Source organism: Psammomys obesus, unplaced genomic scaffold (assembly GCF_907164565.1).
Source record: "Psammomys obesus unplaced genomic scaffold, mPsaObe1.curated_primary_1811, whole genome shotgun sequence".
Taxonomy (NCBI): domain Eukaryota; kingdom Metazoa; phylum Chordata; class Mammalia; order Rodentia; family Muridae; genus Psammomys; species Psammomys obesus.
In genome coordinates, this window is record NW_026587216.1 from 31,952,668 (window position 1) to 32,022,025 (window position 69,358).

At 41.8% G+C, this 69,358-nt stretch overlaps 1 protein-coding gene and 1 pseudogene across 1 annotated transcript; both read right to left on the reverse strand.

Annotated features, from left to right (window-relative positions):
* Window positions 1-28,830: 28,830 nt before the first annotated feature.
* Window positions 28,831-30,653, reverse strand: LOC129673708 (vomeronasal type-2 receptor 116-like; annotated as a pseudogene).
* A 1,912-nt stretch (window positions 30,654-32,565) lies between these two features.
* Alkal1 (ALK and LTK ligand 1) lies at window positions 32,566-51,221 on the reverse strand. The gene is made up of 4 exons (XM_055603160.1): window positions 51,038-51,221; window positions 37,574-37,627; window positions 34,148-34,228; window positions 32,566-32,630 (listed from the first exon to the last, which is right to left on the reverse strand). Exons 1-4 carry the CDS (start codon window positions 51,219-51,221, stop codon window positions 32,566-32,568), a joined length of 384 nt encoding a protein of 127 aa, XP_055459135.1.
* Between the last annotated feature and the right edge of the window lie 18,137 nt (window positions 51,222-69,358).

Consider the following 69,358-nt stretch of genomic DNA (forward strand, 5'->3'; position numbering starts at 1 on the left):
AGAAGGGGAGGAGGGGAGGCAGGAGGAGGGCAGAGGAAGAAAGCAGGGTTTTCTTGTTTCTCCTGAAGCAGCTGAACACTTACCCATTTGCCTAAGAAGTCACCACACTGCAGAACAAAGGAAAACTTTAAGGTAGACAGATGGCTTCATTTGCTTAGGTAAAACTCAGCTCTGAAGAGCCTGCAGGAAAGTGAAGCCACATTGTCAAAGGAGACTGTGAGGTAGGGCTGGAGCATTGATCTCCAAGCTGCCTGAAGGGGCGCCAGGGCCACTTATGTACCCCAAGGCGGGGCACCTCCTCCAGGCACTCACCTCCAGCTCCCTTGCTGTCTAAACCAGCTAACTCCTGCAACAGGAGGGACTGACCGCTGGCCAGTGTGCCCAGAGAGAGGTCATGTAACTAGAGTATGTAACCTTCTCTATTGATGAAAACCTGAAAATTCTGCCTTGCAAAGACAGTTTCTATTGTATCTTCCTCTCCTGGGTCTCTTTGCTAACAACCTTGTCACTGTTTGTCAAGGAGGGGCTTTTGCTGCCCTGGAGGTTTTTAATTACTCAGACTAAGGGCACCTGGTCACAATTTTCACAGTAAGTGAGAAAAGGCTTTGCAAAGAGCTGACTCCTGAACTGCATTCAGGACTGAAACAAAAGATGAATTATTCACACCTGCAGTGGGTGTGCACCAAACCAAGCTTCATGGCTGTTTGCTGGGAGACACACGCTTCCCTTCATTCTCTCAGCCCTCCCTTCCTTGCAGGGAGGGTCAGCCAGGGCAGGAACCTGACATAGAACGAACTTTTTCTTTCCCCATTCCCATGTCTTTGGTTGTATTTTTTAATTGAGGCGAATTATTTAATCGTGGGTAATTATTTTCATAGCAGCTGCTTCCTTTTCTAGATACCTCTCCATCTAGAGAGAACAATACCCAATCTAGTTTCACAGATCTTTACTTACAATCTTAGCATGTTGTAACAGTCAGAACCAAAAATGGGTCAGAAGGTCCCACCCCACAACATGAATGGGTTAATAGTTACAGTGAGAGAAAAGGTAGCAACAGCAAGTAATGAGATCAGGTCAGCCCTGAAGGTTAGGATGCAAGTCTGACTTGAACCTGGTCTCTAAGGGCCCTTTGTCTGCCCGAGACTTGGTTGGTCACCATGACAGTAAGTACTCTTTACACATTGAATAAGGTTGCATTTCACTGGCAATGAGCAAAGAGTAGGCCATGCTTTAAAACATGTGTGGGGGCGGGTGCAAATTCAATTTAACCTCTTTTAACATATATATTATTTTTATTATTATGCAATTTATATTTAGACTTTGTTTTTCGGAGCGGTTTCAGGCCAAGAGATTTCTCATATAGGCTCAGCCTCCCTTATTGTCAGTATTTGCCACCTAGGTGTGGCCTTTGTTTTGACTAACATGTATTGACTTAACCAGCTGTGTGAACTGAGCAGGGCACATATGACTGACTGACCACCAGGTGTCTAATTCACATGGGGGTTTCTTTCTTCCTTATGTCCTACGTAAGCTGAGGTAGGACAAGTGTGAAATAGTATGAATTCACCATCATCTTACATACAGTCTAGTTTCACTGCCCTCAAAGCTCTCTATGTGCTTCTATCCATACTTTCTTTCTGTTGAACCAAAGGAGCTAATAATCTTTCACTGTCAGCATACTTTCCCTTTTCTAGACGATCATATATTTGGGGACATATAGTACTTTTGCAGACTCTCTTCATTGGCTTCATAATCAATTTTTCTTTCATTCCTTAATTTTTACTCTTTCCAGTTTCTAGACGCAAAACAGCCTATTTTTCTATTCACAGCTAAAGAGCATCTTGGTCACTTCCAGGAATTAGCAATTATGACAAAAGCTGCCGCAGACACCCACTATGTGGAGTTCTCCGTGTTGACACGTTTTCAACTTGTGAATACCCAAGAATGTTTTTATCTTGGTTTGCAATACCAGACATGAATCTCTTCATATGGAGCAGGCCTTAAACATGATCAGAAAGCTGTTGATTGTACTCAAAATAATCTTGCAACTATTGTACCTGCCGTCACATCTTACTTGTCCTTTTGACAGTGTAGAATCCGCAGTCCACCTCCTGAGTAGGATATCAGCAACAGCAGTTTTCACTTTGCCTTCCAGCATTACCAAAGGTGGCCAGCAGTGAGGGCCTTCCAGGTCAGTCCACCTTATTTCTCTGGGTTTTATAAACAACACATGCTTTGTCTTCGGCGATAGGTCTCACCATTTAATTCTGGCGTGCAACCAAGACTGGTGGCATGCTGGATTGGGGTGAGCAGGGAAGTCTGGTGCTTAGGACAAAATCTAGCAACCATCAAACATGCTGGAAAGCTTTCATATGCTCTATCTCCTTTTTTTCTAATTTTTCTATTCTTTACTTCCTCATTTTTTCTCTCACAAAGAACATTTCTCTAAGTTTGAAGAATTTCTGTATTTCAGCCTCCTGAAAACCAGAAAAGACAAGCATCATCCAACTGTATTTCTTTATTTCACTCTTGTCAGTCAAATTTCATCCCAAACTGCTCCACCTCCTCATTCTTTGTCCCTTTCATTGACTGTTCTACATACATTTCTCTCCTTGCCTTTTTCCTCTGTCAACCCAATACTAATCATTTGTCTTAATGTGAGATTTTTGTTCGTCTGGTATGGCTCTATATTGTAAATACATGAAACTGGGAAGAAATTTTACTGAGTGAGGTCCACATACATGGTCTCCTTCACATATAGAGCACAGCTTCTAATATTTTTAGTTGAAAGTAATTTTTCCGTGCGATATATTCTGATCACAGTTTTCCCTCCCTTATTTCCTCCCATATTCTCCCTTCCTCCCTGACCATCCAACTCTGAATCTTCTTTCTCTTTACAAGACAAATAGGCAAGTAAAACAAAAAAAAAGAAAAGAAACACACACCAAAAAAAACATATAAAAACACAAAATCAAAAATCATAATATATAAACAAAAGGCCACTAAGGTAAAAGATGCTCGAACAAAGCATTATGAGAAAGAAAGTCCCCATAACTACTACTGTTCCTTTTGCACTGGCCATCTACTACTGGGCATGGGGCCTACCCTTGAGTGTAGTTTGTATACCTAGTGAAACTCCATTGGAGAAAACTAATTTTTCCTTCGCATGTGCCTATCAATTGGAGATAGCTTCTGGATTAGGGATGGGGCTTATGTCTACTTCATCTCTCAGAGCTGGGACTCATCTGGCTTGGACATGCACAGGCCCTGTGCATACTGCCACAGTGTCTGTTGGTTCATATGTGCATGGGTCCTGCTATGTTTCAAAGGCCTCATTTCCTTGGTGTCCTCCATCTGGCTCTTTCCATATTTCCATTATTCTCTTTCACAGAGTTCCCAGAGTCCTGAGGGGAGGGGGTTGATGCAGTCATCCCATCTAGAATTGAGTGTTCTGTCTGTCTCGGTCTCTGTCTTTGTCTCTCTGTCTTTCTGTCTCTCCACATTGTCCAGTTGTGGTTCATTGTATTTGTTAAGGCACTGAGCTATAACTATAGTAGAATGTCTTTAGGAGTCATTGTACTGCTCTGTTCCTTTAGCAGAACAATAGTATTTGGTTTTCCTGTAAGTCTGTGGCCTATCTGATCTCAGGTTCTTGGCTACCTAATCAGTCTTGGGCATGAGTTCCATCCCATTGAGTGGACCTTAAATCAGTCAGTGGTTGATTACTCTCACAAGTTTTATGCTACTATTGTAGCAGCTTTTATCCAAGAAGGTCACCATTGCAGATTCAAGAATGTGTAGATGAGCTGGTTCTCTGGGGTTTGTCTGGTTTTCCTGGAGAGACCAGGTCTGATTCCCAGGCCAAATTTCCTAGAAGAAAAGACCTGTCTATCTGCTATCATCGCTGAATGCAGGCAACCGACCACCATTTCCTGTGACTGTGGCTACAGGTAGGAGGAGACGCATGCAGACAGTGTGCTGTTTGCCTTGGAACTAATGGGATCTGGGAGCTCAGAAGTCCTCGCCGTGATCCACTGTGATGACCCACCAGCATGAGCAACTCTTAGGCACTGTTAGAAATGCAGGTGGCTGAGGTCCACCTGCCCTCTGGCCCAGCAGCTGCATTTTGACAATGCTTCAATACTCATGTTTGAACCTCGGATGAATATGAAGATGCTGGGGCTAGGAAAAATGGTCTTGAGCCAGACTGCAAGTGATACCTACGAAGGACACTGGACACGATATTAGAAGTAAAATGTCATACAAAGAAAAAGACTGGTGACTCTTTGGAGTCACCATGGCTACTACTACTACCTCAAAGTAGTAGCCATGGTGTGCCCATTCCCTTGTCCTGGTCTCTGCATAGACATTGCTCTTGTGCTCACACCATGCTAGGAGAAAAACAAGAGTGCTGGAATAGTTGCTCAGAACAGTGTCCTAAGTATGAAATAGTCATCTGAATGAATCACGGTGAGTACATAAAGACCACCCTAAGATGCTGTTATATTTTACAGTGTTTGTTTAGTTACATTTAGCATCCCATCTGTACCAATTAAGTCATAAATTTGTTTAGATACTGGTGGGGAGGGAAGAGCATGTTCTTTGAAAGTGGTAATAAGCCAACAGGTTTCAAAGCAGTAGTGCTTAGTAAACTATATACACATCCAATATGTTATGAGCACAGCATGACATATCATAATTAAAGAGGAGATGTAGGCGGTAATAGAATATATGGAAATATGTTCATTGAATTGCAGGATGCAGGTGAATTAATCACTAATGGATTTTTTTTTCAGAGAGACAATCAAAATATGTGAACTACTATCAAATAATTAGAAGCTGGGCACAGTGGCTCATGCCTTCAATGCCAGCACTTGGGAGGCAGAAGCAAGCCAGTCTCTGAGTTTGAGGCTAGCCTGGTCTACTGAGCAAGTTCCAGATGGCCAGTGCAACATACACATAGATACGCTATCTCGAAAACCAAAGAAGAAAGGGGAGGAGGAAGGAGGGGGAGAAGGGAGAGAGGAAAGAGAGAGAGGGAAGGGGAAAAAAAGAAAAAATAACTGGAGGCAAGAAAGTGGTTACAAGTAGACATATGGGGTAATGTCATGGACTATAATTAATGTTTGTAAGGACAGAACCAAGAAAGCATCATAGAGGGCTGGAGGGTATCAGTAGTTTTTGTGCTTTTAACATTCCCTTTCATTAATTACATCACAGAGCAAACTCCCAAATAAAGTCTGTGGGCACTCACCTTGCCAAATTGTTTCATTGCTCAAGGACAAATACTGAAAGGGGAAGGAAGTCAGGGCTGTAAAGCTGTGCCAAATACAGTTTAAAAAAAAAAAAAAAACAGCATTGCAGCCACAGCTCAACAAGCCAGTATGGAACTTTAAACTGCATCTTAGATTAAATAATGAGACTTTGACATTATGATCCAGAATGATCCAGGGACATCCCAGGAGGAGTTAGCCGGGGTCCTGAGGAGAGCGGGGAGAGAACAGGCAGTGTCCGTCTGATAACGGCAACTGCACAACTTCTTCACCAAATGCGTTGCTCTGGAAACAGATGCACTACAACTCATCACACACAGTAGTGCCCTTAGCCATAAACATTAGCATGGTGCTTTCCTGTGAAATTTTAATTTGATGTAATTTTTTAAAGCAGCCCTTTACTATCTGCAGCCTACCAGTAAGGATGTGTTCAGGGCTCAGGTTTATTGGGGAGAGATGTGGCCCAGAGGTACAGCACTTGTCTAGCATATGTGAGGGCTTGGGTCTAGCCCTAAAACTGTAAATATACATATATACATATATGTATGCATGCATGCATACATATATACATACATACATACATACATACATACATACATACATACATACATACAATTATAAGAGAATTAATGGCCGGCATGTGTACATTGTTTTTCCAATCTACAATTTTGCAATCATCCTTCACTAAAATGATTTTTCTAAATATGTTGGAGCAATTTCAGAAACATGGGGACCACACCCGGAGTGTTCCCTTATTCATTTGTTCATCTGAAAAGTTCTAGGCTTAGATCATTTCTTCCCGAGTAAAACAAGGTTCAAGATAGCGAGCAGCCATATGGCCACTCCAGGTTGCGGTGGTTATCAACACCTGCTTTGTGAATTGAGCCTTTCGGTTTAATTCAGATTGGCACAAAGAATCTTTTCTTTGTACAGCCGCAGTGAAAGGCCTCAGCTGGCATCCATCAGGCAAATGTGATAATTCCAAGCAATGCCACTAGGCAGAGCTCTTGTCACAGTTGTTAACAACCAGGGCTAAATAAAAGTCACTACATAAAATGTATAAAGATGGCAAAACATATATATTAGCAGATATTTGCAACAAGTCCTGACATTCTTAAAAAGAAAAAAAAAAGAATATTTTTATATGAAAATACGAAGTTGATATTTTAAAACATCAATTAAATATTTTTTTTATTTAATTAGTTCTTAAACTGTAATGGTAAGTGTGTTCCTGTCAAGTCTCTGCAGACTTCAAAGCTTTACCCCCAAACTCACCATCTTCACCCGTATATCCTCAGTGCTCCAAGTTGCAAATGGGCTCTGCATCTCTTGAATGAGAATGGCTTTCATTACAAATTCCTTATTGACATTTACTCAGAAAATATACTTTGCATAGCATTTTAGGAAGATACACCTGTGGGGGGATTATTTTGAACCATCTTATGTATCTGTGTTCAGAAGTGCACATGCGTGGATGTGTGTGGCTTGTTTCTTTGTGCTCGGGTGCTATCAACATCATGCTGGCTTACTAACATCAAAGGGAAGTTGGTTTGTATGAATTTTTTTTTTCATCCAGGATTGACATTTGCCTTGAGTACCCTGTAGCAGTGTAGATAAAAGACAGTCACTGGCGTGTGGTTCTGACAGAACACCGGCGAAGGGAAGGAAGGGGTCTGTTTGACTTACAGGTTGCAGTCCATCATTGAGGGAAACCAAGGCAGGAATTTGAGGAGAATCTGGTGTCAAACACTGACTCTGAGGCCGTGGAGGAGAGCAGTCTCCTGGCTTGCTTGCCCAGCTACCTTGCTTATACAACCTAGTCCTGTTTGCCCAGTACTGCCCACATCAGCCTGGACCATCCCACATCAGTGAGCAATGGAGAAAATGCCCCCGACACACATGCCCACGGGCCAACCTGATGCAGGTAATTCCTCCGTTTAGATTCTCTCTTCACAGACAAGTCTAGGTCTGTGTTGAGTTGACGAAAAGAGCCAAGCCACATTTTTAACCTTTCCTGGCACTGCGAGCCTTACTTCCGGGCCTTGCAAAGCAGCCAGGTCACCGCGAGTGAGGAGCAGATGGAACAGGGAGTAGTAAAATATTATAAACATTTTGAAAATGGTTCTACAAAGCCAAGCGGCCTGCGGAGTGAGAGCAGGGGAGAGGGGGAGAGAGCAGCAACCTGAAGCTAAGACTCTCCAGCGGGTGGCAAGCACTATCAAATGACGCTGGTGTTAAACAGGGAGCTAGAGAGTCCTTGGAGCGCTGTGAGGAGCAGCTGTTCGCCTGCTGGAGAGTCTGGCAGCCATTTTCTACCTAGCACCTATTAGGTTAAAGGAAATCTGGGCTAAGAGCTACAGTAAGCCCAACTTTGCCAAAAGCAGGATGTTTCATGGACACACCCGAGACGATATTCATACAAGACCCGTAGGATGGAATCCAACTCCTTTTACTGATATGGCTACACAATAAAATCTTACACTGCTGTCTCAGAATGGCTTCTCACCATTGCCTTTCTAAGAGCCACGCCCTACTGGATCCTTTTCCTACCTCCTGACCGTCTTCAGCCTGGGGTGCGCTTCTACCCTCCTGTCAAAAATCCTCCAAGGAGGAACCAAGCTGGTACTGACCCAGAGGCTTCCTTCCTCCCTGGTGGTTAGTACTCATGGTGTCAGCACGTACCATGAGGGCTGCCAGTCATTGGCAGTGCTACCCAGCTGTAAATCCTGTGAACTACAACAATGACTGACCTGGCAAGCTAAAGATAGAAGAGTAACACCGATATCCCTGGGGTAACCAATGGCTGTCTCTTTGGACTTAAGGCCTACTCCATCAGGAGGAGCTGTAAGCTAAGAATCCATGGTTGTGGAGGTCATAGATCCTGGAGGAGAACCTACTGCTACCATTTTGATAAACTGAAATGGTACCCGACTGCCTTCTAAATGCTTACCCTTACGCCCAATAGATAAATGTTGCTTCTCTTTGCTGTAGGTGGGGGCTATTACAGAGAACCATAACTAGCCAAAGTACAAAGACTAAACGGCTGTGTTGTGCCCACCCCCAAATAGGACCTATATAATCTATAGCACAGCCCCTATCTTCAAGGCTTAGGAAATGCCACAAAACAGGAGGCAGGGACATTGCAAGCACCAAAGGACCAGGAGGAGTGCTGTGAAGCAGTGTCTTCTGGAAAGGACAGAGATATTGTGGCCACGAACTCCCAAAGTTCTGGTTGCCTGCAGACTACCACACCAGTCAACATTCCAGAATGGATGGAGACAAAGATCCACAGAGTCCCACGCTCACTTGAAGAGCTGCAGGTAACCGGTTCCTGCTGCACGATGAAGATCAGCTTTCTATAGAGAAAAGCCTAAGTGGTCAGCCCATGTGCAAATGGACAATACTAATATGCATGCACACACATGTATGTACATATATATGTATATATACCTATATATGTGCAGGAGGCAGAATCAGAGAGAGTTAGCTAGAAATGACATGAGTCTTTACACTCTTAAAACCTTCAGTGTCATAGTTGGTCCAACAAGGCCACACCTCTTTTTTTAATGGTTTTTTTCTTTTTTTTATTTATTTTTTCTCATACAATATATCCTGGACCTCTGAAAAGCTCTGCCCTGCAGACTATCAATGTAGATACTGAGACTTATGGGCAACCTTTGGGCATAGTGCAGGGAATCTTAGGAAAGAAGGGGGAAACAGTAAGATCTGGAGAGGACAGGAACTCCATAAGGAGAGCAACAGAACCAAAAAATCTGAGCACAGGGGTCTTTCCTGAGACTGCTATTCCAACCAAGGACTATGCATGGAGATAACCTAAGACCCCTGCACAGATGTAGCCCATGGCAGTTCAGTATCCAAGTGGGTTCCATTGTGATAAGAACATGGACTGTCTCTGACATGAACTGATTGGCCTGCTCTTTAATTACCTCCCCCCTGAGGGGGAAGCAGCATTACCAGGCCACAGAAGAGGACAAGGCAGCCACTCCTGATGAGACCTAATTGACTAGGATCAGAAGGAAGGAAAAGAAGTCCTCCCCTATCAGTGGACTTGGGGAGGGGCATACATGCAGAGAGTGGAGGAAGGGAGGGATTGGGACAGGAGAAGGGAGGGAACCACGGGGGGGATACAAAGTGAGTAAAGTGTAATTAATAAAGAAAAGAAAGAAAGAAAGAAAGAAAGAAAGAAAGAAAGAAAGAAAGAAAGAAAGAAAGAAAGAAAGAAAAGTGATAAAATATATATATATCCTGACGACATTCTATCCCCCCTTTACCTCCATGTTCTCCCTCACACCTCCCATCTCCTCCCAGATCCACTGTCCCTCCGTTTTCCTTCAGAAATGAGCCAACCTCCCAGAGATATCAACTAAACACAGCACACCAAGGTGCAATAAGACCAGGCTCAAATCATCATATCAACCCTGGATGAGGGGCTACAGAGATAGCTCAGTGCTTAAGAGCACTGACTGTACTTCCGAAGGCCCCAAGTGCAATTCTCAGCACTGACAATGGCAGCTCACAATTTTCTGTGCCTCCTGTTCCTGTGGATCCAACACCCTAGCACAGTCATACGTGCAGGAAAAACACCAATGCACATAAAAATAAAAAGTTTAAAAAAAAAAGTTAAAAAGCAAAGCTCGATGAGGTGACTCAGTAGGAAGAAAAGGGCCCCAAGAGCAAGCAAAAGTGTCAGAGACACTCCCACTGTTAGGAATCCCACAAACCACACACACACACACACACACACACACACACACACACACACACACACAAGCTAAACAATCACATATTTTCAGAGGACCTAGTGCAAATCCATGCATGCTCCGTGATTGCGACTTCAGTCTCTGAGAAGCCCCTCTGATCCCTGCTTAGTTGATTTTGTGGACCTTGTTCTCCTGGTGTCCTCCACCCCTTTGGCTCTTATAATCCTTCCTTTACCTCTTCCGCAGGGCTCCCTAAGCTTGGCCTAATGTTTGGCTGTGGGTCTCTGCGTCTGCTCCCACCAGCTGTCACAGGTAGCCTCCCTGATGACTATCAGGGTAAGCAAAGATCTATAAACTTGTGGGGTTTTTTGGTTGTTTGTTTTGTTTTTTTCCAGTCATGTTTGGCTCTGGAACATCCACTTTCAGGTTCCTGGCCATCCAGGCAGGGTTGGGCATGAACTTCCTCTCATGGCTTAAAATTAGACCAGCTATTGGTTGGCCACTCCCACAAGTTCAGAACCATCATTGCTCCAGCATATCCTGCAGGCAGGACAAGTAGGTCAAAGGTTTTGTGACTGGATTGCAATACCCAGTTCTACCACTGGAAGCCTTGCCTGGATACAGAAGATGGAATGTTCAGGCTCCAAATTCTCCATTACTAGACATCCTCACTAGTATCACCCTCAGAGGTTTCAGGAAGTTTCCACTCTACTAGGTTTCCATTTTTGCCCCCAAAATTCCCCCTAATTCCAGTCATCTCTCCCCACACACTCTCTCTCTCCATCTCTTCCACCCTACCTGCTCCCTCCTGTTTCCATCACCACCTGCCTGTCTACCCACAAAATCTATTTTATTCCCACTTCTCAGAGAGATCTGCCCCTCACTTAGAGCCCTACTTGTGACTTAAAGGTCACACTTGTTAAGCATCTTCCAAAAATGCCACCAACTGGAAACATTTGTCATTCAAATCACTACATACATACATATATGCTACATGCATACATATGTATATGCATGTGTGTAATAACAATAATTATAGAAGACAATTTGAGGGAGGGTGTGGGGGACATGGGAGGAAGGAGGGTGAACTGATGAAAATACATTATACTCCTGTATAAAATATGAAAGAAAACAAAGCCAAAACAATTCTCTAAGGCTTGGCTGAAAGGCCGTCCTGAGAAGGTTCCTGGCACCCCAGAAGCTCCCTTGGGAACCTGAACAACACTCTACTTCTTTATATCTCATTTAGACTGAGATGCCTGTCTTTTCTGAGTATCACCAAGCTTTGCTCACTTGAACCAAGCTCAGGGCCTGCTGTTCCCCATGCTGCTGCTTCCATGTCATGAGCGCTTGCTGGGTACATCATATCATTTTAATCTGCCTGTCAACTCAGCAGCTGTGCAACTCTGGATATATTCCTCAATAACCCCACCTGTGGAACAGAGTGATCATAGTCTTGCCCTGTTGGTTTGCAGTGAAGCTTGAGGTGCATCTCAAACCTCACACCAAGCCACACAGTTGGCAAAGGATGGTTGAAAGTCAGACTAGTCTCAATGCCCCTGCTTGACCATCAATCACATTTAAAAGTTACTTAGACAAAAGAGGGATGTTTTGAGTGGGTTTGCTGAACATGTAACAAGTGGGTTGAACTCAATACCATGCCTGCCGTTAATAAGATAGAAATTGTTAAGACCTTTGTGATCAAAGTTTCATCCTTCACAAATGAAGACCAGGCACAGAGAAAAAAAAAGAGTTGCTGGTCATACTCAGTATGACCACTAGCATGGGCAACCCATGGAGTAAAAAGAGGCAAAATATATGATACCTGTACTCAAAGAGTTTATTGGACCAACCGAAAGTCTCCAAGTCACCCAATTCCTAGAGAGCACTAGCTGTGCTGAACTTGTCAGTCTGTGTTTCCCATGGCTTGGATTCTTGATCAGGCCATGCATTTTATTATTGCATTAGAGTGTTGTGCTAAAAAACACTAGTTAGCATACAGTGAAAATGTAGAAAAGCATTTCACACACACACACACACACACACACACACACACACACACACAAAACCTCATATAACAGAAAACCTCTCCCACAGCAAACTTGATGGCCCAAGCATCCCTGGAGGGAATATTTTTTCAGTATTAATGTGCAATTTGCCACCTTCCTCTGTGGAACTTAGATAAAAGCTGCCCAGCCCATGTATGCCACAGTCTGAAAAGACCAACTGCTTCTCCTGTCCACCTTTCTACTAGGTTCCTTCCTATTTATGGGTCCTTCCTGGGGGAATTTTTATACACAGTCTGAAGCAATGAAATCATGTGTCAACTATGCAAACCAAACAGATAGCAAAGAATGCCAGCAAATCAATAATAAGCATTCATTTGCCTAGGAATAGAGAACAGAGATCACGTAGAGCAGCAGGTAGCAACGCCCCCAACTGAACTGACAACGATACATGCTTGTAGGGCTTCTTTGCAGAGCCTCATCAGTAGTGGCACAGAGCAGAGATTTGCTTTTGTTTAGTTGAGGACATGCTAAAACTGAGTGTAGGTTACAAGGTGGATGAAGTGTCACTGGACAGACATCCAGGAGCCATTCTTTCCCAGAACATCAAAATCCTTGCCAAGTACTGTTAGAGCCCATCATTTCCACACTCTGGAAACTAGTCAGAGATTTACATCAATTAGGTACAGCTGAGATGGCTGAACAGGCAGATCATAGCAACCTTATCCAGCCATCCTTGGGCTGTGACCTCTAAAAGACCACAATCTATATCCCAGTGAGGTTGTCCAGTTTTAGAGAGATCACAACATGCCTCGGTCCCCATAAATTGTCTTCTACTGCTTTAATCTGAGATTTACCCCAAAGGAATACAGCAAAGGCTTCCTGTGTTCTGTCCAACTCACAATACAGGGATGATTTGTTCTTAGAAAGGAATGAGACCAAATGAATGAGCTCTGCCACTCGGGGCAAAACAACTAGGCATATCCAGCTGAGAAAGCCAGGCAGGGAGATTGTAGAGCGATTGCACACAAGAATAGCTTTACAAAAAGATTATCATAATCAAATTTGTTATTTAGCATATTATTTCAGTATGGTTTTACTTACTGTGTGCCATCAGAAAACATTTCCTAAGGGGCTAGAGAGACAGCTTATCAGGTAAGAGCACTGGCTACCTTTTAAGAGGACCAGGGTTAAAACCCAGGACCTACAAGGAAGCTCACAGGCATCTACAAGTCCAGTTCCAGAAGATCTGATGCCCTCTAATGGCCTCTGATGGCACCAGACATGCACACGCACACAGGCTGACATGTGGGCAAAAATACCCATATACAGTAAATAAATAACTATAAAAGAGAATTTGTTTTTGAAAAGAAAAAAAGCACTTTCTGAAGACAGAATGCATGCTGAGGGAAGACCTGACAAGACTATTATCCTTCACCTCTGGTTGGTCTTTAAACTCAGAGAAAGCATAAATGAAGTGAGGCAACCCAGAATCAGAAAGACACTCATGGTATATACTCACTTATAATCAGATATTAACCATATAATATAGCTTAACTATACTACAATCCACAGACTTAAAGAAGCTAAACAACAAGGTAGGCCCTAGAAAGGATGCTTAATTCTCATTCAGAAGGGCAAATAAAACAGACAGCAGAATTGGTTGAAGAGAGGGAACAGGATGGGAGCCTACCTCTGAAAGACTCTGAGACTCACAGCCAAACTTTGGGCAGAGCACAGGGAGTCTTATGGAAGAATGGGGGGATAGAAAGACCCAGAGGAATAGGAGCTCCACAAAAGACCAACAAAGCCAACAAATATGGGCCCAGGAGGGCCTGCAGAGAAAGATGCACCAACCAAGGACCATGCATGGAGAGGACCTAAATGCCTGCTTAGATGTAGCCCATAGGCACCTCAGTATCCATGTGAGTTCCTGAGTAAGAGGAGCAGGAGCTAGTAAGAGGAGCAGGGGCTGTCTCTGACTTGGACTCTGTTGCCTGCTCTTTAATCACCTCCCCCTGGCCAGGCGGTCTTGCCAGGCCACAGAGGAAGAGAATGCAGGCAGTCCTGATGAGATCTGATAGTCTGGGGTCAGATAGTAGGAGAGGAGGACTCCCCATTCTGAGGCCTAAGGGAGAAGAATAGAGAGGAAGAGGGAGGGAGGGAACTACAATTGGAATGTAAAAAATAGTTGCATAAAATAGTTTTGTGTTAAAAGAAGAGAGAGAGTCAGTATAGAAGAGCACTGACTGCTTAATGTGATGCTTCCGGCTTGAAATATTTATTTACAGTTTTAAAAGGAATTTCTTACCCAAAAGAATGTTCTTATATTTTGTAATTCAGTTATTGACTTTAAATGAAAGTGACTTCTTCAATAAAACTGACACACACACAAACCCCCCAAATAAAAACAAAAACAAGTCAAAGCAAATAGATGCTGAGCCTGATGGCCAACTGATGGGCAGAGTGAATGGAATTCTATGTAAGAAGTGGGAAATAGTAAGAGCTGGAGGGGACGGGAACTCCACAAGCAGAGCAACAGAACAAGATAATTTGAACACAGGGAACTTCCCAGAGACTCATACTCCAACCAAGGACTATTCGTGGAGATGACCTGGAACCCCTGCACAGGTGTAGCCCATGGCAGTTCATTTTGAAGTATTGAGGAACAATATTTTGAATTTTAAGAGTTTTGAAAAGGTCTTAAAATTTGCATGCAAACTGATTTAAATAGAAAGGTCAAGAACGATGAGGCTAAGAAGAGACCCCAAAAGAGGCTCCATTTTGAGCCCGAGAACTTGTATGTATGCTGCTACATTCCTAAAGAAGACGGAAGGCAGCAGATGGAATTAAGTTTACTTATCAGCTGACGTGGAAATGGGGAGATGATCTGGGATTACGAAGGCAAATCCAGTGTAATCATGAGGGTCCTTGTGGGCAGGGAAGGCAGAAGGCTCAGAGACAGTGGAAGACTGGGAGATGCTATGCTATAGGAAATGGACACCAGACATGAACTTAAAGCTTAGGCTGTCTCAGGAAGCACATCCTCTACCAACCGGTTAGACGATCGGTAGTTTTGAGTATCTGATGCAGTCCCTGCACAGAAAATCTTGAAATGCTATAACTTAACATACAAGAGAGTAGATATTTTCCCAAGACATTAATAATTCAAAAGCTTTATGCAACATTACCAGCTGTAAAGATGAAAGAAATCCTATAAAATGTTAACACAAAGAAAGTAGTTCCTGACCTGCCATTTTTAGTTGTGAAATTTCCTACCTTTGTCATAGAAAAATGAGAAATTACAGAGCAATTGTCATATGGAGAAGCAGTTAAAGGGAATGAAGGTGACATGAAGAGAAATTGGTGGATGTATCAGGCAATTATTTACTGAGATATGATGTTATATTGCTCCATTTTCTGACGTGCCATCAATACACTTTTTAGCTTTTTGAATTTGCTTTAATTTTTACATTTTAAATAAATATACAGCTTGTATCTTAATTTGCATTCGAATAGTGCATTCTTTATTAACATTACATAAACTTCCGTGTCCACTGTACCTGGAGACCAGGCTCTTTGTTAAATGGCCACATGGCCTTGTTCCGGCTCTCTTTAACCTCCCAGCTGAAGGTGGTTAACCCCCAGTTAAACACCAAGGTCCCCACCCCAGCTCATTTAGTCATCTCAGAAGCTGAGCTTGGGTTTGAACTAGAGTGTAAACTCCAAGGCCTGGGCGGTTTGTCACAAACCAGTCTCCCAGAATGTGGTCCCAAAAGCAGCAGGTTCTGAGCTCAGAAATGAGCTGCTGTCTCTATTTTGATCAGCTTGCAGGGGATTCTGACGCTAAAGTTTCCGAACCACTGCCCAGGGTGTTGCGGCTTTCCTAAGCCCAGTCATAATCTATTTATATCTTCTTTTGCTTTCTGGGGGTGAAGAGGTGTTCAGAGTAGCGGTCTATGGCACGCTAGTTAAGTACTGACATTCTGTTTCAAACTGCAGCTAGCACAGGGAAGCCTATCTGGAGCCTTTTGGGTCTAGAATTTCTCCAGTGTTTTAAGTCTGACAGCGAGGCGCCACCATGTGGGAGAAAGGCGGCCCTTCATAAAAATAATCAGCAGTGCCCAGTCGACTTCGAGATTTTGTTAGTTAGAGGAGGTGATGTTGTCTAAATAAGTAAGTAAATAAATATTGAATTAATAAATGAAAGAATGAATGAATGAATGAATAAAACAAATCAAAGAAGGCATAAAAATACACAAAACATACAATGTATTCTTAGAGTCTAATCGCCGTTTTCCTGTTTGCTCACATCTGTCTTCACTCTGGGGCCAGCAACAGCAAGCAGACTGGCAAGAATATGAGGCAGCAACGTGCTGTGCAGCTGAGCAGAAGTGAAATCCGTGCTCCCGGAGACCATCCCCTCAACAGACAGGTTTCTCTCCGCAAATGGCTTCCTTTGTTGGACTGTTGAAAAACAGGTGTGTCTGTTCAGGTGCAGCCTGGATTCTGAAAATGATTCCAGCCCACCACCCGGCACGCTAAGGTATCTGGTGTTTATTTAAACTTTTATTTGTTCATGTGCTTTCTTCTTTGTTACATTTCCTTCTTCCATAAAGAACTCAAATTCCTAAAGCAATCTGTGGCCATGAATCATGTGGAGATTTTAACTGTCTACACCTGGTTTTGGCCCCTTGGCTATTTACTCTTATTTGACATGTGGGTGCAACTTACACAGAGCCATGATTAACTGTGGAACAGCCAAAAGCTCAAAACGATGACTAGAACAAAAAGCCCTTGGAGTTGTTATCTGTTTTAATTTGTTTTGGTTTAAATCTGATTGAGACTAAGCAACCAAACAGCAGAAATCACCCAGGTCACTCCAGTCAGCATTCCAGAAGCAGATAGAGACACAAATGTTATCACTAAATGTTAAAATGATGACCAGAAGGATGAGAAATTGAAATTTCAAATAAGGGTCAGCTATTAACAAGTCGTCCAAAAAACGTATTTAAAAAATTAACAGAAGCCAGGTGCAGTGCGCATGACTGTAATCCCAGCACTCAGGGAGGCAGAGGCAGGCAGATCTCTGTGAGTTTGAGGCCAGCCTGCTCTAGAAAGGGAGTCCAGAACAGCCAAGGCTACACAGAGAAACCCTGTCTCTAAAAACCAAAACCCAAACCACCAACGAACTAAACAATCAAGAAAAGTCCCCAAAATTAGCAGAAGCAGATGGCAAGTGGAGAGTTTCCTGTGGCTCTGGGATTATTTTTAGTGTAAACACGAAGGCTCCGCCATACTCTCTCTGAAGCATGCGCATTCACTGCTCCTAAACTTTATGTTTTTGGGTGAGTGGAAGCTTTCAGTGCTTATCAAGGCTTTATCTCTGTTTGAAATGGTTGTCTCTGTGAGTTTCATGCATTTTTGTTAATGTTCTACTTCTTCTAGTGCTCAGATGTTTATACATTTGAGAGGATATTTAATGTATATTATTTATAAGTTCTGAAAAACAGGTACTTCTTGTTGTTGTAAGCCATTGTTAACAGGGATTGTTAAAGTATTAGCGACACTGGTGAGAGACACCGCTCTCACCTCAGAGGAAAGACATAGTTTATTCTGGAATTAAATACGAGTGACCATGGCTCAGGAACATAGATTTAGATTTCCCCAAATACCATGTTCCAACGAGGTAGCAATTTGATGAACTTTTTGTAGTAACAGAATAAAGAAAGCCATAAATCATGACACCTTTCAAATGCTGGTGAAAAACATCAGGTAGGTGGGTTATAGTAAGATGGAAGACGCTGGATGTTACCAGACAACACTCCGCCTCTTGATTAGTGAAAGAAAGAAAAAAAAACTAGAGTTTTGTTAAATTCATACATTCCAAGATATGTTGTTGTTGTTTTTCATCCATGCTGGGATTAGTTACAGAATGTTGGGTCTGAGACAGAGGCGGGGAGCAAGGAGGGGCAAGGAATAGCTGTTTAGTAAGATAAACATCACCCAGATAAATTGTAATTAGGCTCTGACCTGCGATATCCCAACCTCTTTGCATCTCTGGAGTGTTAATCAGTCAATCAGCCTTTGCAGACACAGATTCTTTCCAGGAAATCCTGTTTATGTTTAGGAAAGCTTTATTCAGGACCTGCTCACTAAGCACATATCATGACGGGGTTGGAGGGGTAGGGAAATTGCAGGGAGGGGGGCTCTGCTGAACAAATGCAAATACATAGCTTTGGAGCAGTTAGAGTCTGTAGACAAATATTTCTAAGAGGAAGATGTGAGAGGTGAAGTGAATGTGGCTAAAACTGACCTAATGGGAATCTTGCTGAAGACTGGACAGTGACCAGATACCACCTAAGTGATTAGCGGGGGATGAGGGGCCTGATCAGACGAAGAATTTGATGAAGTACCAAAGGGCAGGTTTCTAGATAAACTCACTTAGCAGAATTGTCTTCTAGAAGTTGATTTTATAAACAAGTACACAAGAGGACCTAGAACAGGGGTCAAAAATGGACCCAAAGTCAAGGTTTGTGTTTTCTCTTGGAAAGAAGGGGTGAGAAAAGGAGGACAAGAGGGTGAGCCACGTAGCTTGTTAATCTGGCCATCGGGACCAGTTGGTCCATCTGTGGTATAGGGTAGAAGAGCAACTCCGCTGGGTGGTTACAGCAGCCCGACCTTAAGGAGAGGAGGTTCTATGAAAACAAACGAAACAAGAAAGCCGAGTCTCCTAAGCCCTGAGTCTAAGCCCTGGAAGCCAGTGAAACTTGAAGTACCAAAGCCGGCTGGTGGGTAAGATGGCTTCTGATGCACTTCATGGTCTGTGGCCAGTGTCGGAGATCCATACTCTCTGAGTGACCCACACACCAACAGCACCATTGTCCTCTATACCTGATCTGCTACGATGGTTTCTCTAAAATTTATATCTACACTAGTTTACCTGTTTTGCCAGGCCAAATGGAATTCAGGAGGCAGAGGCAGGAGGATTGCCCTGTGTTTAAGGTCAAACAAGGTTACAGAGCAAGACCCTTTAAAAAAATTTTTTTCAAAGTCAGACAAACGAACAAATGTGCCATCTGCTCCAAGTTGGCAGGACTTCGGGGAAAAATCAGCTAGCTCAGGGAAGTGGGAAGCATTTGGAAACATTAACTTAGAGAGACAGGTATTATTTAATATTCACAGTAGACAGCCAAACTTCTAACAGTAAACCCACAGAGAACCTACAAATACACACAATGTGCTTCGGTTTTCCATAGAAACACTTTTTTTATTTCTCTACAGCCATCCCAATTATCCCTATTTCTACCAACAGTTGCTTTTAGGACTTGTCATATTTCAGAAAATAGCCCCTTTGTTTTTTGTTGTTGTGACATTTATTTATAGGGGTAGAATCTGTGCTTCAATGGACCTACGTACGTCAGAAGACAGCTTGAAGAAGTCTGTTCTCTCCATGCACCATGGAAGTCCTGTGAATCAGCTCAGGCCATCAGGGGTGGCAGTAAGCACCTTTACTCTTAGTCACCTTATTGTCCCAGTCCCTTTGTGCTTAAAGTAAGACTGAACACTGATATCTACCAAAAAAAAAAAAGACCTTGTACAAAATCAAAAAGCATGTGTTATGTGTGGTGGCTTGTGCCAGGACACTAGATGCTGAGGCAGGAGGGTTGCAAATTTGAGGCAAATAGCTACATAGTGAGACCCTTGTATGAAAATGAAAATTAGAACAATATAAAATAACAAAAGAAACTACTCAATTTGGCACATGATGTAACAGTCAAAAATAACGTGGTTGGTGTCGGTATTTTAATGCTAATAAATGCCATAAATAGTTTCCATTAGCATCCACGTCAGAAATGTATTTGTTTACTGATATTTTCATATTTCAAGGCATTCCACGAATGCTTGACAGGCACTGGACGAAAGTTCTGATTTTGGAAGTTGCCATTTTAATAACAATAACGTGATTCTACGTGTTGATAGAGAGAGATGGAAGTGACATCACCAACCAAACCTGCTTGGTGACTCCCTGAAGTCCCCTCTTAACAGAAGTGATGAATCAGTTGTGCAGAGAACCGGTGAACAGAAGCCAATGCCTCCTGCTTCTAGCATACTTCTCCTAGCATACAGCTCAATCAACTGAATAAAATAGACCTTCAGTATGTTTCAGAAGAAGCAGAAAGGCACTGTGGTAGCTGCCTGTAATTCCAGATATTGAGTAGTGAGAAGCAGGAGGGTCACTTGAGCCTAGGAGTTTGGGGACAACCTGGACAATGTACCAAGATATCCATTTCAATACTTTTTCCCCCCTTTTTCTTTTTCTTTTTTCCTCATAAGCAAACTTCAAAAGATTGCCAGAATACTACACCCCCAGCAACAAAGTCCCCAGTGGACAGCAGTGAGCAGCTCATTCTTTGAAGGCAAAGGTAGGTACATGATTTGGTCTGGAATCACAGCCCAGAGGTCCAGCACTTCCCTAGAGTGAATCATCAGTTTCCCAGGCCACGGTTTGAACTGGGAGTTAGCCCAGTAATGCAAACTTTTTTTTTTTTTTGCATTGAGTATTTTTTTTGTCTGTTTTTGCCTAGTATAAACTAGATCATTTGTGTTGTTTGGCTATGTACACACATACCTTTGATAAAATTCAAAAATGAAACATTCATAAATATAAGAGACTTTGCTGTACACACTGGGATTGTTTTGTTTTGATGTAAGAGTCCATTAGAGGGCAGAAGTGTTCAGCTAGCTTTTTCTTAAATTATTTTTAATTAATTTATTCATTTTACATCCCAATCTTAGCCTCCTCCCTCATCTCCTCCCGGTCCCACACTCCCACCCTCTTCCCCCCACTTCTCTGTCCCCTAATCCACAGATAATGAAAGCCCTCCTCCCTTACCAACTAAACCCAGACTATCAAATCTCTTCGGGACTGCCTGCATCCTCTTCCTCTGTGGCCTGTCACGGTCGGTATGTCTGGGGGAATTGATCTAAGAGCTGGCAACAGAGTTCATGTCAGAGATAGCTAGACAGACCTGTCTATTGGTGACATCTGAGCAGGGGGCCTGGGTCCTCTGCATGCATGGTTCTTGGTTGGTGTAGCAGTCTCTGCAGGGCCCCTGAGCCCAGATTTGTTGGCTCTGTTGGTCTTCTTGTGGAGCTCCTGCCTTCTCCGGGTCCTTCTATTCCCCCACTCTTCCATAAGACTCTCTGTGCTCTGCCCAAAGTTTGGCTATGAGCCTCAGCATCTGCTTCGACCCTCTGCTTAATGTTTTTAACACATTTTTATTTATGTGAATGTATCTGTGTGGGTGTATGTGCCAGTGTCTGTACAGGCTAGATGATCTCCTAGGGCTGGAGCTACAGGCTCTTTGAACTATCTGACGTAGGTTCTGGGAACTGAACTGAACAGCCGTCTGGAAGAGTGGCAAATGCTCTTCACATCAGAGCCATCTCCCCAGCTCATCAGGCTTCATTTTAAGTGATTAGCTAGTTCTAGTGCAATCAAACAGAGTTTTCACTGATGTAGTTCAGAAGTACACGCTGTTTGTTGAAAAGAGTTTTTGTCTGATTCCCTGATTTGAACATGTTTTCAAATCTTTGTTTTAATAAGCTGAGCAAATCCGTCCATGGCTTTATTCCGAAAGCCCCTTCCTGGGAATGCTCAAATGTGACTGCAGCTGGGCTAAGCCCTTGGCATGTTACAAGTTAAGAAGCTGTTCTGTTTGTGCTAAGAAACTGAATTCTAGAAAGGGCGTGTAGGCTGCCCAGGATTACATACATAGCTGGAAAGTGGAAGACGCTGAACTGGCTTTGGAAGTGTTTCCAGCCACAGCTCTCTACTGCTTCCTTGCAGTCTATCTTCTTGCAGGCCACAAACCAATCATTTCCACATAATGCGACCATAACTCTGCATTTTGGTTGTTTGTGGTTTTCTGTAGTGCTCCCATCTATTTTACAGAGAAGTTATCTTGATGAGGGTTGAGGACGACACTTATCACTCAGTGTAAGCACTGATATTTAGAGTGTAGCTATTAATTATGCTGATTTAATTAAATAGTGGAAAAAACTATCTAGGGCTAGTGAAGTCGTGGATCTTGGAGGAGAACTTCTCCTTATCACAAAGCCACTCGTCTTATCACACTGCACTACATTGGGTCTGCAGCCACAGGCTCCACCCTCAGTGGCCCATGGATATTCACCTGGGCCTATGGTGGGGTGGGGCAGGGAGAAGGCCTCCAAAGCTCCAGGCCCAGCTTGGCAGCAACACACCAGGTATTCTAACTGAAGAGTAGAGGATAGCTGTCTTTCTGGACTTCACTTGACAATGGCCATTCACTAAGCAGTGAGAGGACACAAAACTAAACTTTAAAAAAAAGACTCTAGAATCAGGCATGGAGGTGCCCAGTGCTCAAGTGGCTAAGAGCCAAGCTCCAGGCTTGCTTGAGGTACTTAGCAAGTTCTGGGTCACCCAGAGCTGCCGAACAACCAAAACAGAAATGGAGTCTACCCGGAAATTCATGAGTCATAAGACAGGTCAAAATAAAACACTGGTAGCTCTACAATATAGAAGATGCTTTTTTAAAACTTTTATTTACTGATGTTGTATATGTATGATGTGTGGCATGGGATGTATGTGAAGATCATAGGACACTTCGTAATAATTTGTTCTCTCCTTCCATCTTTGCACCGGTTCTGAAATGGAATTCAGGTCACTATGTTGCTTTGCAAGCAACTTTACCTGCTAAACCTTCTCACCAGCCCTAGAATGTTGTTGTTGTTGTTTATTTGGGTTGTTTTGTTTTTTGAAACAGAGTTTCCCTATGTTGTCCTGGCTGTCCTGGGGCTCACTGTGTAGTCCAGGCTGGCCTTGAACTCACAGAGCTCCACCTTCCTCTGCCTCCTGAATGCTAGGATTAAAGAAGTATACTATTATATAAGTCTTGACTCTTGGAATATATTCCTAATGAGAGTCATAAGCAAATATTCACTAATGCCGTCTAACTGATTTCTGAAGTTTTAGTCTTCTTGATATTACCTTAGTCACAATTATTTTGTTACAGAATAGACTGGTGTTTGCAAGATGAACAGATGGGAACAGATGGAAGGAAATCTGCCACAAGAGGACAAGCCCTAACCAGGCTTAAAGTAAGACTTGAAACCCACAAAGAATCATCTGTGTTCACGAAAGTTTAAAAATTTAAACATAATCCAGTAACGGATTCTGAAAAGTGCCTGTTTTCATTTTTTGGAGTGGAACATTTAATCATTAATGAAAACACACGGTTTAAGTGTTATCTTCTGAAGGAAGGCTTACCACTGCCACTTTAGCTTGACATTGACTTAGAAAATGCCCTTTTGTACACAAATGGTTTATAGACAACTGCCCTTGAGGAATGACTGCTGAAGCTGTGATTACCTGTAGGAGATTACCTGCTCTAGACCATGCCCATCAACCTTCTTTCCAGGAGGGGTATGGAGCTTATAAGGCCCTACTCCCCAAAGATTTATAGAAAGGTAATGGTTACTAAAAGAGATTATTTTCTTCTGTTTGTCTATACACATGTTTCTGTCACTCCAACTAAATTTGTTGGTTCACTGGGTTACACTTGAGATGAATCTTTATTTCTCTCTGGGGTGAGTATCCATTCATTCACCTTTCCTCAGAAAGAGGTCACATAACAAATGTTTTGGACTTTCTGTGCTGTACTGAGCTTGACTCATTGGGGAGGACAGTGCTAGGCTGGTCTTTATCTGGTCCATGGAGTCCTGTTAGGATTGCCAACTGATGTTTTCTTTCCCAGACAGGCATTTGGAAGATTATCCTGGACCAAAGTGTTTGAAGAAGAGGCACACTACTCGTATCTTTTCCAAGTCTGGAGTGCTTGCATACGCATAATGGAAGACCATGAGAATGGGATGCTTCACGTAGCTAATACAGATACGTCTAGGACTGCATTTTGACTGTGACCCACCCACAGGCCAGGTATAAAATCATTCACTTGTGATCATGTCCATGTTGGAAATGCAACAGCCTTGGGAGTGTTTAAGCTTTTGGATTTTCAGACCAACAGAGCAAGGCTGAGCTACCCTACTTCCAGCACACAGGGACGGGAGACAGGGCCAAAGCTGTTCCTTGAGTGTTGAGCAGATAAAAAGGAACAATGAGTTTTTCAACAATGGTGTAGCACAAACATTTACATAAAGAGCTAGTTCTTCATCTTCCATTGCCATGCCTAAATGAGCTATCGGAAATGGGAACATTCAGATTATAAGAGCAAGTCCCTTAGGAACATGCCTTTCGCTGCTCAGCAATCTCAACATGATTCATGTTAGTTATCAGATCTGGTTAACAATGCATGGCCTCCATTTGTGCTGAGTCACAAATGTCAGCCCTTTTAATGGTAACTGATCATCTCCATGTGGGAGGAATTGTTTTTGCTCCCATGTGAATGAGAAAATGAAGGCACAGTTGGTGCCTAGGCCCTGTTTGGGCCACTTTTGCACCTTTTCCTCCACTTGTGTTCCCAGGTTCCACTCTGTCAAGTCAGTCCCAACACCTGTTGGGAGTCATGAATGTTTCTCCACCAATCCATGCAGGGCTGGGAATCAAATCCGGTCTTCTGCAAGAGCAGGAAGTGCTGTTAAATGCTGAGTCATCTCTTCAGCCCCCTTCTTACCTTTCTTATACAGCTCAGGCCCACCTGTCTAGGAATGGTAGAGTGTATAGTGAGCTGGGCCCTCCTACATCGTTTAGCAATCAAGAAAATGCCTACATGCTGGTCTGATGGGGGCAATTACTCAACTGAGTATAGTGAGAATTTTAGTTTCTTTAAAAACCCATTTATGTCATATGAATGTTTTTGTTTTAACTCTCTCCGCCCCCATATGGGATAAGAGGCTGCTTCATGGCAGATGATTATGGTTTACCCTGTGATCTAATGGGGGGGAGAACAGAGAGAGACAGAGAGACAGAGACACACAGAGAGACAGACATACACACATACACAGAAAGTTAGCTGGATGTGAGCTTAGGAGCAAGACATTAGCTTTCAGTTTCTGCTTCAAGCCCTTGCTTTGAGTTCCTCAGTTGGCACCCCTCAGTGATGACCTGTAAGAAGAAATAATCTCTTTCCTTTCCAGATTGCTTTAAGTCACTGTTTTAACACAACAAAAGAGAAATAAACTAGGATAATAGGCCTTGCTATATATTCCATTCTGGTGTTGAACTTAAGATCCTCTTGCCTTGGCTTCCAAGAGATAGTATTTAATGTATAAGGCCCATGCCTGGCTTTTTTTTTTTTTTTTTTTAGTTCCCTGTAATTTTTTTTTATTAATTCACTTTGTATCCCCCCTGTAGCTCCCTCCCTCCTCCCCTCCCAATTCCACTCTCCCTCCCCTTGCTCCACCCATGTCCCTCCCCAAGTCCACTGATGGTCCCTGTTCCCATTACTATGGAACCCACTTGGACACTGAGCTGCCATGGGCTACATCTGTGCAGGGGTTCTAGGTTATATCCATGAATAGTCCTTGGTTGGAGTATCAGTCTCAGAAAAGACCCCTGTGCCCAGATTTTTTGGTTCTGTTGCTCCCCTTGTAGAGCTACTGTCCTCTCCAGGTCTTTCTGTCTCCCCTTCTTTCATAAGATACCCTGAACTCCACCCAAAGTTTGGCTATAAGTCTCAGCAACTGCTCTGACATCCTGCAGGGTAAAAATATGATTATTTGCAAAACTTTTAAAAATATGATTATTTGTAAATCTTTACCTGTAGGTCAAAGAAAATAAAGGCTAAAATTTATAATTTATTTCCATAATATTTCTGAAGCCAAAGACAGTCTTGAGTATATCTTTCTTTCTTTGATGGACAAAAGAGTATGCACATAAACACATAAATACATACTACATACTCAGTGACTGACAAAGTCAAAGGTACTGAAAAGTGGGAGTGGTGTCTTCCATGTGACACAGGCCTACAGATCTTTGAGACACCAACATAAACAACAAGCACCAATATTTGTGCTGAGCATGGCACGGTGGGTCACGATTGTAGTATCGGCACTCTGGAGGCAGAAGAGGAAGAATCTGGAGTTAGAGGTGATCGTTGGCTTCAAAGCAAGTTCAAGACTGGCTTGGGTTACCTGAGACCCCTTTTGAAAACAACAAACAGCCAGCATTTGTACTGTTAATGCATCACTAAGAAACGTATGTTTTAATCAGAAAGGAAGAGGTCAAAGTGTCACTATTCGCAGATGATATGATAGTATATATGAGCGACCCCAAAAATTCAACCAGAGAACTCCTCCAGCTGATAAACACCTTCAGCAAAGTGGCAGGATACAAAATCAACTCAAAAAACTCAGAAGCCCTCCTGTATACCAAAGACAAAAGGGCCGAGAAAGAAATTAGGGAAACAACACCCTTCACAATAGCCACTAATAACATAAAATACCTTGGGGTGACACTAACCAAGCAAGTGAAAGACCTGTTTGAGAAAAACTTCAAGTCTCTGAAGAAAGCAATTGAAGAAGATCTCAGAAGATGGAAAGATCTCCCGTGCTCATGGATTGGTAGGATTAACATTGTGAAAATGGCCATCTTACCAAAAGCAATCTACAGATTCAGTGCAATTTCCATCAAAATACCAACTCAATTCTTTACAGACCTTGAATAAAAGATTCTCAGCTTCATATGGAGAAACAAAAAACCCAGAATCTCCAAAACAATCCTGTACAACAACAGATCATCTGGAGGAATCTCCATCCCCGATATCAAGGTGTACTACAGAGCAATAGTAATAAAAAACTGCATGGTATTGGCATAAAAACAGAAAGGAGGATCAATGGAATCGCATAGAAGATCCAGAAATAAACCCACACACCTATGAATACTCGGTTTTTGACAAAGAAGCCAAAACCATTCAATGGAAAAAAGACAGCATCTTCAACAAATGGTACTGGTCCAACTGGATGTCCACCTGCAGAAAAATGAAAATAGAACTATATTTATTACCCTGCACAAAACTAAAGTCCAAGTGGATCAAAGACCTCAACATAAAACCAGATACTCTAAATCTGTTAGAAGAAAAAGTGGGGAACAGCCTAGAACTCATTGGCACAGGAGACAACTGCCTGAACAGAACACCAACAGCACAGGCTCTAAGAGCAACAATCAATAAATGGGACCTCATGAAACTGAAAAGCTTCTGTAAAGCAAAGGACACTGTCATCAAAACAAAACGACTGCCTACATATTGGGAAAGAATCTTCACTAACCCTTTATCTGACAGAGGACTAATATCCAGTATATATAAAGAACTAAAGAAGCTGAAAAGCAGCAAACCAAGTAATCCAATTAAAAAATAGGGAACAGAGCTAAACAGAGAATTCTCGACAGAGGAATATCGAATGGCAGAGAAACACTTAAAGAAATGCTCATCCTCATTAGCCATCAGGGAAATGCAAATCAAAACGACCCTGAGGTATCACCTTACGACCATCAGAATGGCCAAGATGAAAAACTCAAGTGACAACACATGCTGGAGAGGTTGTGGAGAAAGGGGAACCCTCCTCCACTGCTGGTGGGAATGTAAACTGGTACAACCACTCTGGAAATCTATCTGGCGCTTTCTAAGACAATTAGGAATAGTGCTTCCTCAAGACCCAGCTATACCACTGCTAGGTATATACCCAAAGTTTGCTCAAGTACACAAAAGGGATATTTGCTCAACCATGTTTATAGCAGCTTTATTTGTAATAGCCAGAACCTGGAAACAACCCAGATGTCCATCAACGGAGGAATGGGTACAGAAATTGTGGTATTTTTACACAATGGAATACTACTCAGCAATCAAAAAGGAGGAAATCATGAAATTTGCAGGCAAATGGTCGGATCTAGAAAAGATCATCCTGCGTGAAATATCCCAGACAGAGAAAGACAAACACGGCATATACTCACTTATATACACCTATAAGATGTGATAAACATGATGAAATCTGTACACCTAAAAAAGATAATCAAGAGAGCGGACATGGGGTAAGATGATCAATCCTCGTTTAGAAAGACAGATGAGACATGCATTGAATGTATAACAGGAGTCTAACTGAGCGCATTGGAAAGACTCTAACTAGCAGTGTTTTCAAAGCAAAGACTCATGACCAAACCTTTGGCAGAGTACAGGGAATCATAAGAAAGAAGGGGAGTTAGTCTGATGGGGAAAGGATAGGAGCTCCACAAGGACCAAATATATCTTGGCACAGGGTCTTTTCTGAGACTGACATTCAACCAAGGACCATGTATGAATGTAACCTAGAACCTCTGCTCAGAGGTAGCGTGTGGTAGCTCAGTAACCAATTGGTTTCCCATAGTGAGGGGAACAAGGACTATTTCTAACAGGAACTCAATGACTGGCTCTTTGGCCTCCCCACCCCCCAAGGGAGGAGCAGTCCTGTTAGGCCACGGAGGAGAGCTTTGTAGCCAGTCCTGAAGATACCTGATAAAACAGGATCGGATGAATGGGGAGGAGGTTCCCCCTATCAGTGGACTTGGCAAGGGGCACGGTGGAGATGAGGGAGGGAGGGAGGGACTGGGAGGGAATGAGGGATCGGGACACAGCTGGGACACAGAGTTAATAAAATGTAACTGATAAGAAAAAAATAAAATTAAAAAAAAAAAAAGAAACTTATGTTTTGCCTGTGCTTTGAAAGGATAGGGCTTTTCACATGCTTTGTCATGGGTTTTTCTGGTAATTAACTGAAGGTAATTGAATGCATCCAAGTATGATTTTTTGTTTTTGTTGTTGTTCAAAGAAAGAGTCCAAAAAACACATAATCATCTCAGTCCCTGACACACATATCCGCTGTCCACAAGCACCAGGATTTTATTCTATTTAAGACAGCAAAACCATGAGATCTGATCTTCTGAGAAATGTCTACTGTATATTTGGAAGTGTTCATTGTTTGCATAAAATTCCTAAATTTAGAAATAGCAACATGGTGATGTACAAAAGTGATAGCTCCATGGAAGGGGTCAGGGCTGAAACCTTTCTTACTTGTGATGACATCCCATTGTGAGGTGGTGACTCAGATTCTCTGTACACCTAAATATACTCATCTTCTGAAGCTGGCTTCCAGGGTAGAGTACATTTCACCATAAATGATAACATTTGCAGTTGATGTCACGATTTGTTCACCATATATGACAGCACTTGTCATGTGTAACTACATGCTATCTGGGATCACATTCACAAAAGCTAAACAAACTCCATTACTTTGCATCTCTTCTCTCAAGTCTGAAAGAAACTGAATTCCCTGGTCGTCATCTGAGATGACAAGCCCTGTCCAGGTCCGTGTAAAATGAAGCATCAAAAAGACCATGGCATGGGGCAAGTATGTATCCTTGTGTGCTATCTGGTAGACATGGGGAAAACGGACATTGTCACTCAGGATAGGATGAAATGGTCCATAGAAAATCTGAAGAACAGAAGAAGCAGTGTGAGGAATATGATCAGTTGGAATTTCATTCTTTGATATGAGTTTGCTATTCACCTTCCAGAACTCTTACAAAGGACAATAAGATTACTTTGTAAATGTTTTGTATTACTCCAATAGGATTCTTTAATATTTCTGACAAGTCTGAATGTTCAACAACAACAAAATTTCACAGTTCAAATTATTGCAAATAAAGGAAACAAATTACTAATAAAGGCTTTTAAATATTAAATAAGAATTACAAAAACAGAACACAGTACACAAATATCTGGCCAACATATCCCTAAACTTATATACAATAAAGTTATGTTTTCACTGGTACTGAGACATAATTTGTATAATTAAATATTTACTGTGCAATGTTAACCATATAAAAATAATATCCCTAGAAAAAAATAAGGCACAGTTTTAAATATTCTATTTACAATATGTGATTTAAAGTTTGTTTTTAAAAAATACGATAGCTTTTTGAGTACGTAAAGGTAAGCCAAGAAAGCCTCCATCCTTCTGCAGGACACTGCTCATAGGTTTCTCCTGGGAAGTTACTTCACGCAGGTTCGTAAGAAACTAAATATTTCCATTTTTTTTACATTAAATATGATTCCAGGAAGTTTTTCTTCAAATTATATTTGCATCTTATGAAATGCCTGAAGTGGAAGAGAGAATAAAATTAGTAACAACCTGGTTTTCAAAGCACATAAGATATTTTAATACTTTAAAAAAATAATTTATTTATTTTTACTTTATGTACATTGGTATCTTGACTGCATGTATGTCTGTGTGAGGGTGACGGATCCCCTGGAGCAGGAGTTACATTGTGAGCTGCCATGTGAGTAATGTCACCCAGGTCCTCTTCAATATCAGCCAGAGCCAGTTAACTGCCGAGCCGTGTCTCCAGCCCCCCTATTTTAATACTTTTAGTAGTTACATTTTATATTATGTTTCTTGAAATGCAACCCCAGGAAAGCATGCTGGTGTGCTGACAGAGAGGAGAGGATTTTACACAGAAGGAAAATGGTCATCTTCCATTTGACAGTCAACAAGTAACTCAGAAAATGTTCCTGAAACATATTAAACGGAAATGTAGTGATTATCATCTCTTGATAAAGAATCTAAAACAGGGCTGGTTCATAAGCTAAAAGTACTGGCTCTTCATGCTCAACCCACATGGTGGCTCACATCTCCAGCCCCAGGCATACACATGGGCAAAAAACCCTTACACATGAAATAAAAGTAAATGAAATCTCAAATATATAATAGTCTGAGACTATATTTACACAGACTATTACAAAAGAAATCACTGGACCTCAAAATTGTTTTAGTCTTGATTTTTTGAGACAAGGTGTCATATTTAAACTCTACAATTTTAAAAAGTTCCAGGCAAATGTAGTTTATGTACAATATTATATAACCTTTATTTTTGAGTGATACATAGTATTGGATTCAGGACCTGACACAGGCACCCACACAAATACATGCTCTATCATTAAACTACATCCCAAGCCCCATGTTTTAAATGACAATACAATAAATGTTGGGAGAAGAACAAACCCAATTATTTTAATGCAATTAATTTAAGAATTTCATATACATTTTCATGGACATAAAATATATTTTAGAAACAATCATGCAGGAAAAATACTAGCATTTTTCAGTGTTTCAAGTATGTCTTTATTTGTAAACCAGTATCATAACTTATGCAGGCTGGAGAGATGACTAAGAGTATTGGTTGTTTTTCCAGAGGACCCAGGTTCAATTCCCAGCACCTGCATGACAACTCATAACTGTCTATAACTTCAGTTTCAGAGAGCCTGGCACCCTCACACAGACCTATATCTAGGCAAATGATCAGTGCACATAAAAATAAATAAATATTTTAAAATAATTATAATTCATATTGGGCTGTTATGATTGTACAAATGGAATTTTCTTCCCTTGGTTTCCTAAAATAATTGATCCAGAATACAACTTTGAGTTTAGCATTTCTCTTTGCCAGGTAATGGGCTAGAGTACATGGTTATTTTATCATTTCATCTTCCTTGTGTTTTTAATTGTGATTTTTTTTTTGTTTTGTTTTGTTTTGTTTTTTGAGACCAGCTTTCACTATATTGTCCAGGCTGGCCTTGAACTCAATCTTGCCTCTGCTTCTCAAGTGCTGGGATTATAGCATGCACTGCCATGCCCACCTAATTGTTCTCCCACTTTGCCAACATCCTCCCTTTTTTTTTTTATGTGTATTATATAAATTGAAGTTTTATAGCTTGCTTTTTTCTCCATTATATATTTGACCATGTAAGGTAGACTTGATAACAGTTGTTCACCTGTGTATCTGTGCAATGCTTCTGCGCAATAATAAATCAAGAGTGAAAACTGTTGGAGTCTTTTAGTCACTAAGGGCTGGTAAGGCTTTGAGAAAAATGGCCTTGCTTAATGTAACTGCCTGGAAGACATTGTAAGTTAACTCAGCAGCCGAGTTAGGACCAGAGTAAAAAATCCATTAGTTCAGCAAATGTTGTGCTAAAATTAGCTTCCCAGTTCTTGGACTCTTCTAATTCTTTCTCTCCTTAATTGTTTTATTTGTTAAAGTTATTAGTTTTTGAGACAGGGTCTCACTTGGGATGCAGGTCACCCTCAGACTCTCTTGACTTAATTTCTTGAGTGCCAGAATTTGGAATTTGGGCTTACAGACAAATTTTTCTTAAGATAAACTCAGGGCTGGTGGTATAAGTCAGTGATAGAACAGTCGCCTCCTGCGTGCAAACCCTGCACTTGATCCTCACTACCGTGGAGAGGGGGGAGGTGAGTGGAATAAAAGGAAATGGGAAACAGAAATAAATTCTTAGGATAAGATTAATAAACAAGCCTGGCACGGTAGTGCATGCCTGTAATCCCAGCACTCAGGGAGGCAGAGGCAGGCAAATCTCTTTGGGTTTGAGGCCAGCCTGGTCTACAAAGTGAGTACAGGACAGCCAAGGCTACACAGAGAAACCCTGTCTCAAAACTGAAAAAAAAAAAAAGCAGATAGATAGATAGATAGATAGATAGATAGATAGATAGATAGATACTCACAGCACTAATTTCCTAGGTCTGGGAGCACAGTGGACTCACAGCTAACCTCGTCAGCAATCTAGCACATCTTTTATAATCTAGGAAAAACATTTAAAGGTAACGATACATGTAGTTAATTGCTATGACTGTGAAAGAAATAGTGTTCTTGTTATTGATTCATGTAACAATCATAGTTTTAAAAGCACCCAGCATATTAGGTGCTTACCACGGATTTTGTTCTCTGTTGCTCTGACAACATAAAAATTTAACTCCTTCACTTTAGAGATGACTCAAAAGCTTCAAATGTGACCTATCTCATAGCAACTAAGTAGTTTAGTTCCCAAAACTGCCTTTTCTCCACCAAACTATGCTGTTGTCTACCGTCTTTGCCTTGAATCTTTGGCTGGCTAGTTGTGTCTTGTTTGTTTGTTCGTTTTTGTCAAAGTGATACAGACTAGAGTCATCTGAGAAGAGAAAACCTTAGTTGAGGGTCTGCATCCATTAGATTGGCCTGTAGGTGAATCTGTGGGAGATTTTTTTTTTTAAATTAATGATTGATGTGGGAGGGACCAGACCACTGGGGGTGATGTCACCCCTGGGAAGGTGGTTCTGGGGTATATAAGAAAGCAGGAAGCCATGAGGAACAAGCTAGTAAGCAGCGTTCCTCCATGGCCTTTGCTTCATTCATTTCTGGCCTTGAGGTTTCTAGCTTGGCTCCATTGATGATGAACTGTGATGTGGAAGTGTAAGCTAAAATAAAGCTTTCTTTCCCAACTCACTCTTGGTCGGTGTTCTATCATGGCAACTGAGAAGCAAACTAAAAAAGCTCTAGTATACTTAATTTTCAGTAGTCATTAAATGTGAGTTTTATTTATTTTTTATTTTTTAAATATAAAAATCTAACTCAACATCCTAAGTAAAGTTAAATACTCCTCAAGGTAATCTAGCTGACAAGAAACAAAATGCTTAAATGTCACTCACTTTAATGGGAATTTTTAGATTTAGAAACGAATTAGAAATAGGTGACTCAGCTACCATACATTCTCATAACTGAGATTTTAAATGATAGCCCTTTAGTGCTATGTTTGGAATTATTACTAACTCCAGGAACTTAAGCATTCAAAAGAGCTCATTGCACAATAGGCTCTCATCGCTCACAAAAACCCAGCACACACTGTACAAATGACATGATATAAAAAAAAAAAAACAACAAACATTTCTTTCAAAGTAACTTAGGAAGAGACGTTGAGTTGCACTTCATAGTCAGCTCCCTTTTTCTTTTTTTCATTTGTATGAGGAAGTACTTTATTTATACCAAGGAATTTGAATAATGATAAACGGTTTCAGTCCTGACAAACATTCTGGCCTTTCAGAAAATCTGGCTATTTTCAGATTTGGAAATATTCCCAACTAGAAATATGATCTCTCATCCCTTATAGTTTCAACAGTGCACACAGCTTTGCGTACCGAAAGGCCATAAACAGCATCTCGTGCACCGTTTAGTCTGTTCTGTCCCACCCAAAGACAGTTGAAACTTGAAGCTACAGGCATCTATTGTTGGATAAGTTGTTCGTTTGTTAGTTTGTTTCTTCTAAAATTTGCCCAAGCAACTTACAGGCTGGCATGGAGCAATCCCTGGTATTGTGATAAAGTCGATGGAAGTGTTTGCTGCATTCAGCTGAAAATGTGACAGGCCCTGGAGAAAGGGAAAGAATGCTTATTATAAACACCGGCGTGTTTGCCAAACAAATTGCTAGCACTCTATGGATGGAGATGGTGTAACAGTAGTTTCCATCCTGCCTGCCCTGTTGGCCTGAGAATTCCTGCCTTCACCCAGACTCTGCAGGAGGCACTGAACTTTGATCTAGGTTCACACCACTTTCTCAGTATGCCCCATCATGGGACCTTCTGACTAGGAGAACTCTGGAGCAACTGAAAAGGGGCACTCCAGACTGAAGGAAAATCTGCAGAGAGCCAACCAAGACAGGGTGACTTTCTGGTTTCTTGATTTTTGTTGTTGTTGTTGTTTTTACTTAATGGGAAGAAATGTTTCTAGTGATGATATTTGTTTTTAATTGAAGCAATGTGGGCTCATTAGTGCAAGGATTACTGCAAAGAGGACAGAGCCTTGAAACTGCCCCAAAACATTTCTACTTCCACCTGGACAACAGTCAGTTTCCCAGAACTCAGTGCTGCCTTCCTCATCTGCAGGTGTCTCCGAATGATAGTCAGAAATATCATTTGAAAGTTAACAGCTGGGTGTAGTTACAGTGGGATGTAATTCTAGGGCCTGGGCTGGGAAGACAGGAGGATGAGGATTTCAAAGCCAGCCTTAGTTACAGGACATCTTGTCTCAGAAAAAAACAAAACCAACAAAAAAACGTGAGTTAAATATATTAATTAACAAATACAACTTTCAGAATTGATTAACATATATAAGGAAAACCATGTCTTTCTCCTATTACAAGACTGGGATGTATAATAGTAAAAGACAACTGAGATTTTTTATTTGCAGAGAAGGGATAGCAGTATGTATGCATACTGTATGGTGTATGTATTATAAACATAATAATCTTATGTTATTCTAGAACTTGGACAATAAATTGCTTGAAAATGATTCACAAGTTAATATGAAGAACAAAATTGTGTCATAAAACACTCTATCTGGTCTCATCAGGACTGTCTGCATTGTCTTCCTCTGTGGCCTGGAAGGGGAGGAGGACCTCCTGTATCAGTGGACTAGGGGAGGGGCAGGGGAGGAGAAGAGGGAGAAAGAAAGGGAGGGTGGAATTGGGAGGGTAGAAGGGAGGGGACTATAGTTGGGAAACAAAGTGAAAAAAAATTGCAATAAATTAAAAATATGAAAAAGAGCAAAAAAAAAAAGAAAGAAAGAAAGAACAGAAAAGCCCTGTGGAAGTTTAAAAAAAAAAAAAAAAGACACTATCTGTTCTTATGAGTGACATATACTACATCTACAAATCATTCCCATACCGAAAGCTTAGGAAACATTGCAGAAAAGGGGGTGGGGAGATTGTAAGAGTCAGAGGATCAGGGACTTTGCTATGAGACTTTGCTCAGTGACATCCAAAGCTATACCCATAAGGTCTGACCCACATGGCCATGCAAATGTGAGCTGAACGAGGAGGACACCAACAAATATGCCAAACTGCCTGGGGAAGTGGCCACAAGGTTTCAAGCCTACACAAAGAACTACAGGCAACTGAGGAAAGCTGGGAGCAGAGACGTGGCCCTCCCCTGAGAGAAGCACACCAGTCGGTTGTTCAGTGCCAAATGATAAGCCCCAACACATGCATTCACCTATCTTTATATAGATACAAGTTACATTTAGGAATATATATGTATACACAGCCAGGCGTGCAATAACAGTTGATGAAAAAAGAGGCCATTTATTTGGAGGAGAGTAGGTAAGGGTGTATGAGAGAGTTTGGAGGGAGCAAGGGAAAGGGGGAAATGTTATAATTAAACTACAACCTCATAAACAAACAAAGCATCGAGATGGGGAGTGACGTGTGCTCCTCTGTCTCCAGTTTATAGAAGCTCAAGGCTGCCTTGGCTGAAGCAGTCTAAACCCTTCAGTGTGCCCTGGAAGACTGTTGGCCATCTGATTTGTCCACACACCTTTCCAGTTCCCCCGCCAAATGCAGCCCTTTCTACGTTCATCCTTCATCCCCGGTCCATCCACGCCATCTGCCTGTCTTCTCCCAGGCTATATACTACAGGCTGGCTCGGTAGGTTCCTCGTGACCGTACTGTCTTCCTTTAAAGCACATCTTAGTGCAAGCCTTCTCAGATGATGTGGTGGTTTGAATAGTCTCATAGACCGAGGTAGGGCATGTGTCAGGGGTGTCAGAGCTCCTTGCATGGAGCTTCAGAGAGGCCATTGTGTGAGGCTGTGGAAGTAAAGCTGGACTGCCTTGGAGACCCCAAGAGGTTAGAGATGCCAGAGCCTTGGGACACCTGCTGAGGAAAGCTGCTAACAGGGAGTGGAACCAGCTCAAGAGAAAGAAGTGTGTTTCAGCCAACAAAGCTGAAAGGAGTTGGAGACCTGAAGAGAATTTTGACCTCAGACATGGAGATGCAGAGTTTGGGGTTTGCTCAGTTGGTTTTTGGTCTTGGTTCGGTCCAGCATTTCCTCACTCTGCGCCCTTCCTTATGTTTTAGAACAGTAATGTATATCCTGGGCCATGATATGTTGAAAGTATGTGATCTGGTTTTTGATTTTGATTTTGTAGGGGATTAGTGTTAAGAGATTGCAGGAATCTCAGAAGAGACCTTGAACTTTGGACTTTTAAATATTGTGGAGACTGTGATAGAGTGTGGGAACTTTTGAAACTGGACTAAATGCATTTTGCATTATGTTATGGCTACAAGCTTGTTGGGGCCAGGGAGTGGAATGTGATGTTTTGAATAGGAATGGCGCACGTGGGCTCATTTGAGTGCTTGGCCCATAGGGAGTGGTACTTGGTTGGCCTTGTTGGAGGAAGTGTCATTGTGGAAGCAGGCTTTGAGGTCTTCCACGTTCAAGCTATGCTCAGTGTGGCTCATAGTCTTTTTCTGCTGCCTGCATACCATGTCTGCCTTTACACATTCATGATTCCCACCATTTACACATTTTTCTGCTGCCAGCACCATGTCTGCCTTTACACATTCATGATTCCCACCATGATGATAATGGACTAAACTTCTGAAACTGTAAGCGGGCTCCAATTAAAATGTTTTTCTTTAGAAGAGTTGCCTTGGTCATGGTGTCTCTTCACAGCAATGAAATCCTAAGACAGACAGTTTCTTGGTAAATCATTCTCCCTATTTTTTTCTCTAAAATATCAGTTATATTTTATTGCATATTAAGTTCTAGTGCACATTAAAGTTCAAACAAGTTAATAGCAGTTGACTGAAAACCCAGTTGAACTACAAGGCTCTTCTAGACATTAATCTTCACAGCTTTGTTGTTTAAGACTGCATTCTGTATAAAACCCTTGAAACCCTTTGGTAACTTAATCCCTGAAATAGCATATGCTTACCTGTGAAATGCTTTATAAATTTGTCTTTCAAGGTCAAGTCTCTTGGGAATATTTCTAAAAACCAAAAAGAAAGAAAGAAAAAAAGACTCTGTAATTTCCACTACTAAAACATAATTATAGCACTAAACACATAGTTCCATGCAATGTGCATAGCTGACCTCAAATCCCTTGCTCCGACCCTAACCATTTCATAGAGTTCTAGAGCTCTAACAGAACTTGCTGCTTGCTCTACAGCTCCCCCAGGGAACCCTACGGACCCCTCACCAATGCTGAGCTACAGCTGAATGTCTGACTTTCTGGCTGCCCAAGTGCTCCCCACTCCATCTAACTATTAGTTAGTTTGCATATTCCACTTCCAAACAATCATCTTGGGTCTTGCATTTCTAATGTCTACTAACTCTGGCTGGCCCAGACACCATAGTTCTGCGCTTAGACTATAGCCTCCTAATCTGTCTTGTGCTCCCTAAATTCTTTCTCCAGAACAGCAGCCAGAGTGAGCGAGAAGAGCTGCTCTTGAAGTCATCTGTGAGACTGTCCCACTCACAAAGCTTTAGCTTAGAATGAAGCACAACTTAAAGATCAGGCTTCTCTTCATACTGCACTGGTACTCACTAAAACAGGCCGTCAAGAAAACACAGTTTACAAAAACCACTAGAAGCACACATAATGCTTGCAGAAGAGGAGAAAACAAACGTAATGCTTGAGCCTCAGGGTTTGTTGCCAGTTGTATATTTACTTTTTTCTTAAAAAAAAAAAAAACAAACCCTACCTCAATATTAGCTCTTACTTGTTTATTTTGTGTATGCTGGCTGGTATGTGTGATACATCATGTATGTAAAGGTTAGAGGACAAATTTTAGGCTATTGTTCTCTCCTTCCAGCACGTGGATCCCAGGTGTCAAACACAGGTCACCAGGCTTGACAGTAAATGCCCTTACTCACTGAGCCATCTTGCCGGCCCCACCAACATTTAGACTTACAACATCGTCCTTACATATTGACTTCTTTATAGACCACACATAATGTGAATGTAGCACAGAAGGCACCTTTGTCACCCACAGATGAGTCAGAATTCGTGGAGACTGAGCAGTGTTGATAGGGTCTCAGGGGAACTATGACAGCCCTTTTTGCCCCAGGAGAGGAGGGGTATGTGAGAGCCCTTCTTGTGAAATAGCTATCGTTGCCTGCAGCATGTGAGCTCAGAGTATGAGTGAGAGAGAAGGCTGGAGTTCAGGGATCCAAGCTTTGCTTCTATGTCACACTGGACACCTGCACTTTAGAAATAAGCTGAATGGGTAAGAGCATACACTGTGCAAGCATTAAAACCTGAGTTCAAATCTCCAGTTTTCGTGTAAGATGCTGATCATTGACGTTCAAGCCCATAACCTCATCACTGAGGGTAAGAGATAGATACCAAAAATCTACACTTCTGATTCAAAGGTGCTGTTTCAAGGAAATAAAGCAGAGAATGATAGAGAGATATAGTCAATATCATCCTCTGGATTATACATGTATGTAAATTACATATATAATAATAAAGTGGTATCAAATGGATCCCTTCTTATTACCCAAAGTTTTGCTTTTTACTATATGTTCCACTGACCAGTCGGAGCATCTGAGAATTTCCTATAAGTACAACATAAGTCTTTGTTTTCCAATAGGACATGGTATGTTTCAAACAGCTCCCATACTGTATATAGGGTCCGGGTCTGCTCAGGAGCCACAGAAGGATAGTACAATAGTTGTCCCCACTTTCTTAGACTCTAAGTATAGAGAAAAATAGATGTAGTTCCCTTAATAAATGACACAATCCAGTCAGACTTACACATCTGTAGTCCTTACATTTTGAGACTAAACTGCTGTATCCTGAATATTTGGTAGTAGAGGGTGTGTATGGACTAAGAGTGTGTAGACCTTTCCCTTGTCGTTCTTCCCAAAACATTGTTTCTAAATACTTATTTACATAGCATTTAGATGGGTTTTCAATAGTATATGGAATCTGGAGATACGTTCAAGCATTCAGGGGGCATGTGTGTGTTATCTGTCAATACTACCAGGTTATATAAAAGGCTTGAGCATCTGTGGCTCATGGCAACCGCAGAGGATTTTTTGGATCCAGTTCCCTATAGATACCAAAGAGGAACTGTATTGTTTTAGTTTCCCAGGGCTACCATAACAAAATTCCGCAAATTGGATGCCACACACTACCAGAAACTTATTGTGTCATAATTCTGGAAGGCAAAAGTCTGAGATCAGGATGTGAACTGGGAAATCCTTTGTAAAAGCTCAAGAGAAATCTCTCTCCAGTCTGTTTTCAGTTTCTGTGGTTCCCAGGGCTCCTGGCATTCTGTGGTGTCACTCGAGTCTCACTTTTGTCTCCACGGGGTTCTCCCCTTTATCTCTGGAGCTTCATATGGCCATCATATTGTATGGACCCCTGTGAAGCTGAACTAAGGGTCCTCTCTACCACACTCTGACCTCATTTTAACTAACTGTGTATACCATTACCCTACTTTCCAACAGAGTCACATTCCAAAGCCCTGGGGCATAGGGCTAGGCTGTATTTGGGAGGGAGGGGATGTGTAATTCAACACGAATGAAAATCTGAGCTCACTAAACACACTGAATTTTATGATGTGACGTTCTATTACAATTCTTTGGGAAAGAGACCAGCGTTGGTCAAGTTGTTCACTCCATGCTGTGAAGACAGAACATGTTTTATGATCATCATTATTGCTTTACCATTTGACAGTTCCATAATAATATAGTACACGTTACATGTCACAGTACTTCAGAGTCTTTTGGTCACAATGTATAGATTTTTACTAGCTTTATAAAAGCCTTTGAAATAAAAAAAAATAATTATTTGAGAAATTCTTTTCTCGTCACAACTATTCTTAAGGAGAGAGAATTACTAAAAATTACACAAAAATAGAATGTTTAAGATCACAATCACTTTTAAAAGAGATGTTTTTTTTTCGTTTTTGTTACTTTTTGGCAAATTCATACATAAAGTCATTGTATTTAGATTATATCCACTCTATTTCTCTTTCTTCATACAGAACCCCTCTCATCCTTCTTTCAACTTCAAGAGCTGAATTTTTATTTTAGTTATTTTTATATGTATGGTGTTTCTCATGATGAGATTGGAGTTATGGGTTTAAGAAATATCCCACAGGTAAGATATCATTTTAGTCTGATTAAGGCTACATCTACTCCTGGAGGAAGGGTTAGAGGTAGTTTCTTGGAGGCCAAGTGAGATCTAGAAATCAACTGCCCACTGCCCAACAGGAGTGAGGGTGTCCAGGCTGCTTCCCAGGCAGGCACAGGTTAGGAAGGACACAGATACACAAGTGAAAATGAAAAAGAAGGCCAGATTTTGTACCACCACATCTGGTAGGGTTTTGTTTGTTTGATTTTTTCTTCTTCTTCTTCTTTTTCCTTTCTAGATTTCCTTTCTTAAAAAAAAAATTAATTAAAATTTAAATGAGTGCAGAGTTAATTCACATTTTCCTACAACATACTAAGTACATTTCATGGCATAAAGATACATCCTTTGAAATCAAAACATACACAGACACCCCTATTGTTTATATAAGTGGCTTAGATAATCAAACATAATGGTTACACTATCTAAAATAAAATAAACTACTTATGAAATTCATATTTAAATCATCTTCATTTCTCAGTTGCCATCCTAACAATTGTAACTCCCTTAGCTTGACCATCAGCAAGAATATAAAACCATCTGTGACTGAATTTACTCAATGAAAATGGGAGAGGAGTCCAATTGCTTCTGAAGAGAGGTCAGATGCTGTCAAGTTCCGTTTTAGTTTCATTTGAAGGTGAGATTTATACTAAAGGAAAGTCACTTCTACTTTCTTCTGTGGGAGAGGAAGAGCTGGTCCTGAGGAAGAGCCTGAGGAAATGTCACAGTGAGGATAGATTCCATTCCACACTGGTGTGAATAGGAAAATCCCTTGCTGGGAAGCCATCTTAGAAGCTAGAGGAAGGGGAGGAAAAAGAGGAGCCCTTCTCATCAAAAGTGTCCTTGGATCTACTGGGAACAATAGACCAGAGATGGAATGAAGAACTGAGTTGGAGAAACAAGGCCAGGACCAGATGCTCCAATTCAGCAGAGGGGGCAAATGGCATGTGTGATTACCACAGTAATCTTTGTTATCACTTTGGCTGGATTCCAGTTCTGAAGACATGGGCCCGTGACTTCATCAAAAGGAAGCCTAATAAAGCTTCTTTGAGAATTAGCATAAAATGCGGTTTGTTTTCATAGAGTAGAGCTGGGTTGGGATGTGCTTGGTCTGAGGGAGGGCTCACCCTCTCCTGTCCTTGTTCTCATGGAGGTAATGGGGACGCAGTGTCAACAGGTGTGGTCTGAGCCAACCCATCACAGGTGGGATCTCCTTGGCTGTTAATCAGGTGGTGCTGCTGTTCCCCCACCTCGTCCTCCTTCCCTGTAGCAAAGCTGGAGAGAGAAAAGCTGTCACTGCAGAAGAAATCCTGCCCGCCCCCCAGTGCCTGGCTGCACACAGGCTGAGGGCCAAGTGCAGAGATCACTCTGATACAGGCTGTATTCAGAATATCAAGTCCCTAAAAAAATTCAAATTTAAAGACCATTTCAGTCAACTTTTAGAAAAATTTTTATTTTTATTTTTTCTTCCCAATTTATTCATTACATATTCTAATTGAAGCCCCCTCCCTCAAGTCCCCCAGTCCCACCCTCTCTCCCTCTTCCCCTTATCCCCTTCCCCTAGTCCACTGAAAGGGGGAGTTCTCCACTATTGCCATCTGCCCATAGCTTGTTAAGGCTCATCAGGACTACTTGTATCCTCTTCCTCTGTAGCCTGGCAAGGCTGCATCTCCAGGGGCAAGTGATCAAAGAGCAGTCAACTGAGTTCATGATAGAGGCAGTCCCTGATCCCCTCACTCAGAGATTCACATGGAGACGGGGCTGCTGGTCAACTTTTATCTGTTGTGAGCATTTTCCCTTCTTAGAACAATGAGGTTTTTAACACCCAAGCTGCTAACTAAGAACGATGTGTCTTTTTTCCTCCTTGAAAGGAACAAATGGTTCTTTCCAATTCCTTGAGATGGTGGCTTCACCTTTTGAGTCTCTCCAGAACTTCAGCTGCTTGGTGCTGTGTTCTTCCACTTTGTAAAGTTGCTCTTCTTATCTGGTGATTTCCTCTCTTAATTTGCTGTGGGATTTTGTTTTGTGTCTGGAAACACTTCAGCCTTTACTTTACATTTCTGGTAAAGCCTCTGTCCCTCACGATCTGTGCATTTCTGCTGTGAAAATACCTCTTCCCTCTGCAAGGCTGTATTGTGCTGTGTGCGGTTATCACTCCACCCTAGCTACTTCAGATATCTGCAAGAAACTAGCCATCTTTTTTCTGGGGCTCTTGAAGAAGCACCTGACTCAGTTGCAAGACTCTGTTCCTTCTGAGTTCCTTTTGGCATTGAGCACAGTACCATTTTGTGATTACTCTGCATTCAATTCTCCTTTGCCGCCACCAGCCACACCTTTTTTAAGCAGCACTGACCAGAACACAGAGAAGGACTGGAGGTTACTTTCTTTATTGTGACAGCACATTGTTTGGACTCTTAGTGTGTGTTCTATCTTTTCAGCTCATCCAGTCTTCCCATGTTTCAGCTTCTTGTGGAAGCCTTCTCTGGCTTTGTTGAGGTTGGTAATTCTCATTCACAGTATTATTCATTGATTCTTTAAGTTGTTCTTCATTGATTTGAACTGCCCTGGACATCATTTTGGCTTCAGATGCTTGTAATAGGAGAGCTTCAGCCTACTAGTGACAGTATCTTTTCAAAATATATATATTTATTTATTCACTTTACATCCTGATTGTAGCTCCTCTCCTATCCACTCAGGCCTCCCACCCTGCACACTCCTCCACCCATTCTTTCCCCTCCCTCTCCTCAAGGAGGAGGGAGACCTTCCATGGGTAGATGGTATCTTTTTTAAGTAGCAGACATCAATCCATTTTGTGTATAATGCTCCAACATTTTTTAGTTCTTTCTCTAGAAATAGCATTTCCCCATGTTTCAATGTGGATCCCTCTCTCTGGCTTCTCTCCATTTGCCTCTAACTTCCTGTTTTTGTTGACTCCTTCCCAGATGCCTCTAGGCCTTCATGGTTTGGGGGTAACCAGATGGGTGCTGGGAATTAATCCTGTGTCCTAAGAGCAGCCAGTGCTTTGACTGCTGAGACACAACTTCAGCTCCCATGTAATACGTTCAAACCTTGTGTGGCCAGGGGTATCCAAACACTTTAACCGTAACATTAAACATAAGGCCAGGGCTACTGTCTTTCATATCCACAGAGACAGGAGCGGAACATCACCTGCCTACCTGTTTCCTAACAGCAACAAAGACCTTAGAAATCTGCACCTAAACAGTCGAGAGTTTTCTTGCAGCCGTAAAAATGAAAATCAAAGAGGAAAAAGTGTGGTTAAACTGAAATTTGGGGGGTAGGAAGACGGCTTATTAGGTAAAGGTGCGTGCTGCCAAGCCTGACGAGTTCAATCCCTGGGTCCCACGTGGTGGAACGACTGCTGCAAGTTGTTCTCTCCCCTCCACATGTGTGCCCCAGGAAATGCACACACATACACATACATGTTCATGTATAAGTATAATAAAAATTTTAAAGGACTTTGAAAACTTGTAGCTTCCCTAGGTCATCTCTGATTAAAAAGCAATGTTCTGGAGAGAAAAAAAAACAATGCTTAGTGATTCTATTGCCATCCTGCATAGAATTTCTCTGCTTTGCAGTGAAATAAATAGGTCCTTCAAGCAGATAACTGCTACTGCCAGAAGCACTGTGAATGGGGAGAAATCCATTCATGTAAGTGAGCTCCGGCCGATCATAATGAGTGTTTATGATCAGAGCATCTGGCTACTGGGCCCAGCAGACAGCAGACATCTGGTTATAGTGCCTGCCAAACACAAAAGTGGAGTAAAATCATATGCATCCTTTCCACCTTGAACTCTTCCCACACTAACAGTTTTCGGTGAAAACAAGTAACTGTGAAGCAACTCTACAAATAAAACATCAGCACATGTTAAAACTGAAGGGGGTGGGCCTGCTTGTTCACTATAGTAATCATTTCCTTGTATAGATGTATAGTAAGGCATCAGGCTGTGAGCCTTAACTATGTTTAATAAAACTGTTTTAAGGAAGAAGCCAATCCTGGTACCTAGGAGAGAGATAGGAGCTTCAGGCCAACCTGGACTATGTAGCAAGACTCTGTCTCAACAAACAAGCTATACTTTCTATCTTGGTAATATGCAAAGTAGCAAAAATATTTTCATTGTTTCATTTGGAAAAAAAATACTTGACACCAGTTATTGAAGTATGACTGTCTATTTGGGCAGAGAGAATCCTTACAGATTTACAATAAAGGTAATCTGGATTGCACAAATAGAATTCCATTATTATGCAAGTGCCAGCAGTATCCAAATGTAGGTAGGGTTTTTTATGTAAATATAGCTATGGGACATGTATAGCTATTTTTGAGCACAGAAAGATGTCAAAAAGAAAGAGAGATGTGATACTGAGAAGTATGTACTGGCTTTTCAGCCATGCTAGGAATCTCCAAGAAGACCCTGTCTTTAACATGCTGATGATTTGTCTAAGGACTAGAAGCCCCTAGAGTGCTTCAGGGCCAGAAATGAGAAACAAAAGGCAAAACAGAGAGCTGGTCCCAGGAAAGGGAGGAGGGCTAAAGGTTCAGTTGAATACCAGTGACCAGCGATTCAATCAGTCCTACCTATGTAATGAAACCCCTACAAAATCCACAAGATGGTGGGATTTTAGAGCCTCCAGATAGCTGAGCACATGAAGAGCAGTTGAGGATAACTTCCACTCAGAGGGCGTGGAGGTCAGTGACTTTCCCCAACCTTCACTATTTTAAACCTTTTTATGATAAACAAACAAAGTAGGTATGGTGTTTCCTTGAGTTCTGTTAGCTGGCCTAGTAAATTAAACCAGTTTGTAGCTGGGCATCAAGAAAATCAGACTGGAGTCAGCATATGCCTGAATCTTAGAACTAAGCTTCTGGTATGGTGCCTTCCACCCCACACACAGAATGCTGCCACACACACATACACACACACAGAGAGAGAGAGAGAGAGAGAGAGAGAGAGAGAGAGAGAGAGACAGCCGAAAAAGTTTCCTGAAGCAGGTAACTCTTGACTATGTTACCATAGCTCCTTTCCCCTAGACCAGTTGCTTTCATATGTGGTAGCTTCCCTTCTGCCAGCACGGGCCATTTGCCCAACTGGGGACCATTTGGAGTTAAATAAATAAAAAGTCTGTAAAAAGTTTGGAGCATACTTTCAAGATGTCTTGATTTTGTATTCTCCCATACTGCAATCCTAAGTAGCCCCAAATGAATTTAATTTCCTGTGTCCGTGAGTGAGTAGGTTGACTTCACTCAGATTCAACAGTTGGGAATGTCAGGGGCTTAGAACTGAGAGGAGGTGTGAGGTGGGATCACTTGGAGTTGGACTCTGTCCTTGCGTGGAGAGCATCAGAACCGAGCTGGGTTTGAGGACAGCGGCTGGTGTCCACTGCAGAGTAGACTGCTGCTTGCGGGGAGAAAACGCTATGCCTTTTATTGTCACAGAAGTCTTCCATTTTGGTTGCTGATTTTACCGTAAGAGTTCAAGATGTGCAAACAGAATGCCCTCAGGCAAAGAAGCACCTTCAAGGACAAAACTGAACAGGTGGGAAGGGCAAGATAGGGAAAGCATCAGCACAGGGTCAGCACTGAGCCTGTGATTGCCCCCAGCCATGGAAAGAGAAACAGTTGCAAAGGAGAGAAAGCAGCAGTTCCTGGAGAGGAAGCAGCATCTGTCTCCAGTCACCTCAAATGTTTTAGTGAAAAGTACCTCAACCGACCAGGAGCCTCTCTTCCCTTTCTGTCTGCCTGCAGGGGATCTGTCCGATTCCTGGCCCCACGTAGCCTTTGAGAAAATGTAGGACTTTTTTGGAAAAGTCAAGAGAAGCTGGTGCAGCTTTCCACATGGAGAGGGACCACACCCTACACTACTTAATAAAGAATGTCATTTGCAGCTGTTTAGAATAACCTCCCCAGAGGAATCTTCCATTTCTTTCGAGGCTCCACCATCAGCACGGTCTTACATTTACCACAACACCCCGAAATCTCTGGCTTTAGAAATTCTATAGAAATAATGCAAGCGTGTCTAGGGCACAAGAGGGGAAACACCAAAGTCGAAAGTTTCCCTTTATACTCCCTTTCCCCAAGTTTCATGACAGTTTCCTTCTGATCTCCAAATCCTGCAAATCTCTTTTCTATCCAGCCACAGCCCATTTTCAGCTTTCTGATCGTGTCTGCTTGTCAGTGCATGAGTTGTCTAGAACCCACTCTGCATGGCAGAGTTTGGGGTAAGAATCCATTTGTGTTCCTTTCTGGTACAGTGACACTGAACAAATGAGCTGGTAACAGAGGTCAGGAAGAAGCACTATGGGAACACCCACATTTCAGTTCTTACCCGAATCAGAGAGAAGCAGGGACACTGGAAGGGTCGGGGAGACAATCTGGATGGTCACTGCAACACAAGGGCTTGGACCCAGGTGGTGGGAAAGACAATGACACAGAACAACAGATTCTAGGCATTTCAGGCAACACACAGTAGCAGAACGGGGCTGAAGAGTGACTGTCAAAAGCACTCGCATTTAAAAGTCTGTCAAAGTGATCTCAAACATTGTTAATGGCTAACGGAATGAAAGACACCTTCAGGGGTGGCAGACATGCTGTAGGGAGGGAGGGACTGCCACAGGTGGTGAGCCACCAGTGCTCCTGGGAGCCGAACAACGCCCCCTCCCCCTGCTCGAACAACAATAATTCTAGGGAGGGAATCCTGGCAGCAAACTCTTGTCCCAGGCTTTGTATTTACTGTAACTTCTGCCTAGGAATGGCCCTCCCTCCTCCAGCCTTGCCTCTGATTTAGGAAAGGAAGCTGACTGACTTACTAAAAAGGGACAATGCATACTGTGCAATACATAGTTGGCCTTTCTGGAGTACAAATCATAAACTCCTTGAAATCTTGGAAATGGTAGTATGTTAAGAAGTTGACCGAGGGCTGGCAGCTTCTGAAGAGCTTCAAGGTGGGCCTGAAGGGTTAGCTGATCACCATTATCTATGTAGTGAAGTCTCCACAAAAACTCAAAAGCACCGAGTTCAGAGTTTCTGGAAAGCTGAAAATACAGAATCATAGGGGTGGGGTATTTGCTCAATATATCCTTTCCCCTATACCCCTTCTATTGCATATTATCATCAGTATCTGTTGTAATACCATTTTTTGAGCCACTGTGACAATTTAGTGAAAATCTGAGGAGAGAGTATGGGACCCTTCTTAGCTAGAGGTTCAGAATCACAGGTAAAACCACCTGGAGATTGCAGTTGGCACTGAAGGCAGTGCCGGCTTTAGAAACAGTCCTTAACTGGTGGGTTCTGATACCCACCTTCAGGAAACAGTAAGTGACAGAAGCAAGTCAAGTTAGAAACCCCAGTTTGTGTTTACTGCAGAACTGCTGCTGTTGTGTGCAGGGAATCCCCCTCAGTGCGGTCGTGGCCTACGCAGTCACGGTACAGGAGGAACAACTGGGTCCGAGTTAGATTTTTCTACTTTTATGTGCAGCAAGGACTCCAGAACATAAGCTTGGACACACTGGAAGGGATGGAGGAAAAGAAAAGGATGAAGGAAAAGTGAAGTGTGGAGCACAAGAGACTTCTGCTGTCCTCGAATGACAGCCCAGTGGAGCTCTGGAGTTCCAGGGCATTATAAACTGCCCTTGGGCTTGGTCCTCTCACAAGCTCAGACTGGGTGATGTTGCAGGTTTTGTTTCAGAATCACAGAGGGGAATTTCAGGCTCGTCTACAGGGATGACAGGCCTTGTCCTTTAGGACCTGGGAGATGGTTCCTCCTGGATGAGTTATGACCCATGCCATTCCTCTGAGAACATCCAGATGGGAACTTGTCTTCTCGGTATTCATGTCTTTGTTTTTCCCCGATCCATGTCAAGAATTCTATTCACAGACAGCCTCAGATGTAACTAGCTACTCTTTCTTGCCTCATGAAAGCAAAACACCATAATCAAAAGATGAGGCCACCTCACATAGATGTGGAAAGCAATAGAATTTGAGGATGAGCCACTGCTCATTTTCCTTCATGCTACACTGTTTTTAAGTCTTTTCTGCACTGTTTTTAAGTAACTTCTGCCTAGGAATGGCCCTCCCTCCTCCAGCCTTGCTTCTGATTTAGGAAAGGAAGCTGACTAACTTACTAAAAAGGAACAATGCATACTGTGCAATACATAGTTGGCCTTGGGAGAGGGAGTATAATGGGTTGAACCTAGGGCCTCAGATATGCTAGGAAAGTATTCTTCCACTGAGCTAGAGTCCCCAATTCCCTTCACTGTCTTTAACCAGAGAAAACATGTTAAACTAACATAAAGCATGATTTTGCAATTTGAGATTTTCTCCCATTCCTTTTGTATTCCAAAGTGACACTGGATCCTGAGATAAATATTTTTGTTAGCAATAATTTTTAAGTCAAAATGTATAACCAATGTGATAGCATCAAGGTGAATGCCCTCCTCCTTCATGTGGAGGATTTCTGGGTAAGCTAGCTTGGTCCAGACACCCATATTAGCCTTCCAGACCCTCTCACCACTTTCCTCTGCTTCTCTCCCTGTCTGGCTCACTCAGTTGTCAGATCATGTGCACTGATCTCCTCCCTCTCCTTGAGATGTGTTGTGATGGACAGACACACTTGGCTTCCTGCTAGTCTTTGCCTCAGCTCTCTGCATGATAGGTAGCATGGGAAGGACGGAGAAGCTATAGAGTGACTAAGCACATAGTTATGCTATGATTGTTAAGATAGATATGGTTCACCTGTTACCCCAGCACTTAGGAGGCTGAAGTAGGAAGATTTCTGAAAACTCACCACAAGCCTAAACTGTAGAGTGAGTTCCAAGTAGCCTAAGCTATAAAGTAAAACCATTTTTTTTAAAAAAGCTGAGAATTTCCCCTATTGTTTTCTTTTTAAAAAATTTATTTTTTTATATGTATGAGTGGTTTGTCTTCATGCATGTATGTGCATTATCTGTGTGCCTCTGTCCACAGAAGAGGATGTCACAGACCAGAAGAGGATGTCAGATTCTCTCTAGAACTGGAGTTACAACAATTGTCAGCTGCTGAATGGGTCCTGGGAATTGATCCAGGGTCCTCTTTGAGAATAAGAAGCCTTAACCACTGAACCATCTCTCCAGGGCCCCATGTTTTCTTAAAAGTGAAGCCTGAGCTAATTATATGCCTATAACTCTAAGACTGAGCTAAGAGGATTGAAGTTCAAGGCTACGAAAGTAAGATCCTGCTTCAGACAAAAGGGGATAAAAAAAAAAAAAACAACGAAGGGATGGGAGAAGAAAGGAAGAGAATAAGGCTCAAAGGAGGGAGGGAGGAGAGGAAGTGAGAGGAGAGAGGCAGGAAGGGAGGGAGGGAAGAAGGAAAGGAGGAAGGGAGGTAGGGTCAGAATAGGCCTCGCCTGTAGTGGCATAATTGACCGAGCCATGCCTGTGGTTTGCCCTCTCAGCACGTTCAGTGCAGGCCAGAGAGATGGGCCATTTGCTCTAGCCCCCACCTTGCTTTGTGACTACAAGCTTAAGCAAAGACACCTCAAAGTGGCTTCTCTCTTCCTCACCACCTTATCCCCTGCCAGCACCTTGCCCACTCTCCCCAGCAGCCCGCTACACTTCCTGTTCTCCAGGCTTTTGCCCTTTCCTTCCCATGCACACATCTTTGTGTGTAAGAGCCTCGTGGTACTCCATCCAGACAACTTTTCTTTCTAGGCATCTTGGTAGGAGAAATGTCCAGAGTTGTCATGGGAAGAGATGGCCCTTCTAACTGACCCGGGGGGAGGGGAAGGGAATCAAGGCGGCATCAGCCATGGCAGCTTAGGGAAATGCACATGCCAGTCACCCATTCCCTGGAGCCAAACTGAAAGCGGGAGAGGCACTCCAGAATGTTCAGATGCTGAGAACCACCACGTTAGTTAAACTCCAGAAGAGTTGACAGGTGCAAAGGTTGTCCTGGCAGGTTTGGCTGTAACCAAGGTCTCCTCACCGTTGGGTCAATTTATTTCCAAAAGACCTCCCACAGTTAGGAAGATGCGTACAAAGCTGATTTTTTTTTTTTTTCCAGCCGGGTTTTGTTATTGAACAAATAATATTTTTTCAATAACAAAAATAACAAATATTTTAGGCAAATCTAGTAAGCCGGCTACATGCTTCCCAGAGAAGATTCCCAGCGATCTACAGGTGTCCACCCTCTGCTGTGCTTAATCCAACCTTCCCAGCACAAGTTTGCTCTAAGAGTGGTGAGCCTCAGGAAAAGGCAGAGCTTACCTGCGCTCCGGGAGACTCGCGGGGCCAGGCGAGTCCCCGTCACCGGGAGGAAAAGCTGTGGCCTGAGCTCGGCGACGCGCACCGCCCTGCGTCCCCGGGGCCGCCCCTGGATCCCGGGCGGGGACAAAGCCAGCGCCAGCAGCAGCAGTGCGGGCAGCCTGGAGCTGGGCTTAGAGGACCACATGGCCTCGGCGTCCGGAGCGAAGAGCGGCGGGCTGGCTTGGCAGTGGGACGTGGAGACGCGCGAGGCTAGGTCTATGCGCTCCCGGGCGCGGGGCGGGGACCGGAGGCGGGGCGGCGCTGGGGACCCGGAGAACCCAGGACTAGGGCGGGTCAGGGCACAGGACCCTCGGTAGCACACGCCGCCCCCTGGGGACCCTTTTCTAGTCTTCAGGGTGTGGGGAAGAGATGGCGCCAAATCGCGCAGATTCCCTCTGGCTTCATCTCACGTCCTGGTTTGTGGGTCTCTAGGTCATGGCCGTCGCTGGCCCACCGGATCGAAAGAACCCGCAACTTCTAGTTCTGGAAGTGAGAAAGCGGGTTGGCGTTTCTGCTGCCAGAGACCAGAGCTCTTTGGCCACAAGTCCTGCAGCGTCACAGGGCTGGCCAGGTGGGCACACACGCTGCCCCTGAATCTAGAGTTCTCCTCTGTCCAGGAGGTGGCAGAGCTTGGGAGATGAGGAGGGGGTGAGGAAGGGGACGGGAGATCCAAGAATTTGCACTCGGGACAACAGAATCCAAGAATCCCCACACCAGGGCACACCCCGGTCCCTCTGGACAGGCGACCAGAGAGAGACACACATGCTGGAAATTTTAAGTTATGGATTTTTTAAGTTATCACAAAGTTTTGTCGGCCTTAATAGCAAGAATCGGGGCTTTGGAGTCCATTCGTTAAAAATGAGAATTTCCGATAAAGTGGTACTATGTCAGTTACGGTTTGAGCCATTTTGCCTTCCTCTCTTATTGTACTTATATTATTAAGTATATTATATTATACTTATATTAAGTATATATGTCAACATGCCATTGGCTTGATTGCGAACTGTCTTCTCATACCTGAGAGCAGTAGAAGGCTCTGTGGTTTCTTCAAAGAGACTGTTTCTGTCTCAAACTAAGGGAAAAAACAAGCAAACAAACCTCAACTTACTCATACATTTGGTCTAAATGTTATATTTTTAAATATGCCCAGGAAATTGGAGCGGCACAAACCGCTTTTTTAAAAGCCTTATTCCTGCGTTTGACCGATGGTCTTTCAGGGAAGTTGATGCACAAAGTTTTCCACCCAGGATGCTTGAGGAAGCATGAACCTCTGTGTTTCCTAAGCAGACACTAGGCCATCTAAGAATGGCTTCTACTTTCTAGGCAGCCTTAGACAGTCCTTAGAAGAAACTTTCTGACATCTCAAGTGAAACACTGAGACATTACAAGTTCGCAGACATGAACAAGTTCACATTTAAATGTAATTAGCATTAGTCTGGGACACAAGCAGAGGTGGGGGTGAGAGTGGGGACAAGAGTGTGAAAATACAGAAAATACAGAAGTGACAGGCATGCACCCCAGGTCGATGGGAACTTGACAGTTGGTTGGGCTTGTTGCTGGGGTGAGGCAATGTGAGGTAGGCCAAGACTTGCTTTGTCTCAGACTGAACTTTATTCACTTACTTTCCATTTTTACTTACTTTTCTCTCATACACTACATCCCCACTGCAGTCTCCCTTCCCTCTGTTACTTCCAGACCCATCATTTCCCCTCAGAAAAGAGCAGGTTTCCCAGGGATATCATCCAAACATGGCATAACAAGTTACAAACACTTGCATCAAGGCTGGAGGAGGCCATGCAGTAGAGAGAAAAGGGTCCCAAGAGCAGGCAAAGGAGTCAGAGACAGCCACCGCTCCCACAAGCACACCAAGCTACGCAACCATAACACATATGCAGAGGGCCTAGGTCAGACCCATACGGGCTCCCTAATTGTTACTTCAGTCTCTGTGGAGCACTTATGAGCCCTGGTGAGTTGATTCCGTGGGTTTTATTTTAGTGTCCTTAACCCTTTGGCTTCTATAATCCTTCCTCCCTTTTCTTCCAAAGGATTCTACGTGAGCTCCATATAATGTTTAGCTGTGGGTCTCTGAGTCTGCTTGTATCAGTTGCTGGATTAAGCAACACTGTCAAAACCCATCACAAAAATTAAGATATTTTAAAAAGCAGACTTCCACACTTCTTGGCATTCCGTTCTTCTGGAGGGACCTATGGATCTACATTTCAGAGTAGGCAAGGGTAGTTTTAGAGGCAACGGTCTTTCAATTCAACAAAAATTACTTGAAGGCAAGTAAAAGGCCACTGTTGGAGTAAATTTGACAAAAATTCTTGTCTCTGTGAAGCATTAGCTTCATCAGTTTAGCTGCCCAGCATAATGATTTTGTCAGGAATGAGCAGATTGCTCATAGTGAAGTAGCTCTCTGTTTGGGAACTTTTCAATGTGACTTCTTGCTGTCCCCATGGCTGCTATTTGCTACCATGTTGGAGGTTGGTCTGATGCATGTTAGGTTTATTTAGACAGAAAAGAGGAATTGTTGGAGGTTGTGTGTTACTAGCCCTTAAGATCTGGTTATACCTATATTTGCTTTTGAAAACCTACCTAAGAGCTAGTAACACACATCAGACCACTCTCCAACACTACGGATTGCTGGTTTGTTCGAGGACCATGTGAAGTTTCAGTCATAGATATAATTTCACAACAGTTGCTAACTTCCCACCTGTGGAATTCTGTATATAAATAATGAGCTTTCTGTCTAGGAAAGGACACTTAGTGACTGCAGTGGTTTGATCCAGAATGACCCCAGTAGGCCCATATATTTGAATGTTTGGTCCTCAGTAGTGGAAGTATTTGGTGAGGATTAGGAGGTGTGGCCTTGTTGAAGAAGTAAGTCACTAGGGGGGGGTAGATCTGATGTTTTGAAGCCCGCATCAGGCCTAGTCTAGTACTTGCTCTCTCTCTCCTCTCTCTCCCTCCCTCTTCTCTCCCTCTCTCTCTTTTTCTGCCTGCCACTTGTGGATCATGTGAGCTCTCAGATACTGACTGTTCCAACACCGTGCCTGCCCACTGCCATTGTGCTCTCCATTGTGATGATCATGGATTAATCCCCTAAACCTGTAAGATAGTCCTGATTAAATGTTTTCTTTTAAAAGTTGCCTTGGTCATGGTGTCTTATCACAGTAATAGAACAGTAACCAAGACAATAATCATGTGTCAATAATTCTGCCTGCTTCTTTTGTAGGCAGAATTTCACACTGTAGCTCCATCTAACGCCTTAGACAGCGGGTCTCTAAGTCATGGCCTCCCCTGGCCCATGGGATGGAAGAACTTGCAACTTCTAGTTCTGGATGCAAGAAAATGGGGTGGTATAGACTTGAACTCCATAAGTAGATTCGGGTGGCCTTGAAGTCATGGAAATACTCCCATGTCAGAGCCCTGAGTTCTGGAACTGTAGAAATTCACCAACTGCACCCAACTGAATAATTCAAACTTTGAAGCATACATTTAAAAATATGGTTTTTAAGCCTTAGGGCTCAGGGTTAATTCTCTCCTTCTCTTTTCAATAGACTCACACTAAGTAATCCAGGTTATTCTTGAATTTGTAATTCTCTAGCTTTAGCAACATCAGAGCTATGATTTGAAGTGCATACCATCCAAACCAGCTATTTGTTCTCTTTTTAAATTATTTAATTAATAAAACAAGTTACATTCCCCTTCATTCTTGACACCACTGCTTTCTGGGCTGGGCCCTGGTTGACACAACAAGACGAAACACAGAAAATGTCCAAATCATTCATAAATCCCAGACTAGCTATGGTACCTCCCCTAGAAAATGGAGAAGGAAATTGGTGAACTTAGTCAACATAATAAGTGAATTTACACCTTGTGTAGTAAACTCAAGATGAAAAAGAAGGTCTGCGTGGGGCAAACAAAAGTTAGTGGTACCTGAACCACTTTGCTATTGTGCTCACTAGAAAACTGAATGATGTGGAACACAGTAGGATCCTGGGTAACAACTAAAACATACCTAATAAAGCCTTATTTCACATCTCAAATTATGGTCACAAATTTAATACATTGAACTTGACAGGCCAAAAAATTAAAAAATAAAAATTTAAAAAGATATTGAGGAGAAAATGTATTCTTATGTATTTCCCCAGGTTTTTTTTTTTTTCCTTTTCTTTCTACTTTTCTTTTCTGTACTAAAGATGAAACCTAGGGTCTTCTATATGCTAGATGAATATTCCACCTATAAAATACATCCCATCCCCATTCAAAGGTAACATTTAGGTAACCTAAATGTTTTCTACTTTTTAATTTGTATTTATTTTAACTAAATATTTTTTAAAAGATTTATTTATTTATTTATTTATATGAGTGCTCTTATCTGCATGTACACCTGCATTCCAGAAGGGGGCATTAGATCACATTATATATGGTTGTGAGCCACCATGTGGTTGCTGGGAATTGAACTCAGGATCTTTGGAAGAGCAGCCAGTGCTCTTAACCTCTGAGCCATCTCTCTATTTGCAACCTAAATATTCTTAATACTACATTTTCCTTATTGAGAATTTTATACATGTATACATGGAAACATAATCATATTCACTCCCTGTTTCCTGTCTCCACCTTGCCTCAAATCCCACAATAAACCCTCTCAAGCTTCATGTTCTTTTAGTTAAGAACACACTAAATCCAACTAGTCGTGGATGTGTGTGGCTATCCTCTAAAGATTGAGAAGTCTACCAAGGGTTAGGAGAAAGAGAGGTGGGGAAGAGGGAAAGAGATGGGGAAAAGGGAGAGAGGGAGAACTGAATGGCTCTCCCTCCTCTGGTAACTATCAACTTCCAACAGTGCTTTTGTTAGATTGCTTTTGTCCAGGTCACGTGCAGACTACTGTGACTTCATGAGTGTGGTAACCATGCCAAAAGCTTATACTTTGTAGCACTGCTCTCCATCATCTAGCTCTTACATTCTTTCTGCCTCCTCTTCTGTGATAAGCCCTGAGTCCTGGTAGTGGCAGCGGGCAGTGGGCAGTGTTGAGAAAGATGTCTTGGTTATAACTGAGCACTCAGGCTCTTATTCTCAGCAATTTGACCAGTACACATCTCAGCACTGACTGTTATCAACTGCAGAAGCCTCTCTGACTAAGGTTGAGAACAGACCAGGTCTATGAATAAGAATGTGGATATTTAGAAGGCAACTTGACAGCAGGACCATTTAGCAAAATAACAATAGCAGGTTCTACCTTATGACCTGTAACATCTTGGGACAGCCATGGAATTTTGATTAGAATTGTAGTATTAGGGATGAAATTACCTCCTGTGGAGAAAGATTCAGATCCAATCAGAACATGGCTAATTTCTCCATATTGGTTGAACCACTACTGTACCGGTGCACACATCTTACCTGTTAGGTTGGATTGAAGCATATACAGTCCAGTGCCAGATGAGACCATTGATGTCCCTTCTCACCAGCAGCCTACAGAACTGCTGGCTTTCTTTCTTCCGACACTAAGAAAGTGCTTGTTGTGCTGGTTGCTCTGTCAACTTGAAACAAGGTAGAGTCTTCAGGGAAGATGGAGGTCAACTGAAGAATTACCTTCATCAAATTGACCTGTAGGCAAGTCTGTGGGTCATCTTCCTGATTAATGGTTGATATAGGAGGGCCCAGTCCACTGTGGTAGTTCCACTCCTGGGCAAGAAGTTGTAAAGGGACGACAGCTGAGCAAGCCTGGGGCCAGTTCTCCTCCATGGCTTCTGCTTCAGTATCTGCCTCCATGTTCTTGTGTTGGTTCTCAATGGTCTGTGACTCAAGATAGAAAAGTCAAATAAACTCTTCTCCCCCAGGTTGTTTTTGATCATGGTCTCTATCACAGCAATAGAAAGCAAACTAAAAGAACAGTTTCTTGGTCTAACAAAAATTTTAAAAGTGTGATGACCTCTGTGTATCTTCCAAGGTCAGTCTCCTGAATAAGATGAATGGAGGTCCTGTTTCAAGCCAACTAACAGTATAGATTTGATGTCACCTGTTAGACTCTCAGACCTTGATTTCATTATAAGTTTGGGAAACAGACCAGCAAAACAAAAAAACCTAGGAGAACTCTCAAGAAGATAAAATCATACTGTGAAGTTTATAGAAGCAAGCTCTTTGTTTGTTTTGTATCACAAACACAATGTCCCCTCTCTCCTCTTCTAGTCCTTTCCCCCATCCACACCCAGACACTTCTGTTTCTCTTCGGAAAAGGAGAGGTCTCCCACAAATAACAACCAGCCCTGGCATATCAAATTGCAGTAACACTAGGCACATCCTTTCCCATTGAGGCTAGGCAAGACAGCCCAGTAGGAGGAAAAGGTCCCAAAGGCAGGCAGCAGAGTCATAGGCAGCCCCTGCTCCCACATGAAGGCCAAGCTACACACGTGTAACATATGGGTGGAAAACCTCAGTCAGTCCTATGGAAGCGGGCTCTTTCACAGCAATGAAACCATACATAACTGCATCTCCTTTAATGGTATGTCCCATTTCACTCTGGCCTTCTTTCTTTTTAGTTGAACTCTTTAGCATATGTTTTAAGATAATTTCACAATTTTTCTTCTGTCTTTGTTCACAGAATCCTGCATGTATAAAAGTATACATGCACACATACTAAGTTGCAAGATTGTTTACTGACTTGAATCTCACCTACTACAAATACTGTAAACAGCATTATGTGACATATGGAATGGGTAACAGAAGAAGTCTTGGGTGAATGTATATTGTTGATATGAGCAAGCCATCTCAAGGACCCCAATGCCTCTGACCCATACGAATGGCAGAGCCTTTCCTAGGTCAGGCTCAGGGCAATGGCAAGGACTTCACCTGGTCCAAGTATGGATGTTACAAACAACTGACATTTAGGTAAAACCAGCGTATGTAGAAACTATCAATCATAGCCACTTCTTCTTCATTCAGCTTTACATAATAAACCCACTTCTTTGTCTGCCTATATACAACAAGCCTGCCTCCTCAATCAGTATACAACAAACACACTGAGCTCCTGGGCTGCTCAGGTGTCTCTATCAGAGCACACAGCACAAACAATCCTGGCTTTTCTGGACTTGTGTCTGTCCTTTCCTCGTTCCTTCATTGCCCCATGGCATATAGCATTTTCCTACAAGCATGATTTTAAAATATTATATATTTTTTTCAATTATAGCATAGGTTGCCTCCTCTTTTTGTCCTGGGATTTGAACCCAGCCCCTCTCACATGCCAGACAAGGGCTTATCACACTGAGCTACACCCATACTCCTACTTCCCATTTTTTTAGTATAATTAAAATTTCATAACAAGCCAGGCATGGTTGCTCACACCTGTAATCCCAGCACTCTGGGAGGCAGAGTCAGGCAGATCACTGTGAGTCTGAGGCCAGCCTGGTCTACAAAGTGAGCCCAGGACCACTAAGACTACAGAGAGAAAGCCTATCTCAAAAAACAAAAACAACAAGCATAATAATCTTAACTGAATTATTTATTTGTTAAGAGGTGGGTCCCAGTAGACTAAAGTGAGTATTAGAGGAGTGTTCACAGGGGAATATTGACACCCTGGCCCCTGTTCCTCTCTCACAGGGCTCCACAAGCATGAGATGAGCAGCTCCCCCAGCCACATGCTTTTCCTATAATACACTGCCTCGGGGCAGGCCTAAAAGCAATGGGCCAGAAACTTCCATAGGGAGGTAAATAGACCTGTCCCCTTTCAGCCCCCAGCACATAACCCAGGCTGGGCTTCCCCTCCATGCCTGAAAATCCCAGCTGGCTCCAGAAATGACCAGCCAACACCAGCCACAAACAGATGGCTAAAGGCCAGTCTGAGAACACAATGAACAAAAACCAGGGCAAGATGGATCCACCAGATTCCAAAACAAACAATGGATATTACAACTGAAACATAGGAAAATGACCTTAAATCTATGCTTATGTAGATATTAGAGAACTTTAAAGAGGAAATGAATATAACCCTCAAAGAAATTCAGGAAAATACAAATGGAGGCTTTTAAAGAGGAAACAATAAATCACACAAAGAAACACAAGAAAATACAATCAAACAAATAAAGACCATCAGAGGCATAAAGGAAAACACAATCAAACAGGTGAAAGAAATGAATAAAATGGCTCAAGAGCTGAAAATGAAAAGAGTCAAAAAAGAAAACGCAAACAAAGGACCTGGAAGGGACAAGAGTGCTGTAAGAAGACCAACAGAATCAGCTAAACTAGATACATGGCAGCTTACAGAGACAGAATCACCAACCAAAGAGCATGCATGGACTTGACCTAAACCCCTTACCCATATTTAACTGATGAGCATTTTGATCTTCATGTGGGTCACCTAGTAAGTTGAGTGGGGCTGTCTATAATGGGACTCTGTTGCTTGCTTTCAATCTCTTTATCCCTATCCTATTGCCTGGCCTTAGTGGATAAAGGGGAGATCAGTCCTGATATGACTTGATGTACTGGGTGGCTTAGAGGGGAGGGGCTCCCTTTTCTGAAGACAAGGAGAGGGGGATAAGGTGAAGAGGGTGGGAAAGAGGGACAGGGAGGATAGGAGGGAGGGGGTATGATTGTGATGTAAAGTAAATAAATAAATTTAAAATAAAATTTTAATGCAGCCAGTCCTGATGAGACATGATAGGCTAGAGTCAGGTGGAAGGGGAGGAGGACCACCCTTATTAGTGGAGGAGGGGGAGGGGCATGGGAGGAGCAGAGGGAGCGAGTGTAGGATTGGGAGGCAGTGAGGGAGAAGACTACAGCTGGCATACAAAGTGAATAAACTCTAATAAATAAAAACAATATTAAAAAAGAAAAGAAAAAAAATGCAAACCTAGAAAATCCTAGAGATGGAAAACTTAGGGAAGAGAACAGGAGCTATAGAATAAAGAATCACCAATGAAATACAAGAAAAGGAGGAGAGAATCTCAGTCACAGAAGATATACATCTGTCAAAGAAAATATTAAGTTGAAAATTTCCTGACATATAACATTCAAGAAATCAGGGACACAATGAAAAGATGAAACATAAGATTAATAGGAATAGAAGAAAAAGAAGATTCCTGGCTCCAAGGACTAGAAAATATTTTCAACAAAACCATAAAAGAAATTTTCCCCAACCTAAAGAAAGAAATGCCTTTAAACATACAAGAGACTTACATAACACCAAATAGGTTATACCAAAAAAGAAATTCCTCCTGCCACATAATAATCAAAACACTAAATATACAGAGCAAAGAGAAGAATATTAAAAGCTGCAAGAGAGAAGGGACAAGTAACATATAAAGGCAGACTGGTCAGAATCACACCTGACTTCTCAACAGAGACTATGAAAGCCAGAAGGGCCTTGGAGTTATGTAAACCCTAGGAGAACACAGATGTCATCCTAGCCTACTAAACCCAGAAAAACTTTGAATCAAAATAGATGGAGAAAACAAGATATTTTATGACAAAGCCAAATTTAAACAATATCCATGCACAAACCCACCCCTAAAGAAGATACTAGAAGAAAAACTCCAACCCCAGGAGGTTAACTACACCCAAGAAAACACAGTGTATAAATAACTTCACTGCAACAAAGACTAAAAGAAAACATGCACACAAACACTACCACCACCAACATTAAAATAAAAGGAACTAACAATTATTGGTTTTTAATCTCTCTCAACATCAATGGAATCAACATTCCAATAAAAAAGATGCAGACTAGCAGAATGGATATGTAAACAGAACCCAACATTCTGCTGCATACAAGAAACACCTCAGCCACAAAAAAATAGACTCTACCTCAGTGCAAAGGGTTAGAAAAAGGTTTTCAAAGCAAACAAACCCAAGAAACAAGGCAAAGTAGCCATCCTAATATCTAATAAAATAGACTTTCAACCAAAACTAATCAAAAGAGATGGGGAAGGTCACTTCATTCTCATCAAAGGAAAATCCACCGAGAGGACTTCTCAGTTCTGAACATCTATACCCCAAATACAAGGGCACCCACATTCATTTTAAAAAAATTAAAGCTAAACCAAACATTGGTCCCCACACATTAATACTGGGAGACTTCAGCACCCCTCTCTCACCAATGGGCAGATCATTGATACAGAAACTAAATAGAAAAATAATAAAACTTGCAGAGGTCATGAGCCAAATGGACCTAATTAGATACCTACAGAATTTTCACCAAAACATGAAAGAATATATCTTCTTCTCAGCACCTCATGAAACCTTCTTCAAAAGTGAACACATAGTTGGTCACAAAACAAGCCTCAAACAATACAAGAAAATTGAATTAACCCACTGTATCTTATCAATTCACCATGAACTAAAGCTGTATTTCAGCAAAAATAGAAATGGCACACACACACACACACACACACACACACTAAAAACCTATGCACTCTTAGAACCTGAACAACTCAATGACTGATAGATCAGAGAAGAAATAAGAAATTAAAGACTTCCCAGAATTCAATGAAAGTGAAGAAACAACAAACTTATGGGACACAATGAAAGTAGTGCTAAGAGGAAAGTTTATGAAGCACTAAATGGCTTCATAAAGAATTTGGAGAGTGCTCGTACTAGCAACTTAACAGCTCACCTGAAAGCAAGAAAAAGAAAGCAAACACATCCAAGAGGAGTAGATGGAAGTAAATAATTAAAGATCAACAATTAATAAATGGGACCTCATGAAATAACTCCTGTAAGGCAAAGAGCACTGTCAATAAAACAAAATACCAGGCCATAGATTGCAAAAAGATATTCACCAACCCTACATTAGACTGAGGGTTAATATGTATATATATATATATATATATATATATATATATATATATATACATACACATATACATATATGTGTATATATCCTCAAGAAATTAGACACCAACAAAACAAATAATCCAATTTAAAAATGGAGTACAGAGTTAAACGAGAATGCTCAACAGAGGAATATTGAATGACTGAGACATACTTAAAGAAATTTTCAATATCCTTAGTCATCAGGGAAATGCAAGTCAAAACAGCTCTGAGATTCCATCTGACACCTATCACTATGGCTAAGATTAAAAACTCAAGTGACAGCTCATGCTGTCAAGGATGTGGAGAAAGGGAAACACTCTTCCATTGTTGGTGGGAGTGCAAACTTGTGCAAGTACTCTGGAAATCAAGCTGGTGCTATCTCAGAAAATTGAGAATAGCTGTTCCTCAAGACCCAACTATACCACTCCTGAGTACGTACCCAAAACTCTACCATACAACAAAGACATTTGCTCAACTATGTTCATAACAGCTTTGTTCGTAATAGCCATAATCTGGAAATAACCTAGATGTCCCTCAACTGAAGAGTGAATACAGAAATTGTGGTACATTTACACAATGGAATACTACTCAGCTGTGAAAAAAAGAAAATCATGCAATTTACAGGCAAACGGATGGAAGTAGAAAAGTTCATCGTAAGTGAGGTAGCCCAGACCCAAAAAGATATAGATGGTATGTGCTTACTTATAAGTGGATTTTAGCCATATTGTATAGGACAATTATATTAGAACTCACAGACCCAAAGAAGATAAGTAACAGGCAGAACTGTTGTAAGTCGCTAATATTTACTATTGATATATCTTACGGTAACGCTGCTGTTAGTCCTAAACAGATGTATAACCAAATCACCACACAGAGACTGGGTTTATTTAATTAACCTAGAACACAATACTGGGCAATAATTACTCCCTCTTAAACCTCCAAATCCTCATAGTTTCCCCTAACATTTAGATTTCCCACATTATACTTCCTTTTAGTGAAATATTATGTTCAGTCCATCTCCACATAGTTCCAAGATCTCTCCTCCAGCTCTGCTCTCCCAGTTTTTCCTTGCCCTTTCTCCTCCCACTCATTTCCTGCCCTCTGGCTCCTCCCCTCTTTCCTGTCCTCTGGCTCCTCCCATTGCTCAACATTGTGGCTAGTTGCTTTATTTTGGCCTGTTTACACAAAGTTGAGACAGGATGCCTAGAATAAGTATCACAATGCAATATCTGGATTGAAACCAGAGTGTGTGTGGGGGTGGGGGGTGGGAAATCAGCATTTGAATGAACAAGGGTAAGGTGTATACATTTCAAAAGAACATTATACCAACACAGGACCCAAGGGAAGATCGTTAACTCCCACTCAAAAGTAGACATAGAATAGATACTGGAACTGGTTGAAGAGAGGGAACAGGGTAAGAGAAAAAGCACAGAGAGAAATGAGAGTGGATATCAGACTTGGGGAGAACAGGGAGGGAAGACATAGGGATTTCATGGAGAAGAGAAGCCTTGAGCCGGAGTTCCTCTGTGACAAGCTGGAGACCTATGACAGGGTAGGTTCCTGGTAGGATAAGAGTTTGACTCTAGCTGAGCCTCCTAGTACCAGGGGTCATGGAGACTAAAGAGGCCACCCTCTAAACAGACAGGACTCCTAGTAGAGGAATGGGAACAACAGCCCACCCACAAAAACTTTGATCTAAAATTTACCCTACCCACAAGATGTTCAGGCACAAAAATAGAGCAGAGATTGAGGAAATGTCCAACCAATGACTGACCCAACCTGAGACTCATCCCATGGGAGACAGCCAGCCCCTGACAGGATTAACAATACTCTGCTGTGGTTACAGACCACAGCCTAGCATAATTGTCCTCTGAGTTGCTCCACCAAGGAGCTGATGGAAACAGATGCAGAGAACCACAACCAGTCATTGGGTGGAATGCAGGAAGTCTTGTGTAAGAGGGAAGGAGAGATAAAAAGACTCAGAGGAGACAGGAACTCCACAAGAAGACCAACAGAGCCAACTAACCAGGGCCCAAGAGGGCCCTGTGGAGACTGAAACACTAACCAAGGACCATACATGGGCTGGACCTAACTCCTTTACAAAGATGTAGCCAGTGGGCAGCTCAGACTTCATATGGGTCCCCCAACTTGATATGCTGGGGTAGGTGTAAGGAGGTACCCCTTCTCTGAGGAGTAAGGGAGAAGGGCAAAGTAGAAACAGGAGGAATGGGTGGGAGCAGGAGGAGAGGAGGAAGAGGGTTATGACCAGGATTTAAAATAAATAAATAAAAATTTAAATTTGAAAAGAAAAATAAAAGTTATGTGTGAAAAGGGTCCAACCACAAAAGCAAACTACAGATGGCAAACAAGTCTTACTCAGCAAAAACATGTTTTCCATAGAGGCAAATAAACAAATAACAATAGCCAGTTGTAATGAATAACCTCAAGTAAACTCACACTTATCCACAACACCTGGGAGGGTTATGAATGCATAACCCAAAAATAAGTTCTATGTGTTTAAAGAAACTGTGATCACATGACTGTTGTCTTGGTTTCCTGGAGATTTCTCACAAGCACTCAGAAATTTTCGCACATGACTCCATTCTCAGACTATGTCCTGACACCCAATAAACTAGACTTTGGGGGAAATAAGAGTCTAAAAAGACACAAGTCCTCACTACCACTTAAACAGTGGCTAATTATTTTAATTTTTTTTTCAAACTGTTATTCATTGAATCTGGGTTTTCCTCTGAATTCTACACAGAATCCAGACAAATTCTATTATATATTTAGTATATATATATATATATATATATATATATATATATATATACACTAAACAAACAAACAAAACCCTGTTTTCTACACACAAGTTAGTACAAGCTACATCCAAACCAAATCAAGACAAACCCATTAGAGGCTGTGTAATCTGTAGTGGGTAACATGGACTTTACAAAAGGAACTGAATACGTGGACAAAACAAATGTGGAACAATTAAGGAATGAAATATTTTAAATATTATTAATCCAAAAAATGGTACTCTATTTTCTAGGAGGAGAAATATCAGTTAGTGACTTGGTAACACACTAGTGAACTAATCTTCGAGATTAGTGCATTGGAAAAGTATTCAGATAACAGCTGAGAAATGGGAACAGCAGATGCCAGAAGCAGGTCCACTTTGTAAATCTCACAGAGATGATGGGTTTCTCAGACCACTTCCTTTGCTAGAAGACTCTCATCTTGGACCCTTTTCCTGTTGCTGTGATGAAATAGCTAGGCAACAGCAACTTAGTAAAGAAAGCATTTATTTGAGCTTGTAGTTTGTGGCTTTCAATCCATCGTGTCAGGGAAGTCAAGGCAGGAGCTTATAGCAGTGGCTCATATCAATCACATCCATGATCAGAAAGGGGAGAGAGCTGAATATCTGTTCTCTGCAAGTTCTTTTCCACTTATATAGTCTAGTATTTAAGCCCAGGGCATGACACATCATCTTTAATTACCTATGTAAGACCTGCACAAGCTTGGTCCGATCAACAGTTTGTCATGAATGGGAGAGGGTCTTATGAAGCCTTCTGTTGCACAAGGAGCCATTGAAAGTTGATGGCTATTGGTGCAGAATGAGACATTTCTTCAGTGAGGTAGCCACTGGTAAGTTGTCCGTGTTGCTGTTAATAGCCCACACCCACACTTATATAAGCAACCCTAATTAAACGTATTGTTTTACCAAAACAAAACAAAACAAAAGACATGAAGGTAGAAGAAAGACTAGTTTGAGAGAAGAAAGGGGTCAGCAGGAGTTGGAGGAGAACAAGAGAAAGGTATTAGAGGTAAATATGAAGATAGATATATATATGAAAATGTTATAATGAAACACATTTTCATATTTAATTAATATATGCTTCACCCTTTCTTTTATCCTTGACTCTAAATAGAGCTGCCCAATTCTGCCACTTGCTGGAGCTGGAACTTGGGCCCTTCTTTCAATTGCATTTGCATCAGTCTTCTATTGTTAATGGTTCTCTTCCCTGCTTAATCCCCTTTCACAAGCTTAACTGGGTGGATTTTGCACTGAGGTTACCACCCCCTTTATTCTATTTAGCATCAGTCTTTTATTTAAGCTTTTTTCCCTCCTTGTTTTTCTCCTCTGTACATTTTGTTTTTCTTCTTGCCCCATAGCTCCTTTTCACTATAGATCTGTATAAGAGTAAATAATAATAATAATAATAATAATAATAATAATAACAATAATAACCACTTGACAAGTCAATACTTGTCTGAAATCTCCTCTATTAATGCCATTATTCTAAAACTTTAATTTACCTTCAGCAGATTTTTAAGACAAGAGCAGAAAGCAACCGTATTCTTTGCCAAAGTATCACAAGAATGGTCTTTAGAACACTTACTAATTTTCTTTGCCTCTGAAACTTCCTGAGCTGAGCCCCAATAGTTCAAGTCACCCTCAGCACTGTTTTTGATGTTGCTACTAAGATGGCAGGCACTTAATGTGTCAGAGTGATTTTCTAGTACAAAGTCCCAAAGTTTTCCACATGCCAACAAGCAGCATGGTCAGGCCTGTCATAACAGTACTCCAGATCCTGGTACCAATTTCTATTTCAATCACTGTTCTAATACTGTGAAGAGATACCATGACCACTGGAAACTCTTATAAAACAAAGCATTCATTCTTATTAGAACCATCACACTTGACTGTCTTGAAATTAAAAGGTCATTAACTTGTCTGTCATAGTTTGTGTCAAAAGTTTTTGAACCACAGAATCAATTAAAAGTTGGCCTGAAACTTTCCTTATCCCAACTTATCCACAGGAATTACTTTGCTAGCACTTACCCTCTTAACAACTGATTGCAGTATTTTGTCATTTGGGATATATTTATGTTTTATCAAGCATGATTTTTCTTTCTTCAAGGCAGTAGAAATAAACTGGATGCCATGTGTCCATAAACTGACAGTAGATAGTCCTGAGCACAACTGTTCCATCTATGTCAGACATTCATTGAGCCAGGACAGCATAGCGTAGCAACTTAGGTTGTCACTGGTTGTTGTCTTTAAACAAAATCTCAAGTGTTTGAGTTTACCAATAAAGACTCAGGAAACAGATGCAGGGGTAAAAGCCTACTAGCTCAGAGAGGCAGAGAAAGCACCCAGCTGGCCTTTCTACTCTGCCGACATCCCAGAAGAAAAAACAAAAACAAAAACAAAACAACAACAACAACAACAAAAAACCCTTCTCCATGCTGTCTTAAATACCCTTCAACTTAATATCCCTTCTTCCTATGTTTTATGTTAGCTCTCTGTCAATTGACTACTTCCTCCAACTCTTGACCTATGGTTGACCTATGGTTAGCTATTGTTTACAGAAAGCTCTTGGGTTAAAGGTGTGTGCTAAGGGCTGAGCCACACCACAACAAGAAACAGGTTTTTCCAGTTCACAGCCTTGGGGTTCACAACGTGATCATGATGGTGATCGAATATCCTGCAACAACTGGTGACTTTTGTTAAACATACATGACTCTCTGGTTTTGTCTTGAAGAAAAGAATTTAGTCAAAAGAGTTTAAATGGGAGTTTATTTAACAAAATGATTCCAAGCAAAGCAAACACTACAAATAGAGACCAGATGGGATGCTCTGAACTGGGGAGGGAGTTATACATCACATCGGGTTCTATACTGGGGATCTTAAAGAAATTTTTATAAATATTTAGGGTATAGGTGGCATATTCATGGGGGTAAGGTAACCCCTTTTTCCTCCCAAATCAGGATGAAACAGATATTCCTTTTAGGACACTTCTTTCAATGATTTCCTAAAGCCTGCAAAGTGGATGGGAAGACAACAAAACCACAACATAAATATTATAATGAAGCTGAAGTCTTCTGAGGCTATAGACTCATGTTGCTGCACAAGTGTGGAGAACTAACCCATTACCTTAAGTTGTTTGTTTGTTTGTTTGTTTGTTTGTTTGTTTGTTTGTTTGAGACAATGCTGGGAGTAATTGCATGCTGAACTGGCAGAAGCAAGCAAGTGAGCTTCCTGGAGGCAGCCCACTAGGTTTTGCGTGGCTGATGAATGGCTGTATCTCCAGTGTAGGCAAGGCCCCAAGGATTTCAACTCAAGTCTTCCTACTGTTGCTCTACTGCCTTTCCATGCTTGGCTCATATATCTGGCATGTCAGAGGCCCTCAATTTTTATTGCTTCACTCTTTTGGGCAGATTTCCTGCAGATTACTTTGAAGATGGACCTTCATAGTTAGTACTGTTTAAACGAGTTGATGATATCATAACCCCTGTTGATTTTCTTACTTGATTCAAGTAATTTAAAAACCCTCCTGCAGTGTAACAAAAACTGCTAGGAGCTCTATGAACCTCCATATATCACTCACTTGATTTACACAAGAGGGAAAAAATATTGAAACAAATTAATAATCAAGGAAAAACATTCATTCTAGCTTTAGTCTAAGGATAAGCCCCAGGGGTAAGAAAGACCATGTGAATATAGAAACAAAGAATAAATGGTTAGCTATACAAGACAAGACAGACACCTGTTTCTTAGAAAAACCTTGACGTAAAAAACTTGTTTTGAACACATAATGTACATTTGAAATAAGAAGATAAAACATCTGCTTTGGACTAATAATGAGCCTATAGATAAAACCACTGCTTTAAACTTACAGTAAATAAAGTATCTAGTTAGATATTAGGATCAATAGTCCTTCTGTAACTCCTCTTTTATGTGTATGTTTTTGAATGATGTAATATTTTCAATACATAGAGAACCTTTGTAATAGAGAGCATAAAAAACCCAAGACAGAATTAAACATTGTTTGAGGCCACCTATTTCATCTAAAATGTGTCTGTCTGTCTAATTGTCTGTATATATTGTATATATGTATATTTATATTTGTATGTTTACATATATGCAGATAAATGGTGTCTTTGGGAGCTCCCTTGTTTTGTCTATATATTGAATGTGTCCATGTGCACTTCATTGGAAAGTTGCTCCTGATACTGTTATGACTTAGATTTCCCCAACAATTTCATGACCAAAAACTCGATCCCTGTCATGGCAGCAATATTGTAAGATGCCATGAACCTTTGGAAAGTGAGGAGCCAAGTATCTCTCCCAGCTGCCTCCTCTGTCTCTCCTTCCTGACTCCAGATGTGAGCCCTTTCTCCAATATGCAGACCATAGTGTGCCACCCTTGTCAAGAGGCCCAAAGTATAGGATCACTTGACCTTGGGCTGAAGAACTATGAGCCCAGATAAACTTCTGTTTATCTAATAAATAGCTCAAGAATTTCATTAGAGCAACACAAAGCTGATGACCAGCTTTATATCCACACAGAGATGAAACCAAGTGTCTTATATGAATATGTTTGAAAGGGATTTTTTTGGTGGCTTTGTTTTAGTTAGTTAGTTAGTTAGTTAGTTAGTTAGTTAGTTAGTTAGTTAGTTAGTTAG

Bases quoted from the DNA above. Each gene is read 5' to 3' on its own strand.
- Alkal1 (XM_055603160.1), bottom strand. From the start codon at position 51,221: ATGTGGTCCTCTAAGCCCAGCTCCAGGCTGCCCGCACTGCTGCTGCTG. The intron at 34,229-37,573 runs GTAAGCATATGC...CCCTTTCTCCAG, and splicing joins ATTTATAAAGCATTTCACAG to GGCCTGTCACATTTTCAGCT. The intron at 32,631-34,147 runs GTAAGTTGCTTG...TGTTTTTCCTAG, and splicing joins GGATTGCTCCATGCCAGCCT to ATTATAAAAGATGTGCTAGA.